The 69,968-nt window shown below is 48.7% G+C and overlaps 8 protein-coding genes; 2 read left to right on the top strand and 6 right to left on the bottom strand.

Annotated features, from left to right (window-relative positions):
* Positions 1-2,282: 2,282 nt before the first annotated feature.
* On the bottom strand, positions 2,283-6,841 carry GSTUM_00011526001 (uncharacterized protein). XM_002841960.2 has 5 exons: positions 6,416-6,841; positions 6,112-6,258; positions 5,812-6,039; positions 3,735-5,714; positions 2,283-3,670 (listed from the first exon to the last, which is right to left on the bottom strand). Exons 4-5 carry the CDS (start codon positions 5,676-5,678, stop codon positions 2,966-2,968), a joined length of 2,649 nt encoding a protein of 882 aa, XP_002842006.1. The 5' UTR covers positions 5,679-5,714; positions 5,812-6,039; positions 6,112-6,258; positions 6,416-6,841; the 3' UTR covers positions 2,283-2,965.
* Positions 6,842-17,668: 10,827 nt separating this feature from the next.
* On the bottom strand, positions 17,669-20,181 carry GSTUM_00011525001 (uncharacterized protein; the record flags this gene model as incomplete). XM_002841959.2 has 1 exon in its annotated part: positions 17,669-20,181. One exon carries the CDS (start codon positions 20,179-20,181, stop codon positions 18,373-18,375), a length of 1,809 nt encoding a protein of 602 aa, XP_002842005.1. The 3' UTR covers positions 17,669-18,372.
* Positions 20,182-26,273: 6,092 nt separating this feature from the next.
* Positions 26,274-26,766, bottom strand: GSTUM_00011523001 (uncharacterized protein; the record flags this gene model as incomplete). XM_002841958.2 has 2 exons in its annotated part: positions 26,274-26,384; positions 26,451-26,766. One exon carries the CDS (start codon positions 26,764-26,766, stop codon positions 26,578-26,580), a length of 189 nt encoding a protein of 62 aa, XP_002842004.1. The 3' UTR covers positions 26,274-26,384; positions 26,451-26,577.
* Positions 26,767-29,828: 3,062 nt separating this feature from the next.
* On the top strand, positions 29,829-31,334 carry GSTUM_00011522001 (uncharacterized protein; the record flags this gene model as incomplete). XM_002841957.2 has 2 exons in its annotated part: positions 29,829-30,421; positions 30,477-31,334. The coding sequence occupies 2 exons, from the start codon at positions 29,829-29,831 to the stop codon at positions 31,282-31,284; spliced, it is 1,401 nt and encodes a 466-aa protein (XP_002842003.1). The 3' UTR covers positions 31,285-31,334.
* A 9,714-nt stretch (positions 31,335-41,048) lies between these two features.
* GSTUM_00011520001 (uncharacterized protein) lies at positions 41,049-41,279 on the bottom strand (the record flags this gene model as incomplete). The annotated part of the gene is made up of 2 exons (XM_002841956.1): positions 41,049-41,103; positions 41,164-41,279. 2 exons carry the CDS (start codon positions 41,277-41,279, stop codon positions 41,049-41,051), a joined length of 171 nt encoding a protein of 56 aa, XP_002842002.1.
* Positions 41,280-41,828: 549 nt separating this feature from the next.
* Positions 41,829-42,237, bottom strand: GSTUM_00011519001 (uncharacterized protein; the record flags this gene model as incomplete). Its single annotated transcript, XM_002841955.1, has 2 exons — positions 41,829-41,841; positions 42,161-42,237. The coding sequence occupies 2 exons, from the start codon at positions 42,235-42,237 to the stop codon at positions 41,829-41,831; spliced, it is 90 nt and encodes a 29-aa protein (XP_002842001.1).
* Positions 42,238-48,293: 6,056 nt separating this feature from the next.
* Positions 48,294-53,474, top strand: GSTUM_00011518001 (uncharacterized protein). XM_002841954.2 has 4 exons: positions 48,294-48,529; positions 48,659-49,331; positions 49,384-52,749; positions 52,802-53,474. The coding sequence occupies exons 1-4, from the start codon at positions 48,358-48,360 to the stop codon at positions 53,418-53,420; spliced, it is 4,830 nt and encodes a 1,609-aa protein (XP_002842000.1). The 5' UTR covers positions 48,294-48,357; the 3' UTR covers positions 53,421-53,474.
* Positions 53,475-67,173: 13,699 nt separating this feature from the next.
* Positions 67,174-69,207, bottom strand: GSTUM_00011517001 (uncharacterized protein). XM_002841953.2 has 4 exons: positions 69,035-69,207; positions 68,217-68,980; positions 67,675-68,146; positions 67,174-67,619 (listed from the first exon to the last, which is right to left on the bottom strand). The coding sequence occupies exons 2-4, from the start codon at positions 68,585-68,587 to the stop codon at positions 67,302-67,304; spliced, it is 1,161 nt and encodes a 386-aa protein (XP_002841999.1). The 5' UTR covers positions 68,588-68,980; positions 69,035-69,207; the 3' UTR covers positions 67,174-67,301.
* Positions 69,208-69,968: the final 761 nt, after the last annotated feature.

The following is a 69,968-nucleotide window of genomic DNA, read 5'->3' as shown; positions in this document are numbered from 1 at the left end:
GGGATGGCAAAGAACGAGAAGGATTTAGATAGTGCAGTGACTCGGTAGCAGTTTTTCATGATCTGAACCCTTGCGATTGCGCTGTACGAGTAGAGGCTCGGGCAGTGGGGGTGATTGTGGGATCTCCAGCTCGAGAATTCTCAACCACCTGCGAGAACAGAGAGTGAGGAACTAATTAGAGCGGTCAGGTAAAAAAAAAAACATTAAGAAATTATGGAAAATAATATTACAGTAGCCAATTGTGCGATGTCAGTGATCGCTCAAAAGATCTCAGGGTTGAAGGAAGACAGTCAGTCGTGATCAGCCGAGGCGCTTCCAGGACTGTTTCCGTTGGAATATTGTCCCTGAGTTTTCAATAATATTATCATACCTTCTATCGGTTTCCTATAAGATTTTTACAAACTTTCCTTTATATGATACCTTACTTCATGTCTGAAACTGTTATCTCCTTGTTGTCTCCGTACTGTTTCCTCTCTATCTCCTTACAGCAAAAACCTCTCTCTCGTCTCTGTCTTGTTTCGGTGGGAGAAAACTTTCTTCCCTCTTACCAGGGATGAAAATCTCCATCAACACAGGTACAGTATTGGAGGAGGATCATCTTATGTTAAAAGGCCCTTATTATCTACTTAGAAATGATGTGCGAATTTTGACCCTTCAATTGTGTGTCCAAGAAAACTCTTGCTGGATTTTATCTATCATTCCTACTCATACTTCTCTCCTTTCACGTTACCAAACGCTTTATATTACTTCAGGCTCCTCGATCCCCGGAGTTATTGCGATTTATCGAGGAGGTTCCCCAGCTCCGTCTCTTTTATTTGTCACAGGAGTTCAGCGAGGAAATGGGGACATGCATGGGGGAAAGATATATATAAATAGCATGACACCCACGGAAATATCGAGATAATTTCGCCATGTTTTAATATGCTCCTGTTTTTTTTACTGTTGACTCTTGTATAGTGCCAAACATGGGAAAGAAGTTCATTAGATAATCTGTAAATTTTTAACGACTGCTAAAGACCCTACGGACAGTTCGAGAAGACTGGGAACAATTTCTTAAGGACAGAAGAGAGAAGGAAATTATCAAACTCTTCTCAGCGGCCGCCAAATCCACTACCGATAACTGAGGGGAAAAATGCGGACGGAATATAGATTGATTGATTGATTGACTTGGGCAACTGGCACTTATTGCTAGAGGGTGTCAAGAAAAAAAAAGAAAAAATCACGATCAATTTCGTCTATGATAATAATATTATTATGATACTTGTATCATCACACCAGCTTGAGTTCTTTCACCCCCACCAGCAGGCAGGCTTATACCCCCCTCCCCACTCAGGGTAAATGACAAGGACAAGTGCAGAAAATATGATATGATATAATGCCAATAAGACACCACCAAGAGAAGAGAAGGGAAAATGAAAACTAAAAAGCGGCAGACAAACCAAGGAGAAACCCCCCCGCGCGCGGGGGGGATACAATCCGCCCAACCCACCCACCAGCCACGGAAAGAAGAGAGAAAAAAGCGTGAAAGGTTTGGCCGCGAGCGAACCAGTCCAACCAGCAACCATTACTCACGGGAAGATCACGGCGGTCAACTTCTTCCCAGTGTCCAATTCTGAGTGGCATCATATTAGCACAACACTCCAAACTCCTTTTCTAAAGAGAGGAAGGAAGAAGTGGCAGCGCCGACTACAGTTTAATTATGATACCTCGCACTTGTCTCTAAAAAAAAATTAAAAAATTATACTTCAGCACCACGCATCCCAAATAATCCAAAACATTAAATCGACGTCTTTTCCATGATATTTTTGTTTTTTCCTGAGAGAGACTCCCTGTCTCCAGTTCTATTAGTGATTGGGGGCTGTGGAATACTCTGCCCACTTATGTGCGTATCTATATACTGTCGTGTACGGTATGATGCGTTCAGAGTAGGTGGGTGAAGGAGTGAGTGAGTGGGCGAGGCCCGCTACAGTGTATCTCTCAGGAGGTGCTATGACTTGTCAGTCTCCTTTGTTGGGGCCTGACATGTCATACCCGGCGTTTCATCTCATGACTCTGCCGTGACTTCAACTGGCCGAGTGAGTGAGGGGATTGTAGGTTTTGTATCCTGAGTTTCTAACTCATATGCTAAGGAATCTATTGCCCTTTTTTTCCGCGCTATAATTGCGTAGTGATATATCTTGAAAGCCGCAAGTTTCCACTTCAATTACAAGAGACTAGCCTTGCTGGTGCTAATAATAGGCTAATAGCTGAGTGAGATTCTATGATTCATATGCCTCATCCGCCAAGCCAGCCAACCAACACGCATCCCCGCTCATCACTCAGTAACCAAATGGATGGATGGATATCGATCATCGGCATTCATCTAAACTACCCCTTCACATTGGCAACACAACCTGCTCGCGGTTGGTCACCAGCCCGTCCCATCCCATCCTCAGACAACACCCTCCGGGTAGCTAAAACAGGTCGGAAAGAAAGTAAAAAGGCAAGAAAGAGATTAATTAACGATCAAGGGCGGATGAGAAATGTAAGGAGTAAAAAATGTAAAAGTAAACCCCAATGGCAGGAGAAGGGAAAAAGTGAAAGGCATTCGCCAGACAAAAAAATAAAAATAAAAAAACATACAAGAAAAGAGGGGAAAAATATAAATAACCGATAAATAATGCACGCGCGGAAACAGAAAAAGGTACAAAATGGTTACAAGTTGCAAACATCAAATTTCGACCCAGACCCAAGGAGATAAACAGAAAATGGAAATGAAAACCCCCACTGTCACCAACCGACCGACCAACCGAACAGTGAGCCCAGAAGAAATTCAAATAAACAAATAGACGGCGAGAAGACGAAAAGAAGCAATGAAACAAAATGAATAGAAACACAATGGAGAGCAATAAAATAGCCACCCGGATTGATCCGTGTTTCTGTCAGTTTTGTAGTAGTAATGGTAGTAATCATTCACTTTCTTTATTTAAAAGGTCCCGTCTTCCGGCTCCTCGGCTGTGCCACCGCTATTCCCACTAGCCTTTCGACGTCTCCCCTCGTCATTGGATGGCTTACTTCTTCTCCCGACTTCCGCTACGTCTCGTTTTCGAGCAGCGCTTCGTAGAGCGGATACCATCCTTTCCTTGTCGTCCAATCTAGCTCTCAACTCTACAATCTCCTCATCTTTCTCCCGGAGAAGAATATCAACCCGTGCTTCCTCGACCAACTCACCCCCGCCGAATATGCCGGGGACCTTGTGAGGTGGTGAGAAGCCAATGCTAGCCCTACTTTGCGAACTACGACGGGCTTGGAGAAGTCGCTTTTCCAAGGTTGCAATGTAGCGGTTTTTATCGGCCACATCCGCTTGAAGGGCTCGAACCTGGGCAGCAAGTGTCGCGCTTCCGTCGCCAAATTCACCAGTCGAGTCATCGTCGGCACATTCGCTACTACTACCGCCGTTGATGGCAGTAGAAGCCGAAGATCCGGTAGAAAAGGGACGGGCCAGGTGAGTAGTCGTAGTCGAAGACCGGATCGAAAGTGATGACATGTGACCATTGTTCCCGGAAAGGTGCGAACTGCGTGTGGAATTGACGCCCGAGGACTTGGAAGACAGTATCAGGCGGTTGAGATGTTCTATGCGCTCCTTAAGTGCCGTGCGAGCGAGTTGGATTTCAAGGAGTTGTTCAGAGTGCTAAGACATTCCAGGTGTTAGTAAGGGGAGGTAAGGGGACAAAAATCGACAGGATAAAACGAACCCTTTCGACCTCTCGCTCTTCCCTCTCCTCTCTATCCCTCATATCGTCACCTTCCTTGCGTTTTTGCGAATCGAGTTGTGCTCTAAGCTCAGTAATCTCCATACGATATCTCTCAAGCAAGACACGGCTACCAGCATCAACGCCACCAGCAAGACTCTCATCCGCCTTCTTCGCATGACTAACGATATTGTTCCTCGCTCTCGCTGCAAACTTGAGAGTGTTCATGGTCTCGCCAATGTGAGTAGCATTTGCAGCACCACTCACTTGGGAAGGTGGAAGGGCAATCGTGCACAAGATACTCACCAGCGAGCCACCAGACAGGGCAGGCTGAAGTAGGCGAGTTAGCTTGGAGTCGCGATACGGCAAATGGTTCCCATCCTTGTCCTTTCCATATCCCTCCTTGTCAACACTCGATAACCTGGCGATAACAGTTCCCAATGTCAAGAGCGAACGATTGATATGAGCACCTTCCGTCCGGCGCTCCTTATTCTCCGCAGCTCTCTCCGAACCTGCCAGATCGATCAAGCTCAATGTGCTCACACGCACACCCCCAGTAATGCCAGCCCGTCGATTATCAACCATCGACCCGCCTCCGGCCGTTGTCCCCGGAATCCGATCTCTCGATTCCACCACAATTTGCACAACAGCGTGAGATCTCGACGACCGAGCATTGAACTGGGTGCTGCCCGTTCTCCTGGCCAGGTCACCACGGGCAATCACGCGAAGCAATTGCGTGGGGCTCTGTACAATCTCCTCCTTCAAGGGTGTCGCATACACACCTCTCTTGGCATCCTCTCTCAGCTTGATCTCCTCCCCCTTCGTCTGCTGATCCAGGGGGGTGAAACCAGTTCCTCCAGGCTGCGTAGCAAGCAAATCGTGTATCCGTTCGTTATAAATTTCCAAGTAACTAACCCTAAGCAAAAACTCCCGGTGGGGTGTCTCCCTAATGAAGGAGAAGATGTCCGTGATTGCCAGTGGGATTACACCCGGCGAGGACGTAGTCCCCTGCATGCTGAAAGTTTTGCCGGTTCCCGTCATGCCGTACGCAAAGACGGTTCCGTGGTACCCTTCCATGACCCGCCGTACCAGACGTTTAGCGCAAGAATCGTAAACTCGAGAATTGTTGTCGTTTTGGCCAAAGACGTTATCGTACTCATATATTCCTCCATCCTTCCCACCGTATCCCACCTTTCCGTCGCGCCCATCGATGGTCCATTCGCTATTTCCACCCCCGCCACTGTCGTTGGCGTCCGGTCTTACTCGAACCGATACAATAACATTTCCTTTTCCTTCACGCTCTCCAGACTTTTCATCAGTCCGACCCCTTACAGTAAGCTCATCCCCGCTACCAGCACCAGCATCGATAGTAGTAGCATTAGTGGAGTAGCTACCCTGGGCACTGCTGCTCCTGCTGTGAGGAGGACTCAGATACGCAGTTCCGCTCGCACCACCCGAAAACCCCGAGCCTAGGCTTCCAACCGAGATGGTTTTCGACTTACTCGTTTTGACACCTGGTGAACTGGACGACCTCTCCAGACCCACACCGCCCCTCTTTGGGCTTCCGGCAGGCGAGGGCGATGGCGGCTTGTTTCCATCCTTGGCCGTCAGGTTGCACGTGCTCAACGAGCTCGCAGGCGGTAAACTCGCTATCCGACCACCCCCTGTTCTCGGTGGCTTTGGAAACGACGCTATTGACACTGCCCGACGAGGAGTCAAAATCTTGGCGTCAGTTAGTAACGGAACTGAGGGTGTCGAAGGCCGTTGTAACGCTCCTGAAACTTTCCGTGGTGTCTGCGGGAGCAGAGAAGCCTTCCGAAGGTTCTGTGTAGATGCTCGACTGGAGATGGAATTTGGCAAAGCTGGCAGGGCCGATGTCGGCGGCTGGGATGCATTGAAAGATGCCCGTGGGGGACGAGGTAATGTTGTCGTTGTCGTGGTCGCCATTGGGGGATATTCCTCGGCGAACGAAAGTTTCAAAGCCTGCACCGCAAAGATGTCAATGGACGCTCGGCGTGGTAAAATCTTTGGGAGAAAAGCGAAAAAGCGAAAAGGCACGGGTAGGTGCAAAGTTACCTACTATATCATACAAATCCCTATTGAAGGTGGAATATTTGCAGATCCACCCGGTATAAACCTACCGTCGAACGAGCGTAAGACAAACAGATGGACAAACCAAGGGAAGAAGGAAACTCTATCGTGATTCCCTTCGCATAAGGTACGGCTATCCTCTAGATCTAGAAAAACGTGATGGGACAATCTATCACTGTTGATGCGGTATTCGTCGCTCAGAAAAAATAAACAGAAACTAAATGTGGAGAGAAAAAGGTAATGTCAGTACAAAAAATCTGGAGGGTAGACAGATAGGTAGGGATAGTACCGAAGGAATAAATTTTTAACGTGACGCGAGGGAGGAAGGGAAACGTTTGTTCGACGTCGGATGTCGGGGGAGTCGTTGGGTTTATCCTTTACAACAGCGTTTCTTCCGGTCCAGATCCAGGTCCAGGGGGGTAAAAGCGGAAAAGGGCTGTTGTTGCTAAAGTCAGCATTACACTGACAAATTGTTTATCTTTCCTTTCTTGTACCTCCACCCCAGCACATTCTGCCCATTCTTTCTTTTTTTTTTTTCCTCTTTCCTTTCCTCCTTTCAAATGCAGGGACTCAGGAAGGAAAGAGGTACGTACCCCGTACCTTATGCACAATCAATAAACCCAATAATTGGTAACGAGTACGACTGGGGAAACTCGGCAGGCTCTAAAATCCCAGTCGAGAGAATTGACGGACGGACGGGCAGATACACACTTGGGCGGAGAGGAGGCAAAAGGGTGCGGAAGGGAAGAGTGAAGGTACTCGAGCGAGATGTGTTTATCGGGAACAAAACGTGCTCGGATAACGACCTTTGCGGAAAGAGGGGAGTGAGAAGGGGGGGCTTCAGCAAGGGATAGCGAAGGGGGAAAAAATAAGTAAATAAAAGCGGAAAAGGGAAGGGAAGAAAAAGAAGAGGGAACGAATCGAAGGGAACAACTGACTGACTGACCACCCCCGTACACACGGGTGAAAGAAAACAAGAAGAAGGGAAGGGACGGAGAAGGGAAGAGGAAAAGGAAAGAGTGCGGGAGTGGAGGAAAAAATAGGGTTCAACGGTGATGATGATGATGATGGTGATGTCGAGGGCGGAGGCAACAGACCACATAGACACGGGTCCAATACGGGGTGAGCCGGCTTCGAACTCTAGCTGTTAAAATCCCCTGAGGGCTCAGCCATACGGGTATTTCCATCCTTCTCGTTCTCTTCTTCTCTCCTTTCCCCACGGTTGAAGAAATTACAGAGACACTCATCAGCTAGAAGGCAGCATGGCGATGATGACACTATATTCTTAGAACAGGCTCACGATGATTCTGTGGACGATATCTATGTTCCCCCAACAGCCAAAAAAAAAGGTACAGGTATCATAAGGAAAAAAGAAAAAAGTAAAGTGAAAAAATAAATACTGTAAACAAGTAAATACAATATCACAATGGGAGCCCACAGGAAAAGACTCGTATCTAATTGGTGACGCCTGCCAGGCTGGCAAAAGGCTTCAGTATCACCAGGTCCAGTAGGCCGTCCCATTCGCCCCTTTAGAAGGAGGGGCTCATCTCGCGGCCCTATCGCTGCACCGGCCTTTGCTTTTTCTACTGGAGCACCAATTCTCCTCCTCGAAGCAACATGGGGATAGCCGATTACTCGAGCACCGTATTATACTAGTAGTATACATGTAAGCGCTGCGAGCACAAGAGCATCCCCTGGAATCCTGGGAACTGCCACCCACACCGCCGACCCGCTGCCTGTATCACTCCCATAAGTTAACTCCACCGATAGCGCATCTCTCTTGGCAGCTTCTCCGCCTCGAGCTCATCCTCGAATCGACCCCACTCAACTCAACAACACCGAATAGAGAACAGTGCCGTACAGCACCCCCTTTTCCCATTACTCGAGTACTCGAGTATATGCACCTCCCACCCCACGAGTACAAGTACTTGGGCTTGTGCTTCCGGTCAAATTTCGCCCTGGATAAGGCGTATCTTTACACAAATTGCCAGTGCCAATATCCTGTACTGTACTTGTATTTGTATCATACATACCGCCTATCATAACGGTACAGTACAGTACCAGTACTCCTACCAGCAAACGTGGAGAAGAAAAGCAACGAGTGAAGGAAGGGGAAAAGAGGGGGAAAAAGAAAGAAACTCTGCCCCCCGTTGTTCCACCACGTGGGCACCACCTCAGAGCAAAATAAAAGAAGGCAGGAACGAAAGAACGAACGGAGAAAAAGAAAAAAATACGATCCAGCGCCGGTGCGGTACCGGTACTCGAGTAGAGAGTGCTCTTGCAATACGGTGCCGGTAGACGACTGGTATTCCCCCTTCCCCCAGTTGGCTCGCTGGGTCATCAGAAATACGGCCGTGCACGCATGTTCCCTTCCCCCATAGAGAGTAATGATCTGCGATTACAAGTTTTCGCTTCCCCTTTTTCTACCCTGAGGGAGGAAGGGACATGAAGAAACCTCAATGGTCCGCATGGGGTTAGTCTCCCGAACGTAGGACAGAAAAGAAAAAAAACATAATAATTATGTACTCGTACTATTGTATAGTACTTGTAGTAGTTGTAGGCTACGATAACAGAGGGCATTGTAAAAGCACCGGTGGTACCGGTACGATAATTTACACCACAGTGCCAATCCCGATATATGGATTCAACAACCATGACAATGGTACGGTACTGGTACATGATATGATACCTGTGAATAGAAGGAGGTTTGCTACCCCAAAGGTTTCCTCCCTTCCCCATGAGACCGGTAAATTTACTTGCGCTTCGCGATGGATCGGTGCCACCACTGGCAGAAGCGAACGTTAACAACTGCACTGCACCGCAGCAATCGCTCCCCTGTGGCGCTGGGGCTCAAACACCCCGTCATGCATTCACACAGCAATCCACAGTACCCAGCCCCAAGGTTAGGCCTGCATCGAAATGAGCCCATTCAGGAATTAGAGTTCCTTTGCAGGAGATGCGATGATGATAAGCCAACTCGCCATACTGTAAATAAGTAACTTAAACACAACCTTTTCTTTTCTTTTTTCTTTTCTTTTTTCTTTTTCTTGTTCCACTTCCCTTTTCCTTTTTCCACTTTAACCCCATTAACTTATGGTTTCCACAACAACCGACCAACTGACTAAGGCTTGCCTTGCCCCGCCCGTTCTTGTGAGCTTTTCATTTGGGAGGGAGGGGTGGGGGAAGGAGGAAGGAGGGAAGAGGGAAGGATTAAAAAAGAGGAGTTAGACGAGCTCTACTCGAGTATTAATTGGATTGATCGGTTGATCCATCAAATGACCAATCCGCTACCGATACCTCTCACCTACTCTCCTCCTCGTCCAAAAACGGTCGCTAGCGATATTGCAATGGCGCCTTCGTGCTCCATCACCAACTCCGAGCAATCAAAGCGGAATAGGGGCACACCGTACTTGTACGAGAAGGGTCCGCAAGCGAACCATCTCCACTACCACCGCCAAATATTGGACCCTCTTTAGGCAAAATTCATTTCGGGCGGTACGAGTACAAATAGTAGAAGGCTAACTTGACATTCTGGCGTAGGTGGGGGAAGATTATCCGAAAGGGGCTATATAGGGCCAACTTCATTTACTGGGCTGCCTTGGTACCCATGATAGGCTATCCTTGAAGATGTTGTTATTGGTGTTGTTGAGGTTGATATACCGGTAATATATCATATAGGCTTGGCTAGAGTGTAGCCGAGAGGTGAGGAGAAAAAAATGTTTGATGGCATGTGCTCTGCCCACAACCTCTGCACCCCGCGTTTCAGCAGGATGGGGATTAGAAGGGGGTGAAGTACTGTACCGGTATGGCACGAGTATCGCACTGCACTGAGCGCAGTATTGAGGGATGGAGGGACGAAGGAGGGATCCATACCTTCCTACTGGGACACGGGAGGGCTGGTAAGCTTCCTGCGACGTTAATCGTTTCTCGGCTAAACTTGGTATGCTTTGTGGGAGAGTATATAATAAGGTTTCCTATTATGCCAGGGATGCCAGCCAGTACTAGTACTTATACTGTACCATACGGTACCGGTACTCGAATAGTGAATGCACATCCCCCCAGAGCCAGCACGGCAATCCTGGACATGGGGTATAGCACACTAGTCATTGATCACCAAAAGGCCACGAATCCATATGATAGAACTAGCCCAGAGCATGGCGGCCCCCGAGCTGGTACCAATACTCGAGTACCGTACCGAGCTGCACAGCTATTGCGCTACTTGTAACATACGCGCAAGTACCGGTACCCAAGTACCAGACTTCAAGTCCCGGGCCTTTCTCTTCGAAACGTAGTCTACCCCTCATGCTCGTGCCCCGACGCCGCGAACTCCGTGACTACCAGTAGTGCTCGAGTACCCGTATGCTGGCTGAAACTTTTCCGGGAGACTTCTAACCGAAACTCTGATGGTGAGGGAGTGGGGGGGAGGAGGAGGATCGATTGGTATAAACATCTCCTTAGTGCATCAATTGCGGCCGCAACGGCATATCTCGCACATCGAATGAAATCCCGGGGAGCTAATAATGATTAGTGATTCGGCAGCAGTAGTACTCCCCCCACTCATGGAAGATCACTCGGGGTGGCTACCTACTTTCTATTGGAAATATTTGTTAGAGGTATCACCGGATATGAAGAACGGGGGGAGAAGTTGTTGATTGATTGTTGTTCCGAAGAAGAGGAAGAAAGCAAGAGGAAGGATGAAAATAGAAACACAAGTATCATATCAGGACCCGGAAGCAACCATAGGAGGGTAACTTAAGAGAGGCATAGACATTTGGGGGACGCGCAATCACCTCTTCTAACAATATTGCTTCGATGACACGGAAGTATGTTGAGCATGGAATATTGGGACTCATGTCACTGTATACAGACACCTCTCATGGGCATAAGTGCTGATGTCTCAAGCAGAGGGCAAAACAAGAACACAAAAATTCGCCTTACCCACTGCAAATTTGTACCTCCCCCTCTCCCCATAGTTCTCATTTCCCACAAGTCCTCACTTATCTCCGATTCCTGATCTCTCACGCTTGGCCTACCCTTTCCCTCGGGAAAAGGCATCGGTAGATTACCCGTAAAACGCAACCCAAAAAACAAAGCCCAGACCCCGGTGGACGGTCCGGCGATCGTTCACGGACCCGGCATCTCCCCACCTCAATTCTAGACACCAACCCCCGTGCTCGGACTTCTATCTCCACCTCACAGTACTCGAGTACCTGTTGAACCACACACGCACACAAAAAAAAACCTTGTGAGAGATGTTCAGTACTGAGTTTCGTTTGCCCAGTCAGGTGGGGGCCAGGGGGGCACAAGGCGGTTTGGGGTTTTATAGCGCAGGGACCGGGGATAGAGCTTGCTTACAAGTACCAAAGTGGAGGCAAGTTTTTGCGATGCGGCGATGGGGTCGGGTTTGTGGATCTGTATCGATTTTACTGGTGTCTGACTATCTCTGGGATCCTCTAGCTGGGTGGGGTGATGGAAAAAAATATCATACACAATGTCATTGAGTTTGTCCCCTCGTTAAAGAGATCTGGCTGTTGCAGTTGGGAAATTTCCATTACATGGGACAAGGAAGCGAACAACGCTTGCTATGATATATAGAGTCTGGGAGGAGAAAGGCTCAGGTCTATCCTCCCCTCAACCTTTATGGGGCTGGGCTTATTAGTTTCCCTATCCCATGTAATGGAAATTTCAAGAATAATATGATAACTGATGAGGAGAATTGAACACCCGGACCCTCATGAATTGTAAAAGGGCTAGTTGCTCCACAACACCTTAACCACTACACCAACCACCCGCTCAGCAGGGATGCCTGGGAACTATTGTCATAGTTATGTACTTATTCTATCATACTGGCAGATTTGGACTTTTTACCTTTTTCCTGGGCTAACGGATAACAGCAATGATATTCGGAGACCAGGGGTGATAGTCTAGCGCAGGCAATTTCCCAACAGTTAGCAATCCAAGATAGCCCCCAGGAACATCTGAAAAGAAAATAATATTTGCTACTTGCAGTTGGTCAACGACTGGCTGCCAGATATACATACCACCAACGATATACCGTGCAGGGGAGGGCCAAAGCAGTATTCAAAGTGCTAATACTTCCGATAGGATGCGATGGGGAAATCCATTCCGACCACCCGGGGGGTATTCAGATCCGTATATATAACCATTTAGTGAACTCTATTGAATCAAAGGCCGTAAGGCATTCGGTGGGTTTATCCTCCTGCTCATCCGACACGATTAGCTACACACGGGAACAAATCAAGTCACCGGAAATATCCGCGTACTAACCCTGATATATCTGAGAACAAACCTTCCCCGATAAGCGATACCAATCCAGAACAAGTAAGCCACTTGACGACCAGTATGGAATATATGTGTGTAGATATTTATATCATGCTAACACGCCTTGTGAGGATGGCCGCCACACCTACCATCACCTCGTCCACTTGCCATATTTTCTCAAGAATACTAGCGGAACAGTTACCAACGGAACAAGATCCATTCAAAACCGTGGTAATCGCGGCGAACCCCAAGCCTCCGCCGAACTTGTCCGATAATTTTATCATTTGAAGTAGGGCCGCGTCACACTCACGCGAGCACGATGCTTGGATGGGTGATTGGGAACACAATTCTCTTCAAATTATGAACCCTTTGGGCACCCTTCACACGGGATTTTTAATTATTAAGAAAAGGTGCGTGGTGGCCTGGCGGACGCCAGCCGGAGCCCAACGCTCTCTGTGAGTGTCATAGTAAGCCTGTAACCTGTTTCACAAGAAATCACTCGCATCACTTCTTTGTCTGAATCGCATGGCCAGTTTCAACCCCTCCCTTCTCCATCTGCCGAGGCATCAAGAGTCCACATAGGGCAATCACTTTGCTTGGACAACAACACAATATGCGATGCACAATCTCCGCATATTCCCCGCACCCGGTTATTCGATCGCCGTCATTGCCACTCCTCCCTCATTCGCTGCTGACATCAAGCCACCCACACAAATAAGCACGGCCAACAGCCGCAGTGTCTCGCAACAGAGGTTTCCTCCAGCATGATACGTGGAGTATGAGAATGCCCTATCGCTTTAGAAATAAACCTCACGTCACATGATTAATTAGACTCTTATATGCGGAAGTGCTACGATACTTGCTCACCCACTCCACATACGGCTGAGGGGCGGCTGCATATCGTATCGAGCCACGGTTGTTTCAGCCACTCAAGTATACCTCCGGATATATCGTGGGGAGAAAATTGTTTCCGCCGGTTTCTTGTGAATATTCGTGGAGGTGGGTTGTTTTTACTGACATCTGGGTACAATTATGTGAGGTGTGATAGGACGATTGAGTGCATGGCTTTGTGTGATATTCTCGGGTTACCGCATTGCTCGTTATACGATGGAGTAGGCCGTGGAGGCAGGTGGATGAGCAGTAAGTGAACTGTTTGGAAATCCTAATCGGCCCAGATCCGGTAGTATGGCCGGCGTTTAGAATTAACGTATCATATTATATCCCACGACGGGAGGAGCGAGCCATACGCCCGAATTTTGGCCTCCAACATGACCCGGACTAAACTTTAACCTACCGTATTGCCTAAGACTGCATATAGTTCTCTGTTCCGCGGAATACGATATCGGTAAAACATGTTATACATGCGCTTTTCGTTTCTTTTTTGGAGGGAGGGGCTTCCTCGGTCGGGAGGTTGTGGATTGGATTGTGCTGGTTTGGGTATTTGCTTGTTTGAGATTGGGGGATTCAGGAATAGCCGGTTCTGCAGTTGGATGGGTGTGGCAGGTATTAAAAGAAACCGGCAATATATTCAGTACCGCCGAATTATACTGGGTTATTTTACCTATTTATTCCTACCCCGCTGACAGCGAAGAATGGGGAGAAATTAACAATGTGCACATCGTATGAATCCCACTTCGATCCTCTATCAACACTCGTCGGGTGGGAATTTCACTCACTCAATTTCCTTCCTTCTTTATTCCTTCCTCTCTCTCGTATCTTCGCCTCCAATCACATTATATCATGCATGGCGGGGCTGGCCAAGGCTGAACGAACCAGCCCGGACCATTTACTACTTCGAGTCGAGTCTGGCCGAGTTGTCTGTGGCCCGAAGAAAGAACTCGCTAATGAATGAATGAATGCACACCACCCACTGAACTGGCCCGGTGGATACGGGCAGAGCCGAAACACCCAAAGCCAAACGAATCACAATTCTGGCTGAGTGGGATATTCCATCCATCCACACGTTCGGCAGTAATGCACTCCGTATTAGATCAGAGGGAGAGAGGCTTTACCTTGGTAGAGGAGAGAATAAAAGATGATATTGGAGAAATAGGAACAGGGGATAAGCGAACGAAGTGAAGCTACAGAACGCCAACGCAGCTATCTAACCAGCCCCGAATACGAGAAGACGCCTGGTTGAGCCACCCTATGAGATAAAGTGATCCCCAGGCAGCAGCTTACCAAAGCGCTTATCGGTATGCTGGTATTAGGAGGCTCCTCTCGTCAGGTGCCGGGAGGGGCGTTGTTGTTTAGAGCTATGGAAAAAAAGTGCACCCTTAAATACATGATCAGGACCTACTACACGTATATCATAGGTTAGCCGTAATCTACGCCGTGGCCACACAGGCGCCTGACAGTGCCAAGGAGGTAGGATATGATACATGGTCTTATGTATGTATGTATCTATCTATTCACTTGCCATGAGGGAACCAGCAGGTCAATGTAAGTGAAGGGAGAGAGAGGAAAAAACCACTCCTCCGTCGTTTCACTTTCCATCGTATACCCTCCCCCCAGCACCAATATCCCCCGAAGTAACAATAGCTCCGAATCCCCCACTCCCTCCATCTTAGCGGGAGCGGCGGCAACCCGATCCTCCCGTAGCAGAGATTGCACAATTGTATCTCAAGTGGTTTACCTCTTCTGCAGAGCATTTCTCAGGCCCTGGGCGTGGCTGATATTCCTCTAGGGTGTAATCAAACTAGCCGATATGACAATCTCTTACAGTTGGACCGGTCGGTGGCAATACTACTGGCTGACATCCGCCAAGTATACTCGTGCGGAAAGAAAGTTCACCTTCACCCCGGCAGGGATAACTCGACTTGCGGGAACACCACCATCCATCACTCGGCCTGCCAACATATCTGGTGGTTTTTGGACGCTCTCATTCTCACGCATGATCCCCCTTAATCTAACCTAACCCAACCTACCGATAGCCTTCACCATAACTTGCCCTCCACCAAGTTCCCGACATCACATATGATACCCCGGGCTTGCAGCGGTATCATAACGGGAAGTGAAATCCATAACAACCCAGCACCCATCGCAGCCCATATCCAAATGATCCAACCCATACACTACAAAAACCCTCGGCACAGAACCCAAGTTACCCGATGGACCTTTTGTCCTGTACCACAAACTCACCGCTGACACACCACCCCGCCCACCCACCACACAAATCCCCCAGCCCCCCCCCACCACATCCATCCATCCATCCATCCACCCAGTGAGGCACTTGGATTGGAGCCCCGCACACAAATCCACACCCAACCACCTAATCTCCCATTCCAAATTCCGAGTGATATCCCATGAAAAGTGCCGATTTAGCGTGTCTAACCAAGTTGAGCCATCCTCCATCCATCCGCCACAAAAGGCTACCACACCCAACAAAGCGTGGCGAATCCACCGATCCATCAGCTGAGTTTGACAAAATAAAGGACAACGAACACGGGCCGCCGAGCCCCCTTCCTCCCCTCTCGGAGAGCCTCCGAGACCTGAGAACTGCACTTACTCACCTGCCCCAGCGTTTTCCCGCATCACCACGCTGACTGTGCGGTGGTTTCCCTTATTGGCCTTTTGTGTGTGGAGAATTATTTGTGTGGTCGGGTTTTCGGAATCCGGGTGGCCGGGTACTCTGGGTTTTCAGCAGCATGCGGGTTATCGTATAACGCGTGAGCCAGTGAGATTTGTTTCCTCGGAGATTGTACCGCAGGGTGGAAGGGGTGCTGGTGGTGAGGATATTGGTGCCTGGCTTCCGTCAACTTTATCGGATGGGACCAGGTCGTTGGGTTGAATCTGCCTGCCTGCCCGCCTGCCTGCCTGCTTGCGGTGTCGGAGTGTATCTCGCATGCAAGATGAGTGATCGGGGAGCGTGGGAATGGTAAAAAGGGGAGAATTGCACCAAAAAGATCTTGCTTGAGAAACTACATCATTGCTGTAAATTAAAAGCCAGAGAGAGAGAGAGAGAGAGAACTCAAGAGTGGGGGGAAGGGTGATACAATTGAAAGCAAGCAATTTTAACAAGTAGAATTACTATACCGGTATCATTTCTCACACAGTTATCATAGCACTTTTTACGCCGAAGACGGTGGGTGGCAAATCTGCCTACAGTACACGTACATCCGTGAGGATAAGGCATTCATGCTGTGCTGTGCTGTGCTTAGCGTGTAGGTGGTATTGGGAGCTCCAGATGTTACATACATACGTACATACATACATACATACATACTCGTAATGTCGAAGCGTTTTTAAAAAGAACTCTTATTTCATACCGCCCGGGTCTGGGCGGGAAGGCCAATTTTTGGTGGTATGCAATAGCAGTCTTTCTAAAAACGCTTCGACATTAGAGTACATACCATGAACCGTATAGTACAGTATCCCGGCTCGAGTTCTCCGGCTACTATAACGACAACCCAGCCCCCTTCAGATCGGACCTGTCAAGAGGGGAAAAAAGAAAGAAAAGAAAAAGTTGACGATGAGAAGTGCGAAGAAGGTTAATCCAGAAATGTTACTCTAACCCACCCACAAAAAAAAAAAAAAAAAAAAAAGTCAAGACAGAGAGCACCCATAACATACATACAGTATCATAACCAGGAAGAACAGCTAAATATTTCCTCTCAGCTCCCTCCCCCCTCACGCTCCAGCAGGGCAAAACACCTACCGGCAGAACATCCGTGGGGGGTGGAAAGAAAAAATAGGCCATGATAAAGTACGAGTAGACTGATATATAAAACTCTCCCACACCATAAAATCCGAAGCATAGCCGACAGACAACCTACCGTACTATACTCGGGTATGATACAGTATGACACCGGTAACCGACCGAGCAAAAAAAAAAAACTCCATTCGTTCGTTACCTCCTTCCCTCCATCCAGCTGATATTCACTCCCCCACCCCCAGACCAGATCTTAGCTGGTCAGTTGGTTAGTTGGTTAGTTGGTTAGCTCCGATGGTTAACTAGGCACCCCCGAGTGACACTTTATGTTCTCACCATCCCGGAAACTCTCCCCCTGAGACACCCCCCCATAAGCGAGTAGACACATCGTTATTTCAAGCTTAAATGACAACATGCAGGAACGTCCTTATTAGGGGGCTGAGCCGAAGGGCACAGCGCAGCATAGCGCGGCACTGCGCAATAGGAGGAAAGTCGGAGGAGGAAAGTGGGTGTGCGGATCTTTGGTGTGGGGTGGGGGGTATGATACTATTATAAGATTTTGATATATATTAATGATATATTTAGAAAGGTGGATGGAAGTGGGTCGGGGGATAGATCTCTCGGCAGGGCTTTGCTTGACGTTCTGTCCTTGGAATGTGGTGCGCATGCTTGCCTAAATAATGTGGCGGGCGGGAGAGGCGGGCGGGCGGAGGGCGTGCGCAAGGGCGCCACAGTGCCGGAGAGAAAAAAAAAAACGGTGAGGCTCGAGCGAGGAGAGGGGTCCGGTGATTGTTGTGTGGGGTAGTATATACTATACTCGAGTAATGTAGTGGCCATGTCTGGTCGCCTGATGAGTGTCGTAGCGTGTGCTGCACCACCACCGGTAACTAAAGTTGAAGGCTAACTTTGAACGAACGAAGGAAAGCTCGGTTTGATGTACCAGTAATATACAAGAAAAGCCAATCCTGCGCCGAACCCACAACTGAAGCAGGAATGCAGGTGCTTCCATAGTCTCCAACCCTTTCGGACCACAACAAACGACAGAATATCAAAGCCACCACTTGCCTTGAACTTTCCTTTTCTTTAGCATACACAGCTCCCCCTCCCCACCCCCCAATCCCTCGTTCTCGCATCCATAATAGTAAAACTCAGTATTCATACGACAACCTAACTACCACCACCAACCAAGGAAAAAAAAAAACCATAGGGATCGAACCCCCCCCAAAAAAAACTTCCATACGCTGCGTCAGTAACTAAGTACAAACGGTGATAAATAACAGTAGTAGAAGTCTTCCGTGCGTCAATCAACCAGTAAATCAGTCAGTTATCGTGAATCGTTCATGGAGAGGGAGAGATGAAGGGTTAGGAGAGGGAGACTAACTATATCCAAACAAACAACAAACAAGACAAAATAACAAGTAAAGAGAAAAGAGGTCGAAACAAAACTACTTTCGAAACCGAAGAAATAGAAAACGGGAAGGAGAAAAGGATCCATCGATCCACCGATCCATCCAGACCGAAGTAAAGTAAAAAAATAAAATGTAAAAAGAAAATAATGTAAAAAAAGTCACTTTTATCCCTTCCCTTATCACCCCGCATGCCCGCATATTCACGTGCCTATTCTCTACTTCCAGCCCTCTCCTCCAACACCCGGATCCTATCTTCCAAAGTACGGATATAAGCCCACACACCGTCCATCCCCGACGCAAAAACATTACTGCTCCCCACACCTCCGCCTGCCGTCCCTGTCCCGCTTGTCCTCCCGCCTGCTGCACCAGAACTCGCCATGACCGGTCCCGGCGGCGACAGGAAACCTCCCGAACTAGTAAAGCTTGGCGTGCGCTCACGTGTCATTCCGGGGCTTACTGCTCCTGGAGAATCGGTGAGTACGCCTGCTGGGGAGAGCACCGTGTTGCTGGTGGCGGTAGCGGCGGTGGTGGTGGGAGCGGCAGTGGCTGAAGAAGGGGTAGGAGTTGTGACGGGAGCGGGAGTCCTGTTGAAAGAGATGCCAGAAGAAAAGAGTGGGGGGCTGGGGGCTGATGCCGAGAGTGCGGTTTGGCCGGGGGTTGAGGATGAAGTAGTGGACGTAGCTGATTGGGGATTTGTAGTTGCCGAGACGGCAGCTAAAGAGCGGGCGCTAGGCGGCGGGTACGTGTTGTGGTGCGGATGATGGTGTGGGTGGTGGTGGTGAAGGTGATGGGGGTGGCGGCCTGTTAGAGTTGCTGAAGAGGAGGCAGTCGATGTGCTGCTGTTCGGGTTCAGAGGTGTCGCAGCGGTGGTATATGCGCTCGCGGGAGTCATAGGGGTATTTGGTAGATCTGTGCGGAGGGAGGGTAGTGACTGTCTGCGTCTTCCTCCCCCTGCGGCCGCATTACCGCCCGTCCCGGCAGGAGACCCAACATCATCCATCATAACATCCCCATCCGGATCATCCATCAAGCCCTCCAAATCACCAATGTCATCTTCACGCTCCCCACCAACGCCCATACTCCCATCCTCATTCAACCCACTCATACTCCCTCTCCTCCCCGCGCATCCGCCTTCACCCCTGGCATGTCTCGCCAACGCATCCCCACGGGCGAACCTCCGCCCACATTTGTTGCACACGTGCGGTCGCTCGCCGGTATGAAGCTTCGAATGCCGCTTTAGATCGTGCAGGCGGCGGAAACGCGCTTGGCAGGTTGTACACAGGTATGGCTTCTCGTGAGCGTGTGTGAGCAGGTGTGATTTGAGATTGTGGTGGCGCGTGAACGTCTTCAGGCAATGTGAACAGGTATGCTTTCCCCGGGCACCAGCGCTGGAGCCGGAGGGGCTGAAGGGGGTTACCGGCGTGGTCGGATTATGGCCGTATTGTGAGGTTCCGGGAGTGCCCGTGTCTTTTTGATCCCGCGGTTGCTGCGTCTGGGTTTGTGGAGGAGGTTGAGGTTGGAGTGGTGGGTACTGCTCTTGTAGCAAAAGTGGGGTAGTGACCTGTGGTGGTGCTGCTGTAGTAAGACCCGCACTGTCTGTTCCTGACATAGTGGTTGCTGTCGGGGACTCGCGCTCTTCCATTGCTGCAGCTGCTGCCGCAACGCCGGGTAGACTGCCTAGTTCCCGGGAGGGAGTAGGCTCCTCCTTAGGTACATCCGTGGGAGCACTCATCCCAAAACCAGCAGTTAGAAGTGCTGCGGGATTCGGCGACTGTTTTGGCAGTTCGTTGGCGGCGGGGGTGGTGGTGGTTGTGGTGGGAGTGTTCTTGTGTTCCGTTGACATGGTCTTTGGTGAGGTGCTTCGTTGTCGGTTTAATATTGCTGCTCCAGTGAGTTGTCCTTGAGGCGTTAGGGTTGGGGATTTTGTGGATAATGGTGGTAGGGTTTTTGATGATCCGGCGGGAGCAGCGGAGGTTTTAATATCGGTCCCGTTCGTGCCTGAAAATTGGGATGCCATAACAAGAGTATTGTGTAGCCCGTTTTCCCTTGGATCGAATGGATTAGTTTGCGTAAGATAAAAAAGCAAGGCAGAAGAGGTTTGGGAAAAAGAAAGTATGTTGGATCAAGCAATGTTCGCTGAGGAAGGGTCCCCCGGAGCCAGCCCGCCAGGATAAGAATAAGAATAAGGTAAGAAGGAAAAGTAAATAAGAAATAAAGGCGTAGGAGCAATGTAGATCGTTCAGGAGAGGAACTAAGAATAAGCGGGTTCAGATCGTACCTACCAATATATAATGTATTTTCTTAGTACAACCTGTCGGCCGAACGACAGCCCTATAAAGCGTGTTACCCCGTACAGTACCACGGAGTGGTCCCTTGAGTAACCACCAAGACAGACGCTCCGGTTGTCTGTAGTCTAGTCCTAACCAGTCGAAATGAAAAGCCGAAAAGAAACGAACTAAATCCCTAGGGAGAATGAAAACAATGGCAGAAAAAAGAAAGGAAAAAGAAAAAGAAAAGGATTATATCAGTTGAATTACAAGGCTCCCCGTTATGAATAATGGGTGAATGTTTGGGACTTTCTTCCTTTCCAACCGTTGCCCCGTTGAATCGAATGTTGAGTCTCAAGGTTGGGAAGGAAAGATCCGGTCCCTGGTTCGCTGGTTATTATTAGCCTTTCGGGCCGAAAAGCAAAACAGAGAAAACCCTCCGAAAAGGAAAGTAAGGTAACTACCTTTTTTTTCTTCTCCCCGCCAAAGATATACAGACGGATCACGCCTCAGCCTTTTCTTCCCCCTCTATTCCTTTCTTTCTTTTCTTTTGTATTCGCCGGGAACTGTCACTTAATCCCCAAAACGATGCCAAGATAAGATGGATGGATGAGCCGAACGATTCTCAGTGGTCGAGATAGTTGCGCGGGGGGGGTGTGAGAAGAAACCCAGATAAGGAATAATTCCGGGTTGCTCTTGACGATATGATATTCAGCTGGTATTGATCACGAGTTTCGGTAGGCAGGCAACGACACAAAAAAAAATTCTAAAGGAAAAAGGTTTCTCCTTTAGAATTGCCGTGTTTCGTATTGTCTCGAAGGAGATGGGGTATATTGCAGCCTGGAGGCCAAGCAAAATAGAACCTAATGGTTTTATTTTATTTTTCTTTCCAGTGAAATAAAAAAAGGGGTGGGGGAAACAGTACGGCTGGTAGTATCTGGTAGAGGGGAAACGAGACAATAGTAGGGTCAGCCTCATCATCCATCATCATCATCATCCACATCCACATCCACAGGGCCGGGGAAAAAAGCAACCGATTCGTATGAGCAAATGATACAGAAGAACACTGCAGGGTAAGAGAAAATAATGAAAGGGGGAGGGGCGTAGTGGAAGAAACGAGTAATGATGGTCCGGTAAGGCAGAATGATTAGAAGAACCAAAAAAGGGCACAACAGAAATTCTGCCAGGTACCATGCCAAAACAATACCGGTAATGATAACAAAAATTTGACGGAAAAAAAAAATTAAAAAAAAAATCAAAAAAAATCAAAAATCGAAACATATAAGAATTGGCATATAAACAGACAGAATGGCAAGTGTGAAGAATTTGTCGCCAAATCGAGGAACCAGTTCATGCTGATTGGAAATTGAATGGCAATAATAATAATAATAATAATAATAATAATAATAATAAAGGCAGTTAAAGAGGTGAGGCGCAGCAGCGGCAGACCAAAAAGCTGCATGTGTCGTATGTACTCGAGTACTTTTTGACCCAGCTTCGACCTCTAACCACCTCACTCTCACTCTGCTCTCACTCTCTCCAGCTTCTCTCTTCAATATACCCCCCTACAAAAAAAAAGGGCAGAGCAGGGAGGAAGAGGGGCTGAATGCAGTAGAGCTGAATAACGCAGGAATGCAAATGCACTTACCGTTTTTTTGTTTTTTCCTTCCTCCTCTCTCCACTCTCACTCTCCTCACTCTCCTTCCTTCCCTAGATTTCTATGATGACTCTTTTTTTCCCTATCCTCTCCTTTCCCTCTTTTCAAAAAGTCAAGTAGTAAAAAAAAAGGAAATAAAAAGCAATAACGGCTGTGAACCAATCAACCAATTCCTTTTTCCTTTTCCCCCTTCGAAGTTTTCACAAGTTAAGTTTGTTGGGTTTCTCGATTGGAATTGTAAATAGTTGGTTTAGTCGCTGCTGCTGTTATTGTTGCTGCTTCCGCTGTCGCCGTAATGCGGTTGCTCTCGCTGTGCTATCGTGGGATGTAAGAATATGGCTGGTAGAGCATTCTCCGGCTCGCAACTCGACCAAGAACAACGAGTGGTTGTCGCGACCACGGTCGGAATAGTCGGCAGATCAAGGCGACAACAGAGATCAAAAGCACGGTATACAAAGAGTGATTCCCTTAATGAGCGCTCGTCGAGTTCAAGGAGAAAAACAAATAAAATGTTTTTTTTTTCTTCTTTCGAGAGTTATGAACGAGAAGGAAAAAAAATTCCCCTTGGATTTTTCTTCTTCCCCTTCTTCCGTTCCCCCTTCTAGTCCAGCTCTCCCTTTAAGCTTTTCAATTATGAGCGCACGTTTTATATTTTTTTCCCTCTCGCAATGTGGTTGTCTGATCCGGGGTTGTTGAGGCGATAAGTGATGGAAGGCGTGAACTCGAACTGTGGTGGCTCCGCCTGCGGGGAGTGCGGATGGGATTGTGGATAGTGGAGGGGGAAAAGTGGATGGTGCCAGTGGATGGTGGGAGAGATGGATTGATTCAATCGCGACCGTAGAAAGGACCCCCTTGGACAATTCTCTCAACGACAACTGAAGTTACGGGAAAGGTCTCGCGTTGGAGTTACCGGTAGGATTCTGAAGGGAGGGGGGGGTTGGAAGGGAAAGCTGGTGGTGGGTGGGTACCGGTAGGAAAGGAAACGAATTCCTTGGGCAGAAAGGGGTGGACGTAAGTTTTTTTTTGTTGTCGTGATAATTTCTGATGATAATCCTCTTTCTCTCCCTCTCTCTTTTTTTTCTTTCTCAAAAATAGAGGCCGATCTCCTGGCAAAAGGCGTTGGCAGTGTAAGTAGTTGTCAGTTAGTAGTAGTTGAAGAGGGAAGAGGATGGGCTTTCGGAAGTCCTTCTGGTGGGCTTTCGTGATTGTGGCTGCTTGCTGTCCTCTCTCGTTCGCCCACTGCTCGTTAACAATCCATCAGCTCTGCTTTTTCTCAGCCTCGCATTTTTGGGGTCTGGCCCCGGTGTTGCTCACAGGTTGGGTTACAAGGTCATGAAGATCAAAATTGGCCAGACAGCCACGGACATGTAGTCTCTCTAGTTCGTCGGTTCCGGGAGCTGAGTGGCAGATGTGTGGAAGGGATGTGTGGTGGCAGAGGAGTGTGGAGGGTGGAATGTGGAGTGTGGAGCGGAGAGAGGCTGGAGTGGAGGTGTTGCGGATAATCGAGGGAGTCCCGGCAGGGGGGAAATGGAGGCCTGTCTTGGTGAGCAGCGTTCCTGTTTGGTCGGTCGGATGACTGTGCCTCTCTGGGGCTGATCATCGACCCGCCTGGCCCCAGCAATGCTGTAGCTGTATTACCGTACCGGCATCAGAACCCATCAATATCCTTTTAACCATACAAAAACCACACTTCTCTCTCCCTCTCCCTCCCTCTCCCCCTCTCCTTCTTCCTCTCTCCCTCACTACGGTACTCGTAGAGTTATGGGCGAGTATATTTTTTCCTTTTTTCTTTTTCCTCCATTCCCTCCCCTTGTTTCCCCCAGTACCCGCGCTGTATTACTGTCCGAGTATCATACCTCGAGCACACACACGACTTCCCTCCCATTCCCGTGGATTCTCTCTTTCCCACCCAATCCTCAGTTGAGCCAACCTTAAATAAGCGCAACATGCGGTAAATAGTAATGAAACATCTCGAAGTGATAAGGTACCGTAATCATGATACCGCTACAAGGCTATCATAACCTGACAATGCGTACCGATTATTCTGCACGCAATTTACTGGAATTATTTTAAAAGAAGCGGTTAGCAATGTGTGAGCCAGCAGGTGCAGCTCCTATCGTACTTGTGCTCGAGTACCGTACCGGTACTCAGTATTGGAATGTTTACTCGAGTACTTGTAGATCCCTTCCGATTCAACCACGATGGATGGCTTGCGCTACCGGATGCTCGCTGCTGCTCTCGGTCACGGTACTGTGATGTCTCACCCAACAAACCATCTCCCTCTCTAAGTTACTCTACAAGTACTATACTTGTACGAGTGTCAAGGTATGGAAGTACAAATTGTGGTACAGCACAGCAAAGGTTACCGGTACTCCAGTTGCAGCCTCTTTTCCTTCCCCCTTTCCTTTTCTCCCTCCCCCCCCTTTCTCCCTTTCTGCGTAGCCCTTCCCACTCAACCCCACAGTTCATCCACCATCCACCATCCACATCCACTCCACACTCCGCACTCCACACCCATAACCCACATGAAAAGGAAAAAAAGCAAGAAAGAGAGTTGATTACCGTCAACCTCACCCTACCGGTATCCTTGCGCCATACCGGTACTCGAGTACCGGTGGTCTACTTGGTACTTGTACGAGTACAATCCCATCATAGGGCATGCAAGTCAGTCTGCTCAGGTCGAGGCTAGAGTACAGCATGGCAAGTAAGCATGATTAGTACTTAATCGTACATACGGGTAGTTAAGAGGAGAAAGCTATCATAGGCACAGCACAGCTTCGCACGATTGCCCCCCCGTACCCGTACCTTAAACCACCCTACGGATCCCCCATCATCCATCACCCCCTTAGACTACGAATAGAGGCGCAAAGCACCACCAGAAAGGGATGGAAAGGGAAAGAAAGAGTAAGAAAAAAGCTATCATATACAAGCATCCCCGTGGCAAAGCCCTCACACCACCAGCACAAGAGCGACCACAAACCCACCGCCACAAGTAAAAACCAGAGCAAAGGAAAGCGGTAACTATGACATCGCTAACTTATCGCAACACCGCTACACACAGGCACGCACAACACACGCCCACCGATACCCGGAGCGGCAGGCAAAAGGGGGGCGGAAGTCCGCATTTGTTATCCCTGTTCAGTGAATGTGGTTAGTTGGGGTCCGAAAACGGGAAAGTGCTTGCGATGGAGATGCGTGAAATGGGATTGGATCGCGGGCTTTTCTCTCATAAAGGCTTTTTTTGGTCGGTCGGATTTTCGGGGTGGTGACCGGGTTTGGTTGGGTGGGGTGGCTGAGGGTTGGATGGGTGAATGGAGAGTCTGGGATGGGGGGGAGGGGAGGTGCGAGTGAGGAGGACTTTGGGGTTAAGTTAACCGGTAAATTTGCTGCAGGAGAGTACTCGTACAAGTAGATGAAGCCTTATTTGGGATTGGAGAATGGCGGTGCGCGCGTGGGTTAGGTTTCCTTCCATACTCGAGCCATTGATGACATGAGAAGCTCGCCGGACATTCCCTTGCGATGCTCTGGTCTCTCTCGGTTGACTCTCATGTCGCTTGCGGACAGGGAAGACAGCACTTGTTTTGCTACTCGAGTAGTTGGAGTTGGAGTTGGTTGCGGTACTCGTACAGCATGCGCCTCCCACCGCGCTCCACCACATCACCGGTACTTGTGCTCGTACAAGTCCAAGCCCATAACTGCTCTCCCGTGGGTTAGGGGAATCATAGATTGACGACTCGACTTTGAGTCTTCGACTTTGTTCATCCCTTTTGCATCACGGTTAGACTACCGTAAAGTTATCACTTCGAGCATGCTGATGTCAAGGAGAGAGGTCCCAGAGCAGGCGGGATTCGAACCATCTTCGATCCCACTTGGCCCAACAGAAAGCCAGCGGACCCGCTCGTTGCCGGCCATTGATTCCTCCTCTACACGGTAGAGATGTGCGGTACCATGCCGTAACTCACCCACCAGTGATCAGTGCCGGTATCATAATATCGAAGTCAAGTACTGCATTTTCCCACCCTCTCTCCCCAATCAGATTTGCCTCTTCCCATACCGTACAATACTTTAGATTGAATTTTAATTGCTATGCAGCGTTACTTGTACTTTTGTGCATTTTTTCTTCTTCCTCCCCCGAATCTCTCGTTGTCGCTCTTTGTGCATTTATTGTGGGAAGGAAAATTGAGGTTGAGTGGGACAATCGGTGTGATGTCGCTTTCTTTCTTTTTTCTTATATAGTACTTTTGGAAGGAAAAGGTGTGTGGCTTTCAGCTTTGCTTGGTCGGTCTCAATTTGCTCCTGCTGATATAAGATGTCTGTGCGTGGCTGGGAGTGAGTGAGGGAAGTGAATATTGAATGACTTACTTGCAGCCACCAGAACCCGCCATGCAATACTGTACTCGCACCGTAATGTAAGGTAGGCCTCGTATGATACACCCGTGTCATACGATACGAGCACTGTGTGGAGGCAGGAATGACGAGGTAACTTGTGTCAAGTTGGCCGGCGCGATAAGAATCCGAGGGGTGAGGAGAGAAATTGCGAACCGAGTGATCCCGGTGATTCATCTGCAGGAAGGATGCAGCAAGTTACTCGAGTACTCGAGTAACGAGTACAGTATGCTGGCGGCAAGGCGGTGGCAGGTGGCTGTTCAGCCGATGTTGGAATCCTTTTCCCCCCCATACCTTACTCGGGTACTGTAAATACGCTTAAGCGGTATCGCGAGTACTACCGTACTGGTATTCACCACAGTGCCCCAGAATTCAGGCTAAGCTATGATACAGTAGCGTCATCAAATGGCCGGCCATCCTTTTCTTCCCCTCATCACCCCCGTCCATCTTCCCCCCACCCGAGTTCCAATCAATAGCCACATTTTCAATTTTGTGATATCCTACCCTGCTCGACACCACCAACAACCGTCGCGCTCCAGTGGAAATTTGGAGCGGCAGTTACAGTACTGTACTCGTACCAGTACCGTACCGTAATCAGACCCCGCTGCAGAAGTGGCCAGACTGCCGCGATGAATGAATGAAAAAGCGCGGATTTCCGACTGACCAGGGTTCAAGATCCGAGGCTGTTTTTCAGCGAATTTATCCATCGAGTTCTCATCTCAGAGGTGCTACCGTGCGTGTCCTACGGTAGAAATATTGTAAAGGTGTGAGGAAGGACCCCAACATGCGGCACCAAACCCCCAAGAAAGGTTAAACTCTGGAGAAAGCACTCGACTGCTATGATACCGGTATTTTGGAACTCTACTGCATGGTAAACGAGATGGGTATGGCATGGGATGGGAACAAGTACAGTATGATACCATAGTTTTGCGGTGCCTGAACCAATCCTTGCAATGTTCTTTTTTTAAGCCTGTGGAGGGATCTCTTGGCAGGAACGTCATCTTGCCCGTCTACCATATCTACTCTGGTATCATTACGGTACGGTGCTCGAGTGCAATTCCCCAGGTTACAATATCAATCTATCAAGCCTCAAAGTTTCACCTTACGCCGGCCCCTAGGGTTCAGGTTGCCCCCGTAGCCGTCTGGTTTTGCGATGGCGAGCCCACCGCACATGTACCGCTCTCCCATCCTCTCAAAGAACGTCATGTCAGACCCGTCACGGCATAGAGCTGCCTTGGTGCTGCAGGATGTGTGCTGTGCCATATATTACTAGACTACACCCGACCAGCGGGATTAGGCCACCGTTTACAACCAATCCCCCGCAAGACCAGCTGCCAAACCACCACCACCAGAATCCGTGTTCTTCAAGAGTCGTGGTGGGTACCGGGGAGTCTATGCTTCCGGATATCCTCCATAATTCATTGCCAACGCGCGAGCAGCGTTTCCGCAATGCTATAATGCTTTGATGCGACACATCTTCTCCAGTCTGGAGAACCTCTAGCGTAGCGGGGACGTTAGTGCGGGAGGAGTTTTCGCTGGTGAGGTTAGCTGGGAAGGCTTACGGAAGGTGGGAGGAATTGATACGTTCTGCCGTCACCACTATCACTTGTATCATACTCTTACTCCAACCGGGCGGGGAATTAGTACCCTAGAATGGTTGATGGAGTCAGGAACCCTGACGATCGTCTCCCGCTCTTTTCCCGTCCCCAAAGCCCAAAACGGTGCCGCAGTTTTCTCTTTCTCCTGCGAATCCGGTGCCCGCCCCTGCTTGCATCCGCCGTTCCCTATTGAAGAGTTATGCTTCCACACTCCCACCTCGTCCACTTCACCGAATAGTGAAACGGAGCGGGACAAGCCCGGTGACTCGGACCCCCTGCTTAGCGAGACATTCAGTGAAACCTACCAAGACGGCACGCTCCCGTTTCGCCCTAACGTTGCGTCGAGCTATACCCCCGGAGCACAGGAATCGGTGCAGAAGGTCAACTTTGCAGATGTGGAAACGTTTACTGGAACGAATGAGCGATTTGCAGCGAAAAGGTGGGGAAAAGGTGTTAAATTTAGCTCTTATGGGAGGAGCACAGTTGCCTCACCGGGGTTTGGAATGGAATGTTTTTTGGCCATAGTTAGGTGGGGGAGCAGGAAGGGGGTGACTATGGTGTGTAATCACTGCATCATACCGTAAAAACTTGGATAGAAGATTCATGTGCTAGGACGTTGTGTTTGAGTAGCTGCCTCTTCCGGTATTGCGTTTATACCCCTTTTTCTTTGTCTCGATTGAAGGCTGAGTCTGCGGTGTCCCCCCTCCCAAAGCCAAGAAGGAAAATTTCAGCGTCCTCGCACATTTATCCTCTATTCGAGTATTCACGGTAACGCTCATCTATTATAGAAAATCTGCGCATAGTTGGTTGATCTTATAGAGTGTGGTAGGGCGTCTCCGAGTGATTATTTATGCTGCGCTGCTTAATTTCAGTGATTATCTGTGATTGTGGGGGGTTCTGTTAAGCTTTGTTTGTTTGGTTCTCGTGGGAAGGCGGGATTGGCTGTTAGCTATTGCTTATTGGATGGGTGTGAGTGGGTCATTCGTTAGCTAGTGATGGAAGGCATAAGGTTGAAGTTCTTCCGTGCACCGCAAGGCGGTGTGGTTAAGTATGATACTGTGATCCCTCGCGAGGAGCTTCCTTGGTTAGCTTGCGCGGTGGGTTGGGGCTATGGTTTTGGCTCTTGTTCGCGGGCTTCTTGGTGCGAGAGGTGCTTATACTGTGCATATCCTGAATCGGATTGTCGTGCTGGTTAGGGTACGGTACGAGTACTTGAGTTTGGTGCGTGTACTGTACTATTCTAGCTGTGCTTTTAGCTCCGTGGTCTGTGTGTGTAGACTACCGTACCCGAGTAGAGTTTCTTGTGATCGAAGGAACAATCGCCTGGTCACGTTATCTGGGGGCGGGTTTAGGGATGCGTGTTTGATCATTGGCTGGCGGCGTGAGACTTCATGGCTGGTTACGATACTTGAGTACTTTACAGAAGTAACAATAAGCGTGCAATGCTGTGACACCTCTGCTCCCACTAAGTATTCTACGAGTAGCAACTGCCAAATTCCCCAGAACGGTAACTAGAACGAAGGAAGAAGGAGAAAATGCTCAAACGCCCGTTTCACATAGGCGGAGCGTAGTGTATCATCATCCATCAAGTTTCGAACCCCTGTCAGCCAGTCCACCCGCCTCGTGTAACGCGAGCGAACTTCACTACAAATTCCATCGACCTTCAACTTAACTTCCAACACTCTCCCTCCCACACTCACTCGCCTACCGTACTCGCCTCACCATTACCACCACCACAATAGCAGAGCCGGTCTCAATGCCTTCCCCATCACAAACAAACCCTCGCTACCGCAGCGCAGCCGAGGAGCCCTTCCTCCGGCAGCGCGAGAAGGATGACAAGTTGCGGCGTGCGAGTCCGGGGCTGACCCGCGGGAGGGTATTCCTGATCGCGATCACCCTCTCAACCATGGCCTGGCTCCTCCTGGTATTCCAACCCTCCGCCTCTCCGAAGCCTAGCAAGATCGACCCGGCGAGCATAACGAGCGTGGAACCCACCCTGCTGGACTACGGTGAGGGGAACCAGAAATGGACGTGGAAGTTGCCCGCAAATCTTGGCGGTCTGCTGCGGCCGCATGTGTACAGTGAGATGTGCCGTGCCGCTAGACGGGCGAGTGATGTCGCTGCAGGACACGGGAGACATGCGCATCATGGGTATTACTGGGTCGACGAGCACTTTTTGAATCCCAGGGTGGAGGACGAAGCGGCTCTGAGGGGAGTTTGTGAAAGGAGCTTGACGTACATGCTTGACTCTTCGGACCCGGGACTTGGGGGAATGTTGCTAGGTTTGTGGAGCGCGTACGGTTTGGCGATGAGTGAGAACAGGACGTTTTTTGTAGACGATAGTAATTGGTTAACTCTCTCTCGTCTTTCTCCTCGGCGCGGCTTATTAATGACGGATGGATAGGTCCTGGGGAACTTATGCCACCTACTTCCTCCCGAAAAAACCCACCTGCCGCCCTCCACCACCTAACCTTGTCATCCCCTGCTTGAACCAGGTCCCGCACCTGCTCGTGGCACACTCAACCACAAGCGCAACATTCGGCCACGCGTTCACGGACTTCTTTGAAGATGCGAGGAAAATGAGAGTCCAGCGGCAGCACAAGATCTTCGCGCTTGCAAGGAGTGGGTATGAATCGCTGTTCAGACTGCGCCTGTCACCGGCCGATGAGGAGGCTGTTGAGGTGCGGAAGAAGCAGGTGAAAGAAGAACGCGGCAACGAGAAAGTGCTAGCGGTGCAAATTCGCCGGGGTGATGGTAAGGATAAAGCTTTCGAATGGAGGGGGACAGGGCACGTGCCTGTGTCTCGCTATGCAGACTTGATATCTGCTGCTTCCGCTGCCGCCGGGGGCAACACCACCGTCCTCATATCATCTGACGATCCGGCAATCTACTCCCTCCCGGAATTCGTGAATTATACTCCCGCTCAACCAGTACCTTCCTCGCCAACCACCCGCAGTCGACTGCCCGGCGGCTGGACCAGACAGACCTTTGAGAACGCGCGTGCTAGCGGGAGCGAAGCGGTGACCGACCTGGCCAGGGAGTACTTCCGCGACGTCAAGATCCTTGGCGAGACCGCTAGCGGGCTCTTCTGCGGCGGGAATGGGAATACGTGTAGGGTTTTGGCGGTCATCATGGGCTGGCAAACGGCGGTGGAGGAGGAGGGGTGGGTTAATGTTGATGATGGGAGGGGGTGGTTTGGGATTGATTGGTAATGTAGGTGGGGGGTATGATAGGTTGTGTATGATAATATAGCATTTTTTTCGGCTTAGGTTTTGGGTTTGCGCTTCTTTCTTGCTTTCTTTCCTGTTTGTGCGGATGCGGTGGGATTCTGAAGAACCGAATAAATTTTTTTTTTTTTGGCTTTTGAATTTGTGTCCCCATCTACCAGCCCGGTTTCTCATACTCATGTTTACACCTATCACGCTATATATTCTGTGTGCTAGGTGTGTCCCATACTGGGATAGGTTTCACCCCCCCCCCCCCCGACCAAAACGCTCCATAACAAGCCCAGGTGCCAGCAGAGCAATCACAGTGGAATCGGTAGGACGTGGGGGAGTTATCCGAAGAGCGTGGTTTCGCACAAGCTTTTTCAAGGTCGGGGCGGGGCGTGGTGTCATACGAAAGTGGGAGGCTTGTTGTTGATCTCGACCATCACTCGGTCCTCCGCCCTTGCCTTCGTTTATGCGTAGGTGGGGGATGCATGGTGGGGTAGCAAGGGGGGAGGGGGGTGGCCGTGCCAGCGATTTTGCTATTACTAACTGGATTCTGTTTTGGAGACTGATACGTGATTTTGTAGGGTCGTAAAGATTTTCCTTGATGGATTGCGGATATGGGTTTTGAGATGCTGGATGTCCTGTCTTACGTGGTTTGGATTGTGATATTTGTTTATTTTTTTTGGGGAGGGAAGGGGTTGTGCTCGTCCGAACTGGTCCGGTAGGGTATTTTTACCCTCTTTGGATAATTGTAAAGTATCATACATGGGCGTTAACATATCACCGGGGCCCCCACAGACATAGTGGGATGTTTCAACGATTTATTTCAATTCAGCTGTGGCATATAGTGCGCCTGCAACACGGAGTAGTAAGGTGGTTGTACAAGTGCGGTATAGCGCTGTATAGTAATATTTAGGTCAATTTAGGAAGCAGGGTTCAATCAATAGAGGATTTGGAAAAAGAAAAAAAAGAAGAAAAAAAAGCTTATAATAATTATCATAGACATGTAGACGGTCATGTGGGTAGCATCTAAGTCGGTTAATGGCTGTTCGTCTCTTCTCCCTTAAGCCTTTGCGGTGTCTGTGAGTTTTGCTTTGCGGTGTTATGGAGTATGATACTTTGTAGGAGTGGGAGTTCCCGGTGTTGTGTGAGAGGGATTGCTCTATGTGCTCGCTTTCGTGCTGGCGTACTGGTATGGTGGAGGTTGGCTGGTTTGGTTGGTTCATGCCTGAGTTACAGTTTTATTATTGGCAAGTAGGTTTGTAGAAGGCGGTTTTTTTTCAAATAGCAGTATTGCCCTGATAGGGAGAAGCTTTTCTCTCGAAAGGCGGAAAACTTGCTCCAGCTCTTAGATGCTTAGAATCTATCAAGATCATGTGATCTCACTCGGATCCATCAACCCTAGGAGAAAGATTGGCTGAGGGACGTGAGATGCAAGTGTGGAACTCCATTGAGCATGAAGTCTTCCGGGGGGATAAAAGAGTAATTTTCCGCCTCTGTTTCGTGGCGGGTCATTGACCCAATGGACGCGTACGTGCCCCGCACCTTCCTTCCGGCGTGTTACCCTCTATCCTCTGCTCCCCTCCCTCCCTCCCTCCAACACCCTCCCTCCATCACCCTCCCTCATTTCTCCCGCTCAACCTCCCAGCCTTTCCTTTTAAGTCCTGAGGTAAGATAAATACTTCTCACTCAAGCTACGGACTTAACGGCAAGCCAACACATCAACCAGTTCCTCAAAAAACATATTCGCCTCAACCGCGTGGGGCGTGGGAAAAAGTCTTCAGGTGTAAGCCGCATTTAACTCTCTAAGAGCATTGCTTTCTGGAGAGAGTAAAATCTTGAGGCTAATCTGTTGCGAATTTTTAGATAAAATACGGTGCTAAAATACCTTACCAACTTATACCTCCCCTCCTCTCCCTCCTCCACTTTCCGAACATTCCCCCTTTCATCGCATTCACAACTTGCGCCCCTTGTACTCGGCAAAAATGCCATTCTATCGTCGTGGCGGAGTGGGCTCGCGAGGTGCTATTGCCTGCTCAAGCGGGCTCAAAACCAGCCGTAAAGCTGAATTTGTGATCCTCCGCTCACCAGAGAACATCACTGATGTTGACCCCGACACCGAAGATGATTGGGATCGGGAGTACCGCCCCAAAATTAATAAAAATAATAAACCTGCAAAAAAGGTTGCTAGATTGATGGGGCCTGCTGATGATGTTGAGTCCTTGGTTGACCTGGAGGACTATTCCCCCCGTGGCCCGAGTAGAAACAGAAGAGGGGCTAAGGTTGACCCAAGCTCTAACATATCCATTCCTAGTGGCCGGGCATCTTTTGTTGAGAGCCCTGTAGGTGGTGGATGTAGTCCTAGACCATCTGAGGAAGATTCCGGGGATGATTATACCCCTCTCCCTAGCAAGGCTTCCAAGGTCACCGGAAGGTCTTGTGCTAACAAAGAAGTGGGAAAGGCTAGGGCGAGAGCTGATACGATTGTTTGCGCTTCATCTACCGGTCGGAGATCTGCTGCCCAGAAGACCGAATCCACCCAGCAGAGAAAGCAGGAAAGGACCGCCTCTTATGAGGCAAAAACAGCGGAACGGGTGGCTGAGATCGCGGCTAAGAGGGCTCCACATCTTGTCGCACTTGCCAGAATTAATGCTGAAGCTGAAAAGCTCCGTGAGCAGTTACGCCTGAAGAAACAGGAGCGTGAGATTATGGAGAGGGTTTGGGGGGTTGTTCGTTCGAGGGAGAAGGCTAAAATTGGTGTGGAGAAAAAAACAGCAAAGCCGAAAGCCATTGCACGGATTGCAGAAAGTGAAAATGAGGGGCCCCCGGAGATTTCTAGTAGCGATGAAGTCGAGAGAAAGATGTCATTGCTTAGAGAAGAGCTACAAGAAGAATCCGAGGGGTGGAATTCTCTCTTTGACGAGTCTGAGAAAATGTCGGGAGTTGATTCGATAGAAGTGGGCAAGCCTGCAATCCCACGGCCAGGGAAAAGGAAATGTGGAAGGTTGCAGGCAACGTCTGAAACGGGGGACAAGAGCCAGAACCAAGGTGAGACGCGCAAGTCATCGTTTGAAGAAAACACAGGTGGCGAACTCGCCGAGTCAACAGGATCCGAGCCAGCGTCGGACAGTGATTCACTCTTCGGCAACTCAAAAGCCGTGACAGAACAAGGGAGGAGGAGCCAATTTGGTGAAACTAAGAAGTCCCTGGCTGCGTATAAAAACTCCCAACATGAGAAAAGGGGAACCGGCGACTCACAGCCAACCCGCGAAGAGGGAAAGAGGCAACGCAATGGGCGAAAGAGAAAGTACCGATTCGAGGAAAACACCAATGACGAGATTGCGGGACAAAAGGGTTCTCGGAAAACATCCGGATTTCCGGTTTCTAGAGATTCACTTTTCGACGACTTCGGACCCCACTCAGGGCAAGGAAACGGGAAGAAACTCAAAGGAGCTACTAAGGTTCTGGGGAGGCCAAGGAAAGAATCTGAGATTCACTCTAGGGGTGCGTTGCCTACTAAGAAATCCCTGAGACTCCACGATGAGGAAGTGGCAAACAAAAAGAGAGTGGGTTATGACAAGGGCGGTGTCATCATGAAAAAGAATAATCATCTTCCCGATTGGCGCGGGCTGGGAGAGAGAGTTGGGGAGGGCCACCGAGGATTGGCTGCTAGCGAACTTGTTGCAGCCGGAGTCGGATCGGGGGAGATATATTCTAAACCCTCGAGTCCTCTGCAGGGAGTTGGGGGAGGGGGTTACAGCTCGATTCGAGAGGTCCAGGTTGATTTGGGAGAAAATAAGTGTCTAGAGCACCCGGATGGTGAGCGAGGTGGCCACAGAACTGGGGACGAGCTTGAGCGGGTCAATGAGGAAATCGATTTATTCCTTAGAGGATGTGGTGCGAATAGTACCTCACTTCACGACCGTCAAGAGGGATATGATGTAGATCTTTTTGATCCTCTTCCAGAAATGCCATGGGGGAAGCTCGTCGGAGTTGTTGATGGGGGAGACTCCTCCACCACGGCCGAGCGCGCTATAACAAATCCCATACATATGGGACCTAGCGCTCAGGAGAGAGAGCTTCAGTCGGTAAAGAAGCGGCTGGAGAAAGATCTGGATGTTATGGACTGGGATAAGGCGGAAGCAGAGTTTCTCAAGTTTGATGGTGCGGTTCTCCACCCTGCGATTGAAGATCAGAAGGATGACGTTGGGCTAAGTGGAGTGGGGGGGCAAGTGAGTGGTATAGAAAATGGGGCGGGGGCCTTAAAGCCACAGCCAAGCCCCTCGAGACCCCACTTACCTCGAGATGCTCCGGGGGGAGGTACCCGTGGGAAGGTTCTGGCGTGCCTTGAACAGGGGAGGGAGGGACATCGCCTTGGTAGACCGGAGGATTGGGTTAACACATCAGAAGGGGGTGACAAAGTCAAGATCTGCAACCCTGCGTGCGTGCACAATCCCGCTAGAAAAAGTGGTGGGCGTGTTAGATCTCGGCCATATAGTATGAAAGAAATCTCGGAATACTCGTTGGCATCCCTGTTCGAGACCTACAAGCGCGATATAGAGGAAATGGAGATGAAAGCGACCAAGTCTGTGGGACCTAGTGTTGTTAGGGGGGATGATAGGGGAAGGACTGGCGAAAGCAAGAGCCAGGCACAGGGAGCAGGAGGTGCCCTAGAGGAGAAGCCGAAAGCTGGTGTGCCCCCCGACATCCACCGGGGCGGGGTCTACGAGCCCAAGGCTGGGGATCGCCGGGTTTATACGCTCTCTGAGTGGAGTGACTGTGCGAGGAATGGAAAGAGGCAGCAGGGGGAGGCAGTCTGGGATGTCACTGCTCGTCCACGCGAGTCTGGGAAGATTGCCGAACAGGAGAGAGCGGAGGGCGAAATCGCAGGTGCCACCGCTGGCTCTCTCGAACTCGCTAGGCAGAAGAGGGAGGGCAGTGGGTTTGTGGGTACCGATGCCAGTTGTCCCGAAGATGGTGAAATTATCGAGCCAGAGCAAAGGGGGCCTGACCATATCTCCCGGGACGTCCACAGGGCAAAACTTGCTGACGACTCCATGAGGTCTATCGAAGCGGGTTGCGATCGTGGGGGCTTCATGGCCAAGGCCCTCGACCCCTATTCTGCGGTGTTCCCTGGGGAGACAGCAAAGCTCTATAGAGTTGAGCTTACAGATGGTTCCATGGGATATGTTTTAGCTGAAGTCCTCAGTGGGGAATGGTCTATGGTTTTCATGACGGACGCCCCAGGCGATGGACATGGGAAAACCCGGGGGAGCCCTCCCCAGAAGGAATTTGATGGGGGCCTACTCTCGGAAGCCGGGGAGATGGCTTGGGAGTCCCCGCAAGGTGCTCTCGAATCAATTTCTCAAGAGAGAGCTAGGAGCGAGTCTCATGAAACTTGGGGTCTCGGCCTTAGACACGGGATTGATGGGAGGAATGTTCGCACTGCATGGAGCCGATCTCCAGCGCTGAAGAGGAATTTCCAGGAGTCCAGTTGTGGGGGCGTTGAAGAGGAGGAACAGCGGGATCAGGAATCCAAGAGGCAGAAACTTGATACTCAGGGTCACCACCCTGACAACAATGATTGGGACTGAGTTTTTTTTTTTGCAACCTTTTTGTGCTTTTATTTTGTGCTATGTTGGACTGGGATGTTATTTTGTGGTGATTTTTTTGTCGTTATGGTGATGTGGGGATGGTGATACTGGTGCGCTAAATGGGTTTCCATGTGGGTAAATTTAAAGGATGTGTTTGATATTTCCCTTTTGTCTTTCTGTTATAGCTTGGATAGCGTTGGTGATACGATTGGAGTTGTTGGGCTGCGGATGGATTTTTTTCCCCCTTTGTTTCATTTACCATATAACATGTGTTGGTCAAGTAAATACATTCTGACCTCCAATTGCATTCTGACAAAGTGCTAACAGATTTTAAATTTTATGGGCTGTGGTGTGCTGTATTAACTTTTAATTTGATCTTATTTTTTTTTTCGTCTCTCTATACGGGCTATTTTATGGCTTTTGTTCTCTTTGTATTATATACACATTTCTTCGTGGTTCTCACTTGTTCCCTTGTCCTTAATTTCCTCTTTTAAACACTTTTCGTTCCTGAACACAGTGCGGTAGCTAGCTATATACGCGTGCTAGAAAACCCAATAAAACATTTCCGAAAACAAGCAGTGGATCTGGTGTGAGTATGTAGCGGCTTGTACTCATCGGGTATCACTCGACACCTGGGTTGGATTTGGTGGCAATCCGCCGTGCAGAATACAAGTAGTTATAGGAGGTGTCTCGTTTCACAATTTGTTTCTCCACTGCGACACTAGTGTTTTCTCCATTACTCCTTTCGTCCTTAGGTTATACTCGACTGCTCTCATCTCTTCTCCGCCTATGTCATAACTTTACAACCTTTACATATTTAGCTATGAAATCCCCCCCCTTTTGCACTGTTTCTCATTCTTCTTCGTTCTTTCTGAGATTCTTCACATGATGTCAGTTTTTTCTCTCTTTCGCTTGCGCTTCCACCTTTTATCGTCTCGAGGATATAAGCCCCTGTGCCGGTGGTAGGTGGTCGAACTTCACTTTCTCCTTATATCATACCGCACACTGAGCGACAGCCGCAAAATACTCGAGTGATGAGCTATGAAGCTATGATAACTGAAACACTGTTTTTTACCATCGACCCCTCAGGAGAAAGGAAAAAGATAGGAACACCCTGTGTGTCAGCTCATGGTAAAAGGCGATATTGTGTGTCATTGGGATTTAGAGCGGGGGCGGGAAGAAACTTTCAGGGGAAAAAAGCGAAAATATTGGTGTTCAATGAATAATTTAGTAGAAATTGTGAGTATGATGAGTGAGCGATGTTAGTCGGTCGGTCAGGTTTACTGCTGGCACCCACCCACCGCGGGGTGGTGATAATTAGTGCGCGGGAGCCCGGGAGGGGGGGATATTATGATGTGCCGATGGGGACTTTTGATCACGCAAGTTTGTGTGATATGATATCCCGGTACCGTGCGAGCACGTACGATAACATTTTGCAAATATGGCTCTCCCCCCCCTCTCTCTCTTGTTGAGAAGGAGGAGGGGAATAGAGAACCGGTCTGGCCCTTTTTATTGGATTGCGAAATTGATGGAGTAACCCCATTGTGGGTTTAGGGCATAGCAGGGAGAAGGGTTGCTATGACTGGTATCTAGGGTTAGTAGGTTATGTTGTGCACCGAGGATGACCACACAGATCTGTAGCTAGCTTGTTTCTTTTCCTTTTCTCTCTAGATGATACGATCATCGATAACATATCTTCTTTTCCACTCTAGTCCCAATTTCTCGTTCACGTTAGCCTCATGGCAGCGTCCCAGCGGTGCTTGTATCGGCAGCTTCCATTGCGCGCGACACGTCCTCCATCAGAAATAACTCCGAACGGTGATCGTTTTGTTGAGGCTCGTGGACGTGTAAAGGGATGGTGCCCTCATATGATATTTTTTTTGGGGGGGGGTCTTGCTTGGAGGCCAGGGAGAGGGCAAAAGGGCAGGTCTCAAGGAAGAGACTGGACGTTCTGAATGGTGGACTATTGGGCTGAAAGAGGAGGTAGGGTGTTATGATCGCTTTTCAGATGGTTAGTTCTTGGTGACTGGAACAATATTTCCCCTTCTTCATTCTTCTTCTCGCCTTGCGATAGCACTAGGCCTCTGCTTACGTTACCGATAGTACAAGACCTCTGTCTTCTAGCGGGAATGCCTATTGTAAGCTTTCTCTAACTCTTCTTCATGAAGAGCTTTCTCAGTGTAATAATGATAAAGGTTATAATAATGATAAAGAGCGTAAAGGTGTTTTATATTCATTAAAGTAATAAATAGGGAAAGTAGTTAGTATAAAGCATGAAGAACCTATCCTCCTTAGCCTTACTGGCCTCCTTATATAGTGTTCTACCCGCCCCAAGCCATGTGACCCAAAGTGGTCACATGCGTAAAACCAAATCATAACAAATTAGTTATATGACCAAAGTAGTTACATGCTCAAAATCCATGACCTCGTAGCAAGGTCATGTGCGAAAACTCATAAACCAATCATAACATAATAAACAAGTCATATAACTCTAAGTGGTCACATGTGTGAAACCCATGAGCTCATAATGAGGTCATGTGCAAAATATAAATCATATGCACAAGGCATACTTGCAAGGCATACTCACCAGGCACATGTCTCATGACTCATAATCGAGTCATGTGCGAAACATAACAAATCATAACATAACAGGTTATATGACCTAAATAATTCATATGCGTAAAACAATAACATACCTATGACTCATAATCATGAGTCATGTGAAAACCTTTTCTGTGCCAAGCCACATTCATGACATAGGGTGGGGAAATGGGACATGGAAAAAGAGATATCAATATGAATATTCCACAGGAAGACAGGTGAACCCCCCACCCCCACCCCCACTACTACTAGCTAATAGCGTCAACATCCTTCTTCGCCTTTAGTCTTGTGTGAAAGATAGGGGAATACTGGGAACTGCGAATGACCTCGAAATGAATACTCTCTTGACGCCCCTGACATAGGGTCCAAAGTCTGCTAAGATAGCTCTGAAACTCTGGTCACAGTCTTCTGGCACAGCTTGCCCAATTGGGGTTTACAATCCGGGAGAAAAAAACCGCCAGCCTCCCCCTCTTCTGCACTTCATATCTGCTTCGGTTTTTTTTTTTTTTGGAAAATTTCATGGGTGCGCTGGCTCTGGGAGTTGGAACCAATGGTGCGAACGTACGATGGCCAGTTACTATGTATAACTTTTAGCATGGATTTACCGAGATCCGGCAGTATAAAATATCCTCAAGGCATACGCATACAACAGCTGAGCCTTCTTATTACCAATGGTGGGCTGGGAGATTCTGCACAGGGGTTTTGGAAGTTGGCTCTCGAGCACGAAAATTTGATGTTCATATTCTCGTAATTCTTTGCATAGCCTGCTCTCTTCACAGCGACATGCCACACTATCTCTGACTGTTGGCGCATAACCTGTCACACTCAATTAACTTCATTGCGAGATAACCCCCAAAGCTTGAGGTTTTAAACAACAAGGATTACGGCAGCGATTTGGACAATGTTGACTTAGGCAGGGCAAAGATGTAAAGATGAATTTCAATATCTGAACTGGAGAAATATTCTCGCGAAGAACAATGATAGGGAATAAAATATAACGGGAAAGACTGCTATGACCCAAATGCGAGTAACGGAGGAAAGAGAGACAAATTGGATAATGAATGAAAACAACTAATAAGGGAAAACAAGCTGCCTTTTATCCTCCCCAAGATCATACTGATCTGCTTCCACATACTTCCAGCGTATGCCGTGTTCTCTATCACATTCAGTTTTACTATTGCCCATTGCCCATTGCGCCACTTCGGCCGAGGATAAGTGAATTCGACTGAGAGTATACTCTGGCCGAGGATTTTTGGTATTTCCATATGATAGGGGTAACACCCTAACATGAAGTTGTCGCAAGTATTGTCGCAGATGTTGTTGCATATAATGTTTGATGTGGAGGGCTAACCAGTAGTCAAACATTGAGGCGTTGGAGTAGTTGATACCAAGAGGGTTAGGGTTGTGTGGTCGTTGCCATAAGGGAAATATGCGGTGAGCAGCCAAGAAACACTTCTGTCCAACACGAGGAACCGCATACCAGCACCGCCTTTCCTCACCCTCTCTGCAAGTTTTCACATGTGCTTGTTTTGCGTTATAACTCTTTGAAAGAGCCTTTGTAGTCACCAGCTAGCTCATATCGATGCGGTGTTGGAGAGGATCCGAAATCAAATCTTTGACGTATCTGCAGATGGCCCATTGGCATACCAAGCCTGGTCCATAAATCAAGGGTAGGGGTGCACACGTATGAGCCCCTTCGGCGCCTCTATTGATCAAAAACCATCTCAAGACCACCTTAACCCAAACTTGAACTGGTCTGAGATTGTCTAGTCTAACTGTTTCGATTCCCCTACTGTCCATCTTGTCGTGATTCTCAGTATTCGTCTGGCGAAAGCTAGCATACCATTTTTTGCTGATGGGTAGATACCGGAAGTGCACCTTTTCAAACTCAAGCTAGTTAGGAGTAAGGAATTTCTGCGACTTCTTTCCTCAGCTTTGTGGCGGTTGGAGATCTTTAGCCCCAATCTTTACCGTTAGGGAATCCGTGTCTGACCTTGGAATAGTTGGTATATCTCTTCTCAACATATATCTTTGTTCGCACAATACTTCCGCGAACACAACCCGCAACACCCGGAGCAATTTGTAAACATGGCCACTTCCCCATAGTCGCACCAGTATGTACCGTAGAGAGATTTGGCGAATATTTTTTAAAGCCAATTGTCCCCTGTTCTGAACTCCCTTCCCGAAAGGACCAGTCGCTTTCTTGACCCGATTTTTCCTTCCCTCTTGCTCCAAGAAAGGCCTGGTACCGCCCCACTGCGTCTGTGGGTCTTGACAAAACGATCGGGATTTGGAGTTATTTCATGATCTATGCGCATTTGAAGGCGGGACCGGTCACTAGTCTTCTTATTAACAAGGATCACTTAGCAAAGGTTATGCGCTCTATAAGAACTGAAACCGCCGCGGTACTCATACTTTGGATTTTTGGATTTGGATAAGCAAAGGAGGCAGGAACATATTATTTCAACTCAATACTTCCGTCCATAGAAATGAACAAGCCCAATTTATCTTCGTTGACATCACCCGGAAAGACGAAGTACAGATGGGAGAGAAGCGGGATAGAGCGAAAAATGGAATGCAAAAAAACAGAAACGCCATAGGGGCAAAGGAAAATAAGTATTGGAGTAGTATCGCTTTCCAGACATCGTAAATTTGATATCTGAGTCTTCTGGCGGTTTCACCTCTTATTGGCCGCTGTATGCTCGCATGATACTGGAATACAAAAGCGCGAAAGCCAGAGTTGCAATTGGCACATCATAATATCCCCTCTGGTTTAACAGATGCCCCCTTAGTACTGGCCATCACCCATGTGATGGGGGGTTGGGTGGCACTAATTTCTGTCCCTTGGTCTTTCCGTATAGCTGTGAAATGAATTCGTTCCGCTGTCCACTGGACTGAAAATAATTGAACGGGACACGGATGACATGAGCCATCTCCGTGTAGTTTCTACCAAACACGTGAGCTTATTCACCAATCTCAGGGCGAGATAAGAGTTCTTGAGACGATGCGCAGCCAGATGGCGCCTTGAGTCTGCAGTGCGATCGTGTATTTCAGTGATCGTACTGTGATGCAAGCTTTCCTTCTGCTTACCGGGGAAGTGGGCACTGACAGAATTCAAAAGTATATGAACGAAGCTGGTAACCACGTTGGACCAACTGTGTGGCAAGTCAAGCTGGAGATCACGACCGGTATTCGTTGCTTTCTTCCTTTCGAATCTCGGTTCCCCGTCTATTTACTGGAAAAATTGGAATCCTTTGCTCCCTATCTAGTTCCTGGGTGGTGTCGGATAGGGGCATTAGCCGAGCTTCAGATGCTTCGCGCGGTCAGGCAGATGAGGGAAGTCAAAATTGGCGGTATTGCAACCAATGATAGCGTCCGGATCCCCCACATCTAAATAATCACTCCAGCCGGCTGACATTTCCCCCCTCGTTGTTGAATTGTAAGACTTGTGTTTTCACGATAGACGCGCGAGTGGCTGGGGTGAAGACATTTATGATAGGGGGCTTGCTTTCCCGGTATTTGGGATGTGTTGGTACTTTGGGTGGTAGGGTCAGGATGGGCCTCTGGAGAGTCACCTTTCTTCCGGCGCGCTGGGAGTCGAGGGGAGGGGAATCAGGCCCTTGGTGTGGGCCTGCGCTTCGGTTTGGCGATTCTACAGTCTCTCACTTCGATCGGACGGCTAAGTAATGTTCCCCAGCAGGGGCCTCCGCCAAACTCATTCCGGATATCTTTGCGCCGGTCGTGATCCTCATTCCGTGCTGGGTCGCGTCGTGTGTCATTCATTGTGCCACCGTCCTAGGTGGGCCACGTCTTGCAGTAACTCGCACCTCTATACCCGGTCAGACTCCGTGGACTAGGAATCATCTTTGGGTGCGTAACGTTAGTCTTGGTGTACGGCGACTGCCCTTGTATATGGAGTCCGCACAGCTTCTCAGGCGGGGGCGTCTGACATATGCGGTGACAGTGATGTGTTGACCTTTTAGTCCAATCATGGTTTCTCACTCGGGAATATGTGGTCTCATATGACTCGCCATGGATGGATTATTCTTAGTTTTAAAGCCCCAGCACCACGTCAAGGTGATAATCCTAGCTGGGGGGGGGGAAGAAAAAAGAAACACAAAGCATTGCAGAACAAAACATAGGAAAATAAAACATAGGAGAACAAAACATAGGAAACAAAACAAAGCAAAACAACTACTTCTCAAACGCTGGAAGACAACATATCCTGACCTTGCGAACATGGCTAGGGACAGGACGAACAACAGCAGGGGGAGGAAGGGGAGGGGGAGGGGGAGGGGAAGAGGGAGAGGGAAAAGAAGCTGGGTATGAATCTGGAAGAATATCCTTAGCTTGTAGCTTGCAAGAAGGAGGGGGGGTATTAACAGGGTACAAAATCTCAATCAAAACAGAGAGAGGAGTTGTGTGCGACCAGACAGGGGAACAAACAGGAACAGGTACATGAACAGGTGTAGGGGGAACAACAATCCTACCCTCGTACGCTGCGATGAAGTCCTCGAAAAGATAATTGAAGAGATAATCAAACACAGCGCCGGGGAGGCCAGAAATGAATCTCGCAATGAGTTCTTCTGGGACAATAATGGAAGTAACAATGAAAGGGAAGGCGGCAAGCCATACAAGGGTGAAAGGGATATTGCTCACATGAGAAAGGAAAAACTCGCAGAAAAAATGATAAATGAAAGAGAGTACAAAAGCCTTAACGGCAGAAGAGAAGGAGAAAGAGAAAGAAGACATTGGAAGTGACTTCTTGGGTATAATGGGGAGAGAAGGTTTGGGTATCTAAGCCTGTTCTCACGGAGGAGATAGAGCCAAAGAGGTTGAGAAAGAGTAAAGATGTGTTGATGAAAGTGAGAAAGTGAGAAAGTAGGTATGATAGAGAAACAGAAACTTATGTGTGCAAATGGGAACAGAAATTTCTGGGCAGGAGAGAAGAAGAGTGGGAGACTGGAGTCCTTTATATAATGTTTTTTCCCGGCCGATACTGAAGCTGTGTGGGCGACTGCTGAGAGGTTTTAGGTTTTGAATTGGGGGATGGTTGGTGAGTGAGATGTATGATACCATAGGTTGATGGACTTTGGGTGTTTAGCCCTGACTATGTTACAATTATTTAGGGCATCTACGTTGGTCGAAGTTTAGGTCGTGCTCAAGGATTCGAAAAACTGTATGCATGATATCGTGACGCCTGATACCAGAACTGGAGTTTACAGAAGACTCCGGTAGGACTCGAGGCCGCCAAGGCTCTCGAAGTTCAAATTCACTGGACGGTTGAGCTTATGGCCGCCCATCAGGCATCACAGTATCAGACTTGTTACCGCCAAATGGTGGAGGAATATCTCCAGCTTGTATAGGTTACAAGGCCCAAAAAGGCAAATGCAATGCTATGATATGATACCGTCTCTTATTCCTCGCTTTCTATTATATTATCATACCATACCTGTTAATTTCAATCACTATGCAGAGACCAACAGCGAGACATTTATCACCAAAAGCTAACTTTCACTCAACAATCTAGAAGTGGAGGACTAACGACATCCCTCACCCCATGTCAGATTAGAAAACTAAGAATCAGACCTATCTTTCTGGTAATCTTCTACGTATGATACCTTTATATTTATTCGTTCTTTTTTTTCGCGCGTTCCCAATCAGACCCAAACTAATCACCAATAAGTAGAAGGGTGCACTGCCCGACCCAGCGACGCCAATTGTCTGCATTCCCTAACTCAACCGATTTCTCTCTCGATACCACCACCGTCTCTACTTCTCTCGAACCAATCATTCTCCAAGGCGATAAAGGCAAAGGCAGCGATGAAGGTAAAGCGCCAAAGATTTTCCCAGAAATCAAAAGGCCAGCCAGATATCTACTTGCAAGCCAGCCTCAGCGCAGGGGTCTGAACCGCCCACGCGTCCGCGCAAGCACAAGAGGAATGGCACCAAGCTCCCAGAACCAGACACCCTAGGCCTCGGGGGGGGGTGAAACCACCCTGCATCAACCAGAGTGAAAGCCACCCCCACTGAGTCACCCAAGCCTCATAACGCCCTCTGAACACCATATTGCCAAACCCTCGCCGGAAATCCCTTCTGTCTGGAGGTTTGCGATGTGAAATTTGGTGGGTGGGGATGTCTGTACTGTAATCCGAACTTCCCAAATTATTACACCTCCCCACACTCCTCTCCCATTTTGATTTTTCTCCTGACTGCGTGAGATTAGCGTTTTCATCTGGGCAGACTATATCGGTAGAGTGGGTAAGCGCATCCCCCTCGTGCGAGGGTCGATCTCAAGGCACGCGAAACCGACGAGTAGGTTACATATGTTAACAACTAAGAGATCCAAGGGCAGAATAAAATCTAAAGTTTGTAATGGGGTTTTGTATGTGCATAAGATTCCGGTAAAGCTGATCTGCTAGTCTAATCGCTGTGTTTGTGTCTTTTCTTTTCCCTCTTTTTCTTCTCCCAAATCCGGGTTGCACTATGCTATGCGGTTGGGCATAGCCTTATGAAATTGCGTGGTGGCGTTTAGAATGGCCTAGAGAATGCCTTGGGTGTGAGCTCTGTGCGGGTATTTGATGAGCATAACGCTCCGTATTTCGCTATCAATTGTATTCCTTATGGGGTTGATTTTAGTGATATGGCTCTGGGTCTTTTGACTAGATGTTGGCTATGGTGGTGCCTTGCTCCTTTGCCGCGGGTTGGTGTTTGGCACGGGAGTCCTCATCGCGAGTTAAACTTTGACCTCGAGAATCCTCACCTCATTAGGGGGGTAGACTATTAATCCTTGCGGAACACAGATTTGTCTTTGAGAGTGGAAGTGAGGATTGGGGGATCTGGGCCGCATAATCTTTGAACCATCAAAACTCAAAACTATTCACTATTTCCCATCTAGGCACTTATGAAGTCTTTGTTACGCACAGAGAAAATCTGTCGTGGTGTTTGAAACCGCTGCTGGAGAGAACTAGCACCAAAGTAGCGGGTTTAATTATTAAGTAGATTTTCTTCATAATATTATAGAACCAAATAATTAATTTGGAGTAGAGACGTTAAGTTAACAAGATCTCGGAATATCCGGGAGTAGTGGGGGATGTGGGGGAGAGCGAGGGGATTGTCGATCATCAAGTCTCCTTTTTCCACTTGTGGCTTCTGCCTGCACTAGAGTCACGCCGCAGTTAGAAAAATAGACATTTTTTCCAGTTTTAAATCTCCCCAGATATGCCAATGACTGGAACAACGCTTCCCTCATTATTGGGGTCAACCATTGGCACTGCAACCTGGGAACCCAATGAGCATGTCATTTCAGCGAACGGTCGGTGGGGATCCCTAGGAGTGTGATCTTTCGCGCACTGAGTGCAACTGATACACCACGTGACGCTGGTGAATCATGGTGGTGATGAATAACTTTCCATGTATTGTACAGTGAAACCCCCACTAGCTCCACCCTCCGATATTTCCAGGACTCTAATATTTCTGTCCCCCGTCGGGAGACGGGTTTTGTTCTATGAGCTTTCCCCATTTCAGTTCTAGAGGTCTATTAGCTCCTCTTCCTAGGCTGTAAATGTCCCTAAATTCCGGATCTGTAGTGTCACATTATTTCTCCTCAGAGGTGAGAATCTGACAGGTTTTCAGGAAATAAATTACGTGAAAAAGGACAGAAAAGAAAACTAAGCATTCAACTTTTCTGCCCCTGCCATTGACTCCTACTGTGAAAGAGGGAAACCCCCCACTTCAATCAACACGATAGGGGGTTGAGTGTGTACGTGTGGGGGTTTTTAGCATAAACTGGGAGAAATACATTGTTCTTCCATATGCGTCAGTGTGAGTTAGAAATAAAGTGTATGCCTATCATGAGTTATCACTGATTTTCTTTTTAGTATGATACCCCCTCTTCTGCCAAGCCTATTCCATATTTTCCACCTCCTGTTATTTCCATGAGATCTAGCTGACCAGTCTCCCAAAAGGCTGGAGATAACGGATGTTTCACTGTACGAGTAAATATACGTTTTTCCTAATCTCGGGATATCTGAGTGATCTTCATCAGGGATTGCCGCCGTTCGCATTTGGCCAAGGCGGACCAAAACCACGTTTTCATGCACCTCCCCTAAGCTTGGACCAAGTGGGATGGGGTCGTGCTGACCGGTTGTCAAGAACCATCACCTGCAGGCCATGAAGAGGCTGAGAGTGAGGCAAGGTTTACTTGAGCAGCGGTTCCTGCAAGTGGTGGGATGGTTGTTTCTCCATTTGGATATTTGAGTACCGTACTGGTACCGGTACGATACGGTATCTGTCAATTATTGCTTTGCCTGACGAGCATCACGGGATAAGCTTTGGTGGTCTACCGGTATCTGGTGCCATCTGTCTGCTGTTTCTTGGCAAAAGGATAGCCTTGGGAATTGGGCTGGGCGATGGCTGCTCTTCCACCTGCTTTTCGAATCACGGGACTGTCGATCCATGAGCCTCAACGCCAAGACGCAGGGTGATTCGATCAAGCTTCCTTAGCGACACCGTGAGGGGTTCGTTCTCCAGCCTATCTTCCCTAATAGGGGAACAATCAAAACAACAATACCCAACATCACCTCCGATTCCTTAAACCCGTGACACAAATAGAGCTGAGCTGCACCATCTCCTGACTTCTCCTTTTTTCTCTTGTTTCCTCCCCATTCCTCCCAGGCGGCGCTATCACCTATAGTGCATACCTATAAAATCATCCACATCACAGCTATCATACTCATCCTACTTCACTGCGCAAAACCAACTTCTCCTGATAAAAGCTCAGTTTCCCCTCTGACCGCGGCTAAGCGCGAGCGAGTGCTCAGAATATCATACGACAAACTGTACGCCAAGCCTGCGGCTGAACAAGTGCACGGATACTATGCAGCCTGGGCACATCTATAAAGTACCACCTCCCTGGACTGGACCAGTGGTGCGTCCTCAGGAACAGCAACAGCAAGGAAATATGTACGGCCAACAGTTTGGCAATGGGCAGATGGGAGGGGTTCAACCTGGGACTGCTACAGGGGTCCCGTCGAACGCAAGTTATAATTGTACGTGATATCTGCTGCGGGCGAGGGGAATAGGATGCGGGATGAGTGAGAGATGGGATGAGACCCCATTGGAAGGATGAATTATGATGTTTTTTTCTTCAAGGAGTTTGTCTGATCATTTACTCGTAGCCGGATTCCCCCCTCAGCAACAACAATATCCGCCTCAGCAGTTTCAACCGCAACAGTACCCTCCTCAGCAATATGGCCAACAGCCGCAATCTCAGTATCAGCAGCCTCCACCTCCACCTCCACCTCCACCTCCGCCGCCTGCGTCAGCGCCTGCACAACAACAATGGGCCCAACCGCAATGGAACCAACCCGCCTCTCCGCTAGCCCCGGCCCGCCCCCAGTCGGTCATCTATAACCCCCAAGCGCCCACATACCAAGGTAATACTGGAACGGGGTATGCCCCTACTCCCCAGAATCCGAGTGTTCACCAGCAAACCCCTGGGACACCTATCCAGCAGCAGCAGCAGCAGCAGCAAGCTCCTCCACCCCCACCACCTCCCCCACCCCCACCGATTACTCAATCATACAACCAGCAAACACCTGGATCACCCGCTGCCCCCACGAGCTCATATCAACAAGGCCAGCAGCCATATGGTGGGCAGTACCAAGGGCAGCAATGGCAAACAACAACCAGCCCCCAGCAACAGTTTGCGCAACCTAGCCAACCGGCGGCACCGCAGACTCAGCAGGGGTATTACACCGGGGGCAATGTCGGCGGCATGGCATCTGGATATGGCAGCCAACAGAATGGTGGAACTGAAACTGTGCAGAGCCCATCTGAGAGCCATGTTGCGTGAGCGATTACTCTGCCTGGGTCTATTGAATCGGCACTAATGACTGAATAGATATATCCCCCCATCACTTTCCGGTACCGGGGTCACTGCTTATCAACCTGTCAATACCAACCCCGCGCCTGGGGTCTTTGTACCGCCGCCTCCAGAAAACATCCCTGCGTGGGGTACGGCTCAGCCGGATGGGCCAAAGAAGAAGTTTAAGTATACCCCTCCGGTTCTACATCCTGAATTTGGTGGCGTTCCTGGGGGTGGCCAATACCCACCAAACCCTCAACAGCAGCAGTACCAGCAAGCTCCTCAACAGCAATACCCCCCTAGTCTCCAACAAAGCCAGCAGCTGCCACCGCCCCCACCCCCACCCCCACCCCCAATGACGTCCCAGCAAGACGGCTGGCAGCAGCAGCCGCAGCAACAACAACCGGGCCAGTATCAACAGCCTACGCAGCAGTTTGAGCAGCAGCCCCAGCAACAGTACGAGCAACAGTCCCAGCAACAGTATGGACAGCAGCCGCAGGTGCTTGACCAACAAACACAAGCTCCTTCGCGTACTGACCCCCCTACAGTCGTCCCGCCAGGTCGACCCAAGAGCCGGTACACCCAAAGGTTTGACCACTTGGAGCAACCTCAGTCAACCCCAACACCACCGCCACCGCAAGCTCCGGCCGCTTCCGCTTACCACAATCACTTTTCCCAGCAGCAGCAGCAGCAGCAGCAGCAACGGATATCGAGCCCTACACCGCCCCCAGCTCCGCAACGGAAGAATACCATTCCGCCCGTGACCGGGGCATCGGTTTTCTCTTCTGGCCCATCAGACATCAGTGGATGGGAGCACTATAGCAGTGCGGCTGACGATGAGGTTTCGCTGGTCAGTCGCCCTGAGACTCCTGAGATCGCAGAGATAGGAGGATCACCAGCCCATGCACCGAGCGGATACTATAATGAGCAGCAAGGAGGGAGATCTGGCTTCGTCTCGCCACCCTCACCTCACAAGGTGGCCACGGGTCCTCAGCAGCCACAGAGACCGGGTAGTGTAGTTGGAGGAGGATATGCCCCATCTGGGCGAGTGATGACTCCCCAACAACAGCAACCGCAGTGGCAGCAGCAACCTCAAAGGATCATGACTCCACAGCAGCACCAAGCGCACCAATCACCGCAACGAATTATGACCCCTCAACATCAGATGCAGCTGCCCCCTCAACGAATTGCGACCCCTCAACATCAACAGCAACATGCGCCCCAGTCACTACCGGACCAATACCAGCGATCGGACACTCATCAATGGCAACGGCAACAGCAGCAGCAACAGACGCAAAATCAACAGCCAGCCCCACAACAATATGAGCAGCAACAGCCACAGAGAATCATGACTCCTCAGCAGCAACAACACCAACCTCCACCCCCTCAGCCCCCCTCCCAGAGTACATATATTGAGCAGGTTCCGGGCGGATGGCCCCAGGACCCTCCCCAGCAGCCGCCCCAGCAGCCACCCCAACAACCTGCCCAACAACCTGCCCAACAACCTGCCCAACAACCTGCCCAACAGCCAGTCCAGCAGACAGCCCAACAACCCGCGCAACCATCTTATGAAGTTGCCCCAACACTGCAGCCTGCCGCTCCGGCCCAATCTGAGGAAGAACCAAATCCTCTAGATTCCCTGGAGCAATTCTACGCCGACTCCATCCACCGCTTCATTGATATGATACAAGCGGAGGTTGCAGCTACTTCTGATGAAGAAAAATTGAGAGTATTTACGGAGTTCATGGAAAAGGAATACTTCATTCGAGGGGAACGGTACCCTAACGCTCTTGGGGATATCCCTAGCAGGCAAGGAAGTGTGTTCGGTGGTATGAAGAACCCCGATGGCCCAGCTGGCGCCCCGACTGTTGAGAGAAGCCCTGAAATCTCAAACAAGAAGGCAGCTTCAGATGTGTCTGTACCCCCCTTGTCCAGCGAGCCGCAACATCACACGCCTCAGAACCAGCCACATCCCCCTAATATCCCTTCTCCAATTCATGAAGTTGCCTACCAAGCACCTCAGCATGAAGAACCCAAACATCTAGAGAGGGTTGAAACTTATCAACCTTTCCGACCGGGTGCGGCCCCGCCGAAACCTCAACAGCAAGTTGAGGATCCACCCGTCGGGAATGATGGCTACAAGGCATTTAATCCCGCAGTCCACAGCCCTCCCCAGCAGAAACCTACCTCACCAGCGCCTCCCCAGCATCAAGGCTATGTTCCATTTCGTCCCAACGAATCAACATTGCCTCTAGCAAAGACTGTAACTCCAGGCAATGGTGCACATGCTCCCTATAAAGCACCAGTGGCCAAGTCGGGCTCACCGCCGGCTTCTTCGGGGTCTGATTTTGTTGCATACGACCCAAAGAGAGCTTCAACGATTGATAGCCGAGGACCTCAACCCCAGCCCAAACGTACTTCAATCATATACAATCAGCCTAGCAGATCGCAAACCATGGCTCCGCCCGTTGGTGTGCATCCTACAGAATTCGGTCCCCCTGAACATGCACCAACGGTAGTGGATACGACGCCGTACCAGGCATATGTTTCTTCACCCGGGAGCTATCAAAGCCCAACGAGATCTCAACCACCAAACTTCCCGCCAGAGCCAGAGGGACAATATCCGGAAAGCTCAGAGGAGTGTTTTACGCCATCTCAGGATGTTGACCTTGATGAATTAAAGCTGGGGCCTACACCTGCACCACCAGCTCTAGGGCTGTCAACTCCGGCGACGGTTGACGTGCTTTCTACTGTATTACCAGTCACCAGATTCCACAAGGTCCCATCGACTGCTGTACTCGACGACATCAAGAAAACTATTGATGAAGTTGGTGAGGACTTCTCTTTTATTGAGAAGATCAATACAGCCTATGGCGATGCTTCGAAGAAACGCCTGCAAAGGCTCGAAGAAGAGCGGAGAGTTCGGTTGGAAGAACACGAGGAACATACTGATCGTTTATTTGCCGATCACGAGATTGGTTATGGTGATGTTGGTGACATGGACGAAGCGTTTAATGCTAAGGAGGCAGAAAAGAAGACTAAAGAAGAGGAAGTCGAATGGGAGAAGTACCGTGATGAGGTCTTCCAGAAGGTCTATGACAAAATACAAGAGGGGATCAAGGGGTTAATGGACAAGCATTTCCAAACCATAAACGGCCTTCAAGATGCTGTTTCAGGGAAAGAACGGTGGACGAAGATTGAAGGCCTAGAACTCACGGACCTGTTGGAGGGACTCATATTGCTCCGGGGCTACATCGAGCGAAGACATGAAAAGGTTCAAGTCGCGATCCTAGAGCGCGACAGACGGTACCGAAGGACAGTTATCCAACCCCTCTACGTCTCTGGAAACATTTCCAAAATGAAGAGCATGGAAAAGCACTTCGACGAGAGTGAAAAGAAAGCGTAACCGCCCCCATCCCTCAAGCTAATTGAACTACCAACTAATAATCTCCAGCATCCTCGAAGCCGCAAAACAGAAATTCGCCCGAACCACCCAGCTCATGGAAGCTATCGAGGAAAGCATCGAGCGCGGCCTGACCGCTGAATTGAACTACACTGAGGAGCTCACGCAGGCTGTGACGCCGCTCCTTACCAATCCACTGCGCACGGCAAGCTTCAAAGCGGATCTTCTTTACACTCTCGAACTTCTCTCAACCCTGAAAGAAAAGAGTATAAAATTCATGAAAGCCTTCCACTCCGCAAGTCTTCTGATGAATGAGTCCACCGCGGAGGTTGGTGTCGCCGAGGGCCGGGAGAAGGGTGAAGTTGCAAAGGAGCGGTTAGGCTCTGATGAGGAGGCGGAGAAGGAACTGCGTGAGAGAGTCAACGTAGTGAACAGTGATTGGACCGTTGTAGAGAGCGGTATTCAGGGTGTTTTAGAAATGCTAAAGAATGTTTCTGAGGAAAGCGCTGCAGTGTCTGGCGATGGGGGAGTTAGTCTGAGTGGCGGATACGGAGATGCTAGTCATGGGAACCCTCCAAATCATGGTGTAGGTGGGGGAGAGATGAGTGCGCTTGAAAGGGCTAAAATGAGGAATAAAGGTAGCATTGGAATCATGTACGAAAATCATTAACATACCCGCAGCGTAGTGTAGAGGGAGAACTAATTTATGATATTGTTTTATTCATTATTATTGTACTATCTGTAGCGCTTTGAAGTTGTATTCGTAGCAGCGGTATCAAGGAAATACTCGAGTAGGTTCTATGATACATCCTCGACAAACCTTTCCGTGCATGTCCAATGGTATCATGAGAACTCGGCTATGATACCAACATAACAAACTAAGCCATACCAGCATTCACCTAGCACCAGGTTCCAGGAGGAGTAATTATCAACTTCAGTTATGCGAAGGCCGATCAAATCGCATTTTCCACTCCCCACCTAATTTATCCATGGCTTTGCCCGGTTAAAAGTAAATCTTTTACGGACGACCTAAACCCCCGCCAACTAGACGCCTCAGTGAATGGCAACATAGCAAGGGCTACAGATCCAAAATCCACACCCAACACGGAGACAGTACACTATGATATCAACTATCCACAGATAGAAACCTAAAACCTACACATCTTCACGTCAATTGCCCACACAACTTCAGCATCGGCGGGGGAAAAACATTATAATAATATTATTATAAAGGCCCCCAGTCTCCCACTCTTCTTCTCTCCTCCATAGAAATTTCTGTTCCCATTTGCACACAACTTTCTGTTTCTCTATCATACCTACTTTCTCACTTTCTCACTTTCATCAACACATCTTTACTCTTTCTCAACCTCTTTGGCTCTATCCCCTCCGTGAGAACAGGCTTAGATACCCAACCCTTCTCTCCCCATTATACCCAAAAAGTCACTTCTAATGTCTTATTTCCCCTTCTCTTGCTCTTTCTCTTCTGCCGTCAAGGATTTTGTACTTTCTTTCATTTATCATTTTTTCTGCGAGTTTTTCCTTTCCCATGCAAACAGTATCTCTTTCACCCCTGTACGGCTTGCCGCCTTCCCTTCCGTCGTTACCTCCATTATTGACTCAGAGGAACTCATTGCGAGATTCATTTCTGGCCTCCCCGACGCTGTGTTTGATTATGGTGCATTGAGACTATAGTGTGTACCAAGGCTGTTGGATCATGCAACGCTCAACCTTGTGAGGAAATAGGGCTAACCAGTAAATGTTACAATTTTTGATAGTCCTGCATTCAATTCCCAGCCATGACATTCTTTTTTGTCAATCTTTGATTCAAATACAAGTGGTTTTTGTACATTCAAGTACCAGCTTCTAGCTTTTAGTAACATTATACTACTCTGGAATATGTCCATTGCTAATTCAATCTATGGCATATTAGTCTCTTTATTTTTTCCTTTTCCTAGTCTTGAGTAATCAAAATTGCAATTGAGTATGTAGGACATCTTGTTGTCCCATATCCTGCATTCCAATGCAAAATAAATTTTATTGAATACTAGTGGGATGCCACCGAGCAGTATACAAGGAAGCGTTGTGAGCATGATATGGTTTTGACTTCCTACAAAGATTAGTGCCAGAAGTATTAGCTCTTATGTCTCCAAAGCTAATTTGGAAATATTATGTACAAACCATGCGTATCATAGAAGCTTACTGTAACAATATTGTTTATGCACCACCAGAGTATGAAAAACCTGTTCATATAAAGTACAAGTCTCGTTGGCATGTTTCCACTAAAGAGTTTGAATAAATCTTCAGTGTAAAGTCATAATCTTCTGCCTTGCTGTTTAAAATTTTTTTTTACCCACCATATATTCAGGAAAATAAATTTATTATCTCATGTAATCAAAAAAACAAACAATTCATCCAAGAAAAGTAGACTTGTTGTATAAATTGAATGAAAAAGTATCATAATATTGTTATCATAATATTATTATGATATCATATACCCCCCAGGTCATAGCCCTCATTCCTCACAAGGTTAGGTATTGCATAATGCAACGGCCTTGGTGCACACTATAGTCGCAATGCACCATATCTCTTCGATCATCTTTTCGAGGACTTCATCGCAGCGTACGAGGGTAGGATTGTTGTTCCCCCTACACCTGCCCCTGTACCCATTCCTGCTTGTTCCCCTATCCAGTCACACACAACTCCTCTCTCTGTTTTAATTGAGATTTTGTACCCTGTTAATACCCCCCCTCCCTCTTGCAAGCTGAGGATATTCTCCCGGCTTCATAACCGGCCTGTTTTCCCTCTTCCCCTCTCCCTCCCCCTCCCCCTGCTGTTGTTCGTCCTGTCCCTGGCCATGTCAGCAAGGTCAGGATGTGTTGTCTTCCAGCATTTGAGAGGTAGCTGTTTTGCTCTGTTTTGTTTCCTATGTTTTGTTTTCTTATGTTTTGTTCTGCGATGATTTGTGTTTCTTTTTTCTCCCCCCCTCAATTTGATTTTTGTTCTAACGGGTTGCAAACTTGTTGGCCTACTAACATGGGTGTTATTTAGGTACCCCAGCTTGGATTATCACCTTGACGTGGTGCTGGGGCTTTAAGCTAAGAATAATCCACCGTAAATAAAGTGAGAGTTGCTGTTCTGGTATGGGAAAAAGCTAGACTCATGAAATATCACTCGACTATTTAGAGAATAATGCTCAGAAGTGTCAACCTGGTAATTTGAGTTCATGAAGAGACTTCTAGAGTCAAATTTGGTCCCCCGACTAAACACTCCATAAGTTACTCGCATAAGACCAACCCCCGCGAAATTTATACTATTATTGGTATAAAATTGACATAATATATTCTTCACCGGGTCGTAATACGCGCGGAACCCATAGAAGTTGATTCTCCCCACTCCCGTAGACCGAGGGATGGTATGAGAGATTTGGGGCCTGCCGTTACTTTGACTATGAGGCGAGTGATCACAAATGGTTGGTGGTGTGTACACTGCGCGTTCACTCAATTCAGGTGGTAGCGCCTCATGGGTTGCCTCATGGGGCGATTATCAGGGCTATTGGGGTGGGCTATCAAGACCTCCTCTACTCGATATTTCCCCTGATTCCCGGCCTCAGGCAATATGTTAAATGGTTTGTCTCTTGAGAAATTCCGAGATTACTAAATGGTGCGTTAACACTCGAATTATCTGGAGCCTCGATGCCCGCCCCTTGCTAGGCTAGTTTAGATTTCGCTGGTAAAGTTGGAAAATATTTCAAGCCTTCCGGGGATTTGTTTCAAGGTCATGATGAGATGGAGTACAAGACGCATATACCTATCATATACGAATGCTCGCCATAAACCCGATCACGTTGTATCAATGACTTTCATAAAAAAACAAATTGATATTCCAGCTTTAAACGTCATCCCACACAAAGGGGTACGCAAGCGCCAGGCCAACTTACAATAAATATCCTTTGCCTCTTTTCCACCTTCACAACTCCTCCGACACAGATAATTCTGGAACCCATTGTTGTGAATTATATTATTGCTCTTCAAAACCGAGATGATACACCATATATCCCTTCTTCACTTCCTCCTCTTTCCAACTTTCTGGTGTATTTCCCTTCCAGTTGACCCCGAAACCAATTCTGATCCCTCCCTCCCTCTTTCTCCACCGTCCCGCTTTACTGGAAGGCCCCGCCCACGTGCTCCCAGCTCAACGGTTAAGATCCCTTTCAATCCTCTACCTTCACCAACTTACATAATTCGTGGTTCCTCTGCCGCCCGCGAAGACCCAGACAAGGACGCCCCGTCGCTCAGCACCGTCATCGTCCTAATAATCCTCATCGTGGCAGGCCTTTGTCTTTCCGTCCTCGCCCTAGTTACCTGCGGCTACAAGCTTTACGTGTGGTTAAGCGTGTACATTTCCCGACGACGGGAGAGGAAGCATGACCCCCTGCCATCCATCCGCGTAGGCGAGAGTGCCGGGGAAACTGGGCCGTGCAGTATGAATCTAGATCTGGAAAGGGGGGATTTGGAGAGTGGACGGGAGATGGGTCGGGAGATGTCCACTACAGGCACTAGAAGTGCTACTAATGTTGCAGAGAATGCCAGTACTAGCTCGGCTGGCTGGGTTATTACTACGGGGGAAAGCGGTACGGTGAGGAGAGTGAAGGTTGCCAGTCGGGATTCGGTGTTGCCTTAGTAGTATGTTGTTTACGAGTTTTTTGGTCCATATCTAGTGGCGAGAGCCTAAGGGGTTTGTTGTGGATTGGTGTGAATCGGTTCTTATTTTTATCCATTGGAAGGCACGTACTGGGTTTGTACCGAGTGGCTAGGCGAGTGATAGTTGGTGGTGCTTATTAGCTCAATCGGGGTTATTATTGACTTATTACACAAGAAAATTAGATGTTTTTTTCTTGACAAACAGCGAAAATCGCTTTTACCTCAAGCTCACGTTTTCTCTAATAAGGTGGTGAAATGTTTTCCAGCCAATGTTTAATTTCCCCATAATATTACGCGGTTGGAAGTATATAATCTTTAGTTCAAAAACTCTCCATCAAAGGCAATCTCATGGGTAATCTGAAATAAATTTCTACTTTGGGAACTCCCAGGGCTCTGGTTCCGAATACCCGAAAGCCCGTGAACTCATCCTCTCTATTTTTGTGATAGACAGAATAGGCCCTCGACTATTTATATTCGATGTTTATCTCCAACGCTGGAACAAAAGTCGGGTGGGCATCCGGAGCTCCAAATGCTTTTCCGACTCCAGTTCACAAATCATTGCACTTGCGCACGGACAGTCTCAACACCCCGAGCAAGTAATTCCATAAACCTAATTGTGACCCAGACTTCGATGTCCAAATGCCGGCAACAATGAGGAAAGATGGAGATTTCGAGTTGTTGATACCCACCCCCTGCTAGACCTGGGGCTATTGGGGAGGGAAGTGTAGCTACGAGGGGCGACGGTATCCACCATACTTCCAATAATACAATAAATGTGGAATCCGGGTTGAGGGATCAGAGTATTCGGATCAAAAAGTCAAAGAACAAGGACGACCTCCACGCGCGAGAATCGGGTGAGGACAAGATACCGCCATATACACACAAACGCCCCCCCCCCCGACCAGGCCTCTCAGTAGTCGTCAAATCCGGTGGTGAGTTCCGGTCCGAGGTTTTGCATGGGGGAATAAATCCGCTTCCCCGCCCCGGCAAGGCACGAAATATCCCGATTATATCGCCGAGCAGTGCTGTAGTCTCCCTCTCCCGGAACCCCTGATAGGGATTACTTACGCTTCGTGAGCTTGCTATGCTCTTTGGTGCAGCCCCGGAGGTTCAAAGATTGCTTGATGAATCGCACCGCGTAGAACCTGGCCTGCACAAAAGTATTTCTTTCGAGGGTGCTCATTTCGGCGGAAGTGCCGGTATTAGGTCTAAGTGTTTTAAAGCGTCTTATTGGGTCGTGCAAGTGCTGGAATACTTGTGCTCCTGTACGCCTGCGGGAAGCTGGCATAGTGAAGTGCGGAACCTTGTTACGGTTCTCGGACAAAACTGGTCGCCTGGAAAGGGTGGCTTCGATTATCGCATTTCCCATACCTCGACCAGGGAGATAAATAAATAGGGGGCCAATGGGGGAAGAGGGTAGGAAGGAGTGGCAGGGGTCTACGCATTAGATTGGAGAAAGCGTGCAAAAGGGGTGAGTGAGGGTGATAGATGGGGGCTGAGTAGATGCAAGCTCATGTTTGAACTTTGAACCTTTCTTTGGTTTTTGGAGGAATCAGAGGAGAATATCACTATAATCCTACGAGGTGATGCCAGGGCATGTATGGTTAGGCTTACAGTGACATGGTTGGATGAGAATAGAGTATAATTTTTTTGTAAAATTAACCATCATATTCACCAGGTCTCAATATATTTGGATACACTTTAAGAAGCCTCAGTATGAATATTATACTCACTTGGCTGAGGATACCATATTAGCAGATAAAGCAAAACCACTACTAGAGAAGTGCTTATTCATTGTTGGGTGTTGATATGATACCGGATATTTTATCTGAAGGTTTAGTAGAAGGTATTCTGGAGAATCAAGACAGCCAATAAGGCAAAAGGGTGGTATACTAAATATCAAATTGACACTTTGTATTTATTTGCTTTACTTTATCTATTCCACAAAATTTCCCGCAGTCCCATGTACTTATAGTAAGTACTTGTACATCTGATATCATGGGGCATAATTGTTCACGCCATAACGCACAAACGGTGATCCAGCAGCAGATTTCGGGTTGGGCAGTTTCTCTTCTTTTTCCTTCTTCCCGATTCTAACCGTGCTGCCGTTCTTGGGGTGCCGATGTGATAAACAATTTCCTTAGGAGCGCCAAGGGCTGATGCGCCGAAGGTCGGCCCGAATATTATACCGTGGTGGTGTCTTCCGTTGCCGCGGAAGTGTCAACGACCTACGATATGAAACCGTGTATCGACCCTCCACCCTCCTCTTCGGGGATAAACACTGGCCCTGTTCGGTTTGCCGGAGAGAAAATTCGACTATCATATCGTAGATAAAAATCTACTCGTAGAGACGATAAATTGAAACGGTTATTTTGTGAAGTCACTAGAACATAAGAATTGTGTCATATATTGACGCGGCGCAGCCATACGAGTGAGCAAAGAGTTGGGTAGACTACCATAATAGCAGGTCAGAATCTCCGATAGTCTATGGATAACTCTGAACTGCTTGGCTAGCATATTTGGAATTGGATAGGGGTTGACATGGTAATGATGGCAGATTGATATTGCCAAAAACCTAGTCTACAAGCTGTCAGGGACGATGTGCCGCAGAGGATATCCGAATCGCTGCGCTACCGGTCAATTGGTCCAGGTGATTTCGTGGGACGTTCATGGTTGAGTTTGGAATACCGGTAGGGAAGATAGCTGAGACGAGGATGGACATGCGGGCAATTGTCTACCATGGCTGTGGCTTGACTTAGCCGTTTCTCAGCCCCTCCTTGAGCAATAAATTACCGGTATTTTCGGCAACTTCAGCTTAAGAGGCAATCCACGGACTAATGGTGAACCCAAAGAGTTGCTCCCCCGATCTACAGATTCCCGTTGCAACCCAACGAGGTCTATTCCTCACCACGGATCAATAACCACACAAACAACGGAGAACAATTTGAGGTGCCTTACCCTGCGGTATCATACCGGTACGATACTTGAATAGTATAGCTTTGGGAGGAACTTGGGTTTGGAAGTGGCTATCACAGCCTACCGCAGCCATATACGCTAACATAGTGGCAAGGGTCAGGGTAAGTGATACGAACCTACACTACAAGTACAGTATCATACCCGAGCAATTGGCTTTTGACTCCATTACCGGTAGCCAATTAGAGTCGTGTAGTGTGGTGTTTCGGGAGAGTAGGTGCGTGCTCGCAGATGCTACGAGTATATCATGCTCGAGTATCATAGCGGGATTCTGAACCGGACTTCATGCCAAGTTAACCGGGGGTGGTCGGGTAATTCTGAGTACTCAAACATACACAATTTGCTTACCTACCCTCTCGACACACCCACCAAAGCTACACACTGTCCGAGGGGTCAAATATTGCGGGGGTTCTGTGGCGAGACTAGTAGAGAGTTCCCTACCCTTTTTTTTCCTTTTAACCTTCAAATAAGCGCCAGAATCGGCCCCTCACGGTTGCACACCCAAAGTTTATAGAAAAACCCGAGCCTATGATACCTCGCTCTACTCGGGTATGCTCAGCCTCCAAGCGCAGGTGCTGCGCCGGCACAGGCTGTGCAGAGCCGTGGGAGGCCTCTCGGGCAAGGCGGGGAGAGAGGGGGTTGCTCTTGATAAGGGCCACAGACAGACCACGGGCTTAAATACATAGTATAATGAAGACCTGCTCTACGCTTCTAATACGGCGCGTCCTTTGGGCGTAGGGCAATCCACGTGTTCAGCAGTGCGATGAAGCAATGGAATTCTTGGAATGCGAGTTCCTTTGTCCTGGCAGACGTGAAGCACCGTGGTGCGGTACCAATGCCATGACTACAACTAGCAAGCCCGAATGAGGCATTGCTTCCAACTACCTTGACAAGGAGTTTCATGTTGTGCAAGATGCCGGCACACTACCTTACGATGCCGGTTGCCTAATGGTTAGAAAAATGAAAATTGTGTTGCCCCCGCACCTGGCGATCTGAGCGCTAGAAACTATCATACGTGCGGGTTATGATATGATACTGCATTACTCGAGTATTCCTTCGCATCGTTAGATCCCACGTCGAGCTAACCTTCCCTTCCCTTCCACCACCCAGGAACAGGGAATGACAGAGGCACCCCGGTGATTGCTTTTTTACGGGGATATCGGAATGTGAAAAAGGTGAAACACGCCGTATTGACCCGAGTTCCCACGAAAACCGGAATATTTGAGCGCATCGCTTTACGGTTGCATAGTGCCGGGCAACCTGAAATAGGCCTTCTAGACAATCAATCCAACCTAGGGACCGTCATGGCGATTTTGTTCGCCGTGCCTGCCAAAAAAAACCAATTCTTATCTCACCCCTGTTGTCCTAACCGTGTCAAAATCACTTTTTAGCTCGGCAACAATATATGGCTACTCTAGTGTGATAACACATGACGCCCAGACAGCCCCAACAGTTGCATGCAATTCATGTTCTGTGAAGGTGTCGATGGTCACCACTCACTTTAAGGTTACTTGTGCCCTGCAAAATGAAATACGATTCCTGGTCACATAATCTGTACGGAGGTGTAGACTAACTTATCATCCTTGCTCAGCTACGAAAAAAAAGAAAAGAAAGCCAAGGTGCAGTTGTCTTGGCAATGACCAAGGGCAATAGAGAGAGAGATAAGAGCCTAGAAGCGAGCTAATTGGCGCACGGCTGAGAAAACGCTACAAATATCCCAACAGGCTGGGTATCCTAACATTGGGCAAAGCAGGATCTTGGTTCCCAAGGATGCGCAGACATCTAGTCCACTCAATCGGAATTCACAGGAAATATAATTTCAGGAAAAAAACAAAATAATAAACACCCCATAGAATTTGCCCAGGGACCAGTCCTCCCCAATTCCGTGGACTCTGCTGGAAGAGACGCAGATTCAGAATGGGCACAAGCATCCAGTAATTTAATATATTTTCGCACACGAGCACAAGACAGGGATTATTTTTGCTGGTTGACTAGGTACTGTACTCGTACCCGTATTCCATCCAGTCTTTCACAAAAGCATATTCCCGGGTACCTATAGTACTCGAGTACTCGTACTTGTACCATTGTGGTATCATACCCCTAGATAGACAAAGAGAGTTGGTTTATGTGTCCAATAATGCGGCTGGGTGCATGGAGCTAGTCTGGTGAGTGATTACCCCACACCCAGCCGCGCAGTACCGGTATCGCACACCTAAAACCGACTACGCTTGCCCGGGAGCATTGGTTCACACAAAATATATGTCCTCGCTTCATACCCACTTGATCGAGTTGGTAGGATTGAGGAGGAGTGATTCCCGGGCAGTTCTATCGGGAGCTTTACCCAATTATTTTCTTTTACTTTGGATTTTTTCACTGTTGAATTTCAATAGTGATTTTAGCTGCTCACATGGCCGGTTTCAGATGCCTGGCACCATCCAACCTTTAGCAACGCCCAGTCTTGGCGAAGCACTGGATAACCAGAGATAATAGGATAAGTTAGATATGGATCGCGAAACCACAAGCCTCGAAACCAGCCAGCGTTGGTTCTTGATCCCTTACTTCGAATCAAAGGATCTCCCCAGGGAATCCCTGACTGCCGTTCCGTGGTCCCAGCCGCGAGAGCGAAAGTCATTGGCGGCGCCTACGGCCGTGTAAGTGGTGAACTGTTCCCGCTGAGGACTTTTTGGCACGCCCCATATTTCCATTCAAGAGGGCCCGCCAAGAATGAGCTGTAGGATCAAGGGTACCCAAAACTTGTGAATGCGGGCAAGGTGTATTTGTGACCATCATGGGATTCGGCTGAGGTAATTTCCTGTACGCTTGTATGATGGAAGATACCGATGCAGTACGTTACACGGCAAAGCCTTCTGACGAGGAGGTACCGCACTTGTGCTCTTGCAGAGTACCGGTACAGTACTGTATGATGCGGTACCCGCAGACCGAGTCGGCAGATAGTGGGTCCCGCTTGATCCCCTCTCGCTTCACCACCTAGCCCACGATATTTGCTGGGATGGTGAAGATTTTGGAAGAGCTACCTTAGGATGTTAGCATCGAACGATAATGTTATTATGAGGGAAACGAACACATCAATAGACAGCAGGCTGCAACGGAGACAGACATTCAGAGCTTCCGCTGTATTTATGCTGTGCCCCTTAAGTTCGGTTTTGTTGGGTCTCTGTGTTCCAAGCTGGAGGTTACACACAGAAATCGTATCCTAAACAAAGTGAAGGATTTTTGTTAACGAAAAAAAACTGGATTCGGTTTACGCCGTACCGATAGGCGCGAGAACGAATTTTTGTGTAACGCGTGATATTAAATCCCGGTGTGAGAGTACAGATGCTAACTGGCAGCTGGCTTGTGGTCACCACCAAGCCTCGTACGGGTTATCATACCGTAAAAACTCTTGAAATCCACTGTCATACAAGTATTGCCAGTGGGAATCATCCCGTCAGCCCACAATACGGTAGGTTCAGTCTAGCAAGTTAACGAAACCGCAGATGCCAGTTAACGAAATCCAACACATCAAGTGGGCTAGATTTATACCGTGTCAGGAAAATGCTAATCTTTCTCGGGGGTTTTTGATTCTAAACCCGGGGATCACATACCTAACGGAGATAGTGGACTTGAAGAGTTCTTAATTTACGGCATTCGACAGTTTTCCGCACTTGGGCGATTGCGGAGGCTATGGGCTGGGCGGGGCTTTGTATAAAGTGAGCCTAGAGGCAGCTCTCTCTCTTTCTCCCTCTCGCCACCTCCGCTTCCGACCTCACGATAACACACACCATAACTGCCCCAGAGAATCTACCAAATAAACGCATCCAATAATTCCAATTACTGCAAACGTGAAGTCCATTACTACCATCATTGCTCTTACACTCTTCGCTTTAACTGTCATGGCGGACTCGGATAGTTTCCTGTCAACCCTGCAAGGCGGCCTCAGGGGGGGTGAGAGGGAGAGTGGATACTTCCAAGGCGTGCCTACCGAACCTACGCAGAATAGGACTTTAGGAAATCAGTTCAAGGACCCGTTATTCAGATACACAAGATCTCACTCGGCATCTATTCCACACGCGAGAGATTCACACCTCCACCTTTCGCTAGACGAGTTGGTGGATGCGAGTGCAAGTCGCTCAAGTGGAACGGGAGGAGAGAAAGCATCCAGGGAGAAAAGGGAAAAGAAGGAAATAATGCATCGGGACAGGACCGAGGCCGTTGCCTTGATGAAACTTCCAGTGGCTGGGACAGCAGAATGCTATCATACTTAAATTCATCATCGAGTCACACCCCGGGGGCCCCGGCAACGAAATTCACCAACTTTAAATCTCAGAGTCGTGCGAAACCCAGGCTCGCAAAGCAGCGATTACCTGATGTGAAAGTGGCCAGGCGGGACCAAGCCGACGACACTCGGGTAAAACAGTCTCCAAGGAGCCAATAGTTATGATATCACACCTTAGACTACAGGAAGAACGAAAAAAAAGCTTCCCTCAAAGAGCATCTCTTCCTGTACCCTCTAGCGCTGCCTAGGTTCCCTTAGCCCTTAAGACTTTGCCGCCATATCTCGAGAACCCCTCCCAAATCCCAAATTTCTTTGCCAACTAAGAAGCCCCAAGGTTTCAGGGGGATTATGATACATGCACCGTCCGGTCCGAGCGAGACTGTATGAAGAGTCGAGAACCAGGACTGGGTGTAAATCGGCTGCCAATGAAAACCTGATTGCGAGCATCACCATCTTTTTAGCAAGGTTGGTGGCTTCACTTCTGGTTAGTGATGCACATTACCCATGATACTTGCCGACTTGCCGGCACCGGACAGCCTATCGGATATATTTTCAAAATCCAATCGTCCGAACTTTGAGTTGGTCAGTTGCTTGGGCGCTGACCTGATTACCGATGCTAACTCTGTGAACGAAAACACATCTTAGGATGCAATGAATTGGAGTGTTTCGCTCCCCCTTTCTTTCCCCCCAAACTTCCTTTTCCCGAATTACGCATGGGTCACCAACCTCCTCGACTAGACGCCTCCTGCTTATAACTATACAAAGAACTTCTCAGGCACCGGTGGGCGAGTGCTTGTGCAAGTTCTTCGCCTTTCCCAGAGCACTCGAGTCGGAATCCCGCCAGATGTCATATCATACTTGAGATAATATAGCCCCACGACTGTTTGGGACCACCCAAATTTCTCACAGGAAAAAAACGGGTCTGGTAGCTGGGGACTGTGTGAGCCGACATAAAAATACAGTTAGGACAAAGAATTTCCTTCTTTTTCTAAAATTCACCTATGTTTTCTCGCACAATGCTGAATCACACTCTACAAATTCAATAGTACTTGTCATACACTTCAACTTAATCCGTAAACTGGACGCACCTCACCATATCAGAGAACCCCGGGAAACCCCCTACAGATGAAAGCCCGTGGAATCCCCTCCTGCAGATGAAAATCCGAAGAAACATATCGATGAAAACCCCCAGAAACCTCTCACCAATTTAAAAAAGGCATAAGAAATTTATTTTCCTCGGTTCCTTCTTCAGCCAGAACGGGAGTTTTAATAAAGCAAATCCTTTCTATCGGCACCATCATACCGGCCGACTTTTAAAGTCTCCGGAATGCGAGTCACCCGTGCGTTTCTCGCGGCTGAATTCCTCTAACGTGCCAATATTCATACTCATACACGGTGCGGTTCGGTACTGTACGGGCCAAATTGCATGGGGGGTATCTGCGAAAATGTAATATCATGAACGTCCTCGGCGTGATGATATCAGGAGGTAGGTGCCTACCGGCGCCCCGCAAAGAAGAATGGAACAGCGCGCATCGCTGTGGGGGTACGGACTTATGATACTAGCCTTTTCGCATGGCGAGGATTTGTGGCTTCGGGTTAAAGGTGGCTGTTATAGATGTTATCACGCCGCCGTTATAGGGTTGCTGGGGAGTGGTGGGGTTTTAGATAGTACAATATGAGATAATATCAGGAATGATATCACTACCGCAACAGCATGGTCGATCGGGAAGAAATCTAAGGAGCAAAAATATTAGTCCTCCGGAACATAAATGGGTGGTGTTGTCTACATGCGCCTTCACCAAGGGGTATTCGAAACAATTTCGGCTTTTTTTCCTTGGGACAAAAACCCTTCACCCCACTTGGCAACGGTATGCACGGGGCATATTACTCGAAAAATCCTTGCATCAAGAACACAACCCTAATCTATTATTTCCAAGTTCATGATAGGTTATAATAACGGAAAACTCCCAGAATGCCCTCTCGGGTAGCGACCAGGGCCTAAGCTGCCCCATACAATTAGAATACCACCCCCCGCCACATTTGTCTGAGCACCTTAGAATCCAATTTTGAGAGAAGGGGCGACCTCTGGGGGACGATACTGGAGTGCGAGCACCGGTAGCCTCTCTGGACCTTGGCCGACACCCAAAAAACAGCTACATTGCATCTTGCTGGAAGGAATGATGCTTAATACTAAGCAAATTTCTCATACCCTTCCTCATACCTCAAGAACTATGCCTATCAACAACAGAACAAGAACCTTTCAGACAACGTCCTGTAGACATGCCTCCAGGGACACTTTAAACCTTTAGTACAATTTGTTTCTGAAAAATTGGGTTAGCCGGGAGGGTAGATTGTGGGATGATTGCTATGCCATGCTGGGGTGCTCAGGTAAATGTGGCGGGGGTGGTATTCTAGTCGCATAGGGCAGATTAGGCCCTGGTCGCTACCCGAGAGGGCATTCTGGGATTCTTCCGTTATAATAAAGGATGTTTCAAATCTCCAAACCGCGACAGCAAGACCACAGTATACCATGCAAGGCATTCGGTCTCATTTTATCAAACATGATAACAGATAAAAAACACCCCCCCTCTCCACTCTGTACTCAATTCTGGGGCTCATACCATAGAGCGCACGAAGCACCATCATTCGGCATGGAAATGACCGGTGAGGAAGAAAGAGTCCCATTCTCTGGATGCCGCCTGAAGATGCCAAGGTTGCCATTTCCGACGTTAGCAACAGCGACCCAATTCCCATCCCTGGTGATTGAGAAGTGGCGCGGCTCAAGGCCGCCAGAGGCACTAAGTTGCATGAAGGTGAGCGCTGCGTCCGAGGCAACACTGAAGATAGCAATGGAGTCTTGGGTCTTGCCAGCTTGTGTTTTGTCGAAACGGTTGGAGACATAGAGGTATTTCCCGTTGGGCTGGAGTGCACACAATTAGTTTCTGGGTGTGTTATGGGGTGCTGGGGGGGCTTACGGAAAGGGCGATTTCGGCGGCGGAGAGAGCGGAAGGACCGGTTGGCACAATTTGAGCGCCGAAAGTGCTCACCGTCGCAACTTTCTTTGCCTTCAATCGGCCGTGGTCGTAGCTGATCTTGAAGGTGATGATTTTGTTCGCGAGTTCTCCGACCACGAATAGATGCGTCGCCTTTGAGTTGCCGACGGGGTAGAAGACAGCATGCCTGGGACCGAATCCGGGGGGGGTTTTGATGCACTCCAGTTCCTTGATTGTAGTACTGCTGTTGACGTTGTACACCCTGACTTGGTCAGCTCCGAGGTCGGGAACGATAACGTATTCCCCAGTTGGGTCCATGATGGCCTGGTGAGGGTGGGGCTCAGTTTGGCGGTCCGGGACGGCGCCGGGCTTGTTGAGTTTGTAGGCGAATCTCTGGCTGTGGGTGAGACCACCAGACCCATCCGCTGCGAAGGTATCCACTCCTCCACCTCCACTAGAACAAAATGTTAGTCCTGCACTTGTACACGTACGTGGTGGATAGCTCAGCAGAGCTGGGGACGTACTAGGAAGCAGTAATAACCAATTTCCCGCCCTTACAAACTGCAATGCTCACTGGGCCGGCTATGCCCCTCGCGCTCCCCTTCTTGATCAACTTCTTGTCGGAGCCAATCTGGTACGCCGTGACGACGCCATCGGCAGTCACTTCGGTCTGGCTGACAGAGTAGAGCAAATTTCCGAAGATTGTCTGCCATGTAGGCGCCGGGCTGCTCTCGGAAGTCGATGCAAGCTCCTTGATCGAAGACTGATAATTGGCCGTCTCGTCGAACTCATAAGTCTTGATCGTGCCCTTTGCAGAGCCGACGAAGAGTGTTCGCGCGGCGGACGCGGTCGAGGCCATCAGAAGGATAGTCTTAAGGATAGATCTTAGCGACATCGTAATGTACAAGGATAGTAATCAGCTAAACTAAGCTGAGGAAAGGAGGGAAAGAAAGAGCGAAGGAAATGGGGCCCAAAAAACATAAACAACGATAATACGGCATGGAAAAGAGCGAAAGAAATAACGAACGTGGAAATGGAAAGGCTGGTAGGAATTTACGGGTAGCAGATGTACCGTTACTTGCGCCCAAGTCGCCGGCTCCCAGAATCCGGTGGTGGGGCGGTACAAAAAGTTCGAATGTGACTAAGTCCGGCAAGTGAGTAGCGTAACTCAAGTACCGGTATGTGTGTGATTCAGGAACAGGCAGGGAGTGGCTGGCAGTGACAACCACGGTCTTGTCAAGCTGACAGCGTCGTGCGGTTTTTTAGTTGAAATTCTCCTAGATAATGTCTTATCGCTTCTTTATTATTTCACCAAATCCGTCGTAATTGGCATAGAGCTTACCAAGCGAGAGTGAAAATGGAGGGATAATGCCTTGACGTTTGTGGTGGGGAGCATCGAAATGCGGTGATCTGTATGATATTGCCAGCCAAACTCTTCCTTGCTGGCCAAGATAAAGTTCTGCCGGGACGAAGGGCAGCCCTTCGTTCGTACGCCGAATTTCACGGAATTTTAGCTCGGAAGCTGGAGGAATACTTGGGTTGAACGAGTATGGGTGGGGTTCTTCTGATGATGACCCGGCCCATACTGTAAACGTCTTTGACCCCGAGGATCTGCGGGGTATTTGCTTGGATAGGAGGCGTTATTATACTGTACAGTCGTGTCTGAAAAGTCTACGTACCCCTCTTGGCAACGCCACAAGCATCGATCACCTCAACACCATCCCCCCCCCCACCATGGCACCACCACATTCTCAAACCCCTAGAGAAGACCAGAAAAGGGAAATCTATGCTCTATATAAACATACTGATATGGGGTATGGTAAAATTTCAAAGCTTATGAACCTCTCCAAGTCAACTGTTTCAACAGTGGTCAAAAATGTGAAATCCAGAGATGGAAACACCCTTAATCCCCCAGATCTGGCAGACCAACCAAGATTACTGATGCCAAAAGGCAAGTAATTCTTGATATTATAGATGCTGAGCCTCATTTAGCACTAAGAGACATTACCCATAAAGCCAATATTGGTCTTGAAAAAGATACTAGTAGTAAGATATTCAAAGAAGCTGGTTGTAAGCTTAGGATACCTAGGAAAAAGCCATTTTGGAGAAAAGGACAGAAGGAAAAGAGAAAAGAGTTTGCTAGGGTCAGGAGGAACTGGATAAGAGCTTGGAAATGGGTTGTTTTTGTGGATGAGGCCACAATTGAATGTGATCCAAATCTAGTGGGAAGGAAGGTCAGACTTAGACCAGGTGAAAAGTTGGAAGAAAAGAACTTA

Source organism: Tuber melanosporum, assembly GCF_000151645.1.
Source record: "Tuber melanosporum whole genome shotgun sequence assembly, scaffold_87, strain Mel28".
In the NCBI taxonomy this organism is placed as follows: Eukaryota; Fungi; Ascomycota; class Pezizomycetes; order Pezizales; family Tuberaceae; genus Tuber; species Tuber melanosporum.
This window is presented reverse-complemented; position numbering and strand designations above follow the sequence as displayed.

What these genes read in the sequence shown, in the direction of transcription:
- GSTUM_00011526001 (XM_002841960.2), bottom strand. Translation starts at nt 5,678, where the DNA reads ATGGCGACCACGACAACGACAACATTACCTCGTCCCCCACGGGCATCT. An exon ending in AAGAGCGAGAGGTCGAAAGG is followed by an intron (nt 3,671 to 3,734) that starts GTTCGTTTTATC and finishes GGAATGTCTTAG; the next exon opens with CACTCTGAACAACTCCTTGA.
- GSTUM_00011518001 (XM_002841954.2), top strand. Translation starts at nt 48,358, where the DNA reads ATGCAGCCTGGGCACATCTATAAAGTACCACCTCCCTGGACTGGACCA. An exon ending in CCATCTGAGAGCCATGTTGC is followed by an intron (nt 49,332 to 49,383) that starts GTGAGCGATTAC and finishes ATGACTGAATAG; the next exon opens with ATATATCCCCCCATCACTTT. An exon ending in GACGAGAGTGAAAAGAAAGC is followed by an intron (nt 52,750 to 52,801) that starts GTAACCGCCCCC and finishes AATAATCTCCAG; the next exon opens with CATCCTCGAAGCCGCAAAAC.
- GSTUM_00011517001 (XM_002841953.2), bottom strand. Translation starts at nt 68,587, where the DNA reads ATGTCGCTAAGATCTATCCTTAAGACTATCCTTCTGATGGCCTCGACC. An exon ending in TTGGTTATTACTGCTTCCTA is followed by an intron (nt 68,147 to 68,216) that starts GTACGTCCCCAG and finishes ATTTTGTTCTAG; the next exon opens with TGGAGGTGGAGGAGTGGATA. An exon ending in CCGCCGAAATCGCCCTTTCC is followed by an intron (nt 67,620 to 67,674) that starts GTAAGCCCCCCC and finishes TGTGCACTCCAG; the next exon opens with CCCAACGGGAAATACCTCTA.